Source organism: Prorops nasuta, unplaced genomic scaffold (genome assembly GCF_024137725.1).
Source record: "Prorops nasuta isolate Cenicafe-Biocafe unplaced genomic scaffold, Cenicafe_Pnas_1.2 PNAS00045, whole genome shotgun sequence".
Classification (NCBI taxonomy): Eukaryota; Metazoa; Arthropoda; class Insecta; order Hymenoptera; family Bethylidae; genus Prorops; species Prorops nasuta.
In genome coordinates this window covers 19-69,815 of record NW_027116842.1, presented here as the reverse complement: position 1 = coordinate 69,815, position 69,797 = coordinate 19, and the positions used below count along the sequence as shown (strand labels likewise).

Sequence of the window (69,797 nt, the reverse complement as noted above, 5' to 3'; positions counted from 1 at the left end):
AAACTTTATACTTATCTGATTTATAATTTTCCTCTAATCTGCACTATGAGTTCGACTTGCATTTAAAAGTCATGTGTTTAGGTGATTTATGTTCATCTAGATCCATATTGTTTCACCATTACGTCCATTACTTTACAAAGTTCGAGCAGTATAGAGACCGTGCACACCAACACAATGATAGCGAAGTGTCAATGAATAACTGTATACGTATAAATAAATTACACTCAAAAACTGCGAAAATTGACCGACAGTTTGCGCTGATAGTATGCATATACACCAATATACATTCTTACCTCACTGTCATTGTGTTAGTGTGCACGGCATTGATTGGCCTATGAGTTACGACTGGTTACGACAGACAGGGCCAAGAACTCCAAACAGAGTCCGACTCCGAATGTATCCCATCCGTAGGCCGTAACCAGCCGTAACTGGCGTCTGGCCGTAAGTCGTAACCAGCCGTAACTGCCTTTCAGTTAAGTAGTTTACCGAGTGACGACTGACGGCGCGCATTGATATTTCTAAGGCGGGAAATTCAAACTATTCATTATGTAGCATAAATCGAAAATAGACAAATCAGCATAAATTTATAATTACGGATGAAGTTTACAAATCATCTCGGCACAAGACCTCAGTACCACGCCAATACTAGACAAGTTTACGTCTATAGTGCCTACAGTAACTATATGTTCATATTATAATAGTGAAATACGATTACGTAGATGCACATATTATTATAAAGATTTTAAGAGACATTGCAATTATTTAAATAATTATATATTAAATTGGTCTAAATCACACACAGAAGAACAATTATAGGCTACCTAACATCCCGCAAGCCGTTTGTAAACGTTATTTTCCGTCTACAATCTTAATGGCACCGGCATAGTTATATATTTGTCTTCTATTAATAAAAATGCGCCATATTTAAAAGTATTTAGTCAATCTGAGCAAAATTTTCTCTATCGAATAGTTTTTAATTCATGTATTATATGTATATTAACAGCTCCTACAACAATATTTTAAAAAATTTTTCCTCCATCTTCTATTCAATTACATTAATGAAAACATACAGACCCCTATATATTAGCATAGAGAAATATATTACACAGATGCTGCAAATATTACCGTAAAATCTATAATCTTACTTTTTTCTGCTCATTATTGTACACGTAAGTATATATATATATATATATATATATATATATATTAAATAGTCATTAGCAACATAATTAATATTTTCATCTATAAAAGTATGTTCACCGTAACGTTTTACGCGTCAGCCAATTGATATTATAATAGTAGTGTCGTGCCGTATTCGGGGAATAAAAGTATAATTGAGAACTCGTGAATATATTCGACTAAGAAAAATACTTCCTTATTTTTAGTACGACTACAATTTTAATCAATACAGATAATTGAAGTAAATTTTATTCTTATTAACAAACACGTTTACAAGTACTCGGAATGATTATCTATATATATACAAAATTTAATCATTTTGTAGATTATCGGTAAACACCTTTCTAGTGTTTTAAATTAAAATCGGCCGTGGTAACTCATCAACGATTAATTCAGGGGTAGAGCGAATAGATAATAGCTGTAAATATGATAATGTAGCATGATAATTTAAGGATTGTTCAATAGTTCCTTTTGATGTTACATTTTTATGTTTGGAGATTGTTAACCGAGGTTACGGACTAGCGACCTTCCTTTCGATTCAAATTTGAAATAAGGAATATATAATAGAAAGGGTTATATTTAGCTATTTTTGGGGTCTCACACAACTTTATTATATCTTACAGTTATTTTAAAACCATTGTGCATCTTTATTAATCAGTAGTGAGTTAAAACGATCGCTTCTGAATGTAAGTTTTAAAGTGCATGGACTTTGTTTGCAGCGTACAATATTATTAAATAAAAAAAGTAACTAAATTATCTGATAAGAAATAAACAAAATCAGTAATATAATACCAAACATTTCATTGCGTTCGAATATTAATTGGCAACTAACTTTATAGCTACAAGATAAGGCGGTTTGTAACGTACTTTTTAAAAGTTATTCATTATGATAAGACAATATAGGTATAGTATATAAGAAAATGTTCTCGGTTAACACTATGCGTTTTCTTCTAAAAAAAGGAGAAATATAACGATTTATAGAAATACAAATTTTACTAGTGTAGCAAACTCAACGAAATGTTAACAGGTAATTACTTCCTATAAGACTACTATATTGGTAGGTTTTGTTCAGCTAATTTACGTATTAAGTACATTAATTGGATACTGACTTGAGCCTCTCTCCTATTTTTGAGCAAGGAATTTGATATAGTTTAATTAATTTGAGCTTTTTTATTGTTTTTTGTAGCTATTCTTATTCCGATAAGTTTGCTAGGCATGCTGGTGGGATTGAACAATGCTCAAGATTCACAATGCGATCATCATCAACAACTAGAACCTGGAAAACCTTATTATATTTTTAATCCGAACTACCCTGACACGTATACCGGTCGAAACTCTTGTCGATGGATTGTACAGAGCAATTATCCGATGAAGTTAACATGTGACGAGTTAGCATTATCTCCTGTAAATATTTTCAATTTGACAAAAATATAAATAATTAAAACTATATTAATTATCCGATTAAAAAAGTATTTTTTTTTGCAGAGCCAAGATTGCTCTGAAGACGAACTCTCCATTAAAGCCAATGATAATTCCACACATAATTATTGTGGAAATAGTACAATTAACATAGAATCGGAAGACAATTTGCTGGAAATAAGGTTTCATTCGCAAAATACTACCACTGGTGGTAGATTTTTCTGCATTGTCGAAACAATAGAAGAGAAACAGAAAAACCGTGATTGTGATTGTGGAAGAACTAGTTCGGTATATATATATATAAATATATATATATAGCATCATCAGAATACCATTTTAATTTAGCAGAATAATACTCAATGATTTATTGCAAATAACACGCATCATTCCATATAGAATAGAATCGTGGGAGGTGAAGAGACAAATATGAACGAGTATTCTATGGTGGCAGCACTCGTTGATGCTTCTAATAAATCAGTTTTTTTGTACTGGGGCAATAATTGCTAACCTATATATTTTGATAGCGGCACATTGTGTTTCTAACCGGAATTTAGCAGAGATGGCTATAATAGTAGGTGAACGTGAAATATCCACAGGTTGGTCTTTGCAGTAATTTGGTGTAAGACGTATATTAGGTGGTGCTATAATCGAATCGTTGGACATTTCTTATTTTCAACAGTTTTCATTTATATATATAATGTCATTATGTCACATATAAGAGACTGTTAGTATTTCGTTTAAATATTTTGTGTTGTATTAAATACAGGTTTCGAAGCGAATGATTCAAACTTTTACGGAGTAGCAGAAGCTATAGTATACCCAAAGTATAATAATAAAACTTTACAGAACGATATTGCAATTCTACGAGTTGACAGAGATATTAAATTCTCTCATGATGTGGGTGCAGTATGTCTTCCGTTCAGGCGTTCATCCGGTACCTTTCCTGGAAATCGTCTAGATGTCTTAGGTTGGTTTAGCATTCTAATATAATTTTCTGTGTGCCTCGATATACATGCAATCTTTTTTCATATAACATTTAAAACTTATAATTTAAAAATACCTTATATATAGCCCTTATTTCTTCTTAAGCAACATTTACTTTAGCTAAAAACTATAGCTATGCATTAGATTTTCTTTAACATAGTGAAAATAATATTTTTTATCACAATAATATATGATTATTTTAGTGATAGATTTTAAAGAGCTCAAAGAAAATTTTTAATCGAATTGTTCTTTAAATATCAGAATGGAATGAAAAGGAAAGTAACGGACAAATTACTGCTGTTCTTGAAAAAAGTACTGTGAGAGTGCTATCCAATTTTGAGTGTGGAAGACCTTTTTCAATCGATAATTTGTTCTCTTTTTGCACTGGTTCAGCAGACGTAAATGACTCTCAGGTAAAAATATATGAAAGATATGAAAGGTAACGTTTCTTGCATGCGTAAAAATAGCCCCTTAATAGCAAAAATATCCTCAGGATATTCTTAAAATATTCCGAGGATATCCAGAATTCCCTTGGATACCGTTTGCTATTAAATTATGGTTTTCAAATCACGGGACTATGTGATAATTGTATTTGTAGAGTGACTCAAGCGGACCTTTACTTTGGAAGGATTCAGAGACAAAACGTATGCAGCTTATAGGAATGATTAGCTATGGCGTAGGTCTTGGTCCTTCTCATCGTGATATAATAAATACACGTGTTACTTCTTATTTGACGTGGGTAGTAGCGCATTCGTGGGGTGAGCTTTTAACATAACAGTTAATGATATTACCATTAACTCTTAATTAAGCGCATCACAGAAAAATTACCACATTAATCAAATGAGCGGTGGCTACATGCGCTTAATAAAGGTTTAATTATTATCTACTAGATACATACGTATATAGATTATAGAAAAGTAACTTTAATTTCATTAAAGATAAGTATATAAAAATTCTTATCTCTTTTCAGATGCTAATAATCTTATTACTGTAGGTCCTAATGGAAGAATAACTTGTTAACTATGATTATATGGATAAGTTTCGCTGGTTTATTCTCGCATGAATTTAATATTACCTATATTACGAATTAATAAACTGATGGCAATTGTGTAAAACTGTTCGAAAAAGTATCGTTTACTCTTTGTCTTATCAATATAAAAATAATTTATAAGATAATTTTTGTAATACTTCTCGTTCCGGGGACGGAAACAATTTTACCAATAAAGAATATTTTTGAATGTTTATTTCGCACCTTCTAACACTGCGATAGCCTTTTTATTTACCTGTAACGAATGTAAACATTTAGGGAAACGAGGGGCTACTTGTAACAGGGGTAAGCGTAAAAATGCTCATTACGCAATTAACTTATGTAGAATTAAATAAATTAAATGTTTTAGAGAGTAAAAAGTCTGATTATTTTTTTAATAGGATTTTTCAATTGCCCTAATTCTAAGAAAATTTTGCATCATCTATAAATAATGTGCTATACTTATTTTAAAAATATATCTCTAAAAATTTAAAAGAATCGCTTATTTCTCAAAATTGTTTGCGCAATATTCTGAGAAATATAACTCCAATAAATAAAAGATATAGAAAAACTATGGTTAGAATTATATTCTGCATAAGACGACATCAGTGAAAAGATTATTAAACATTCTGGTAATTTTAAATCAGACGATATAAGAGAAAAGTTTTTTGAAAAATAAAATCATCCAATTATTTGGTGAATCACATTGTTTAATAGTTGATATGTTCCTATAAAGGGGTGGAAAACTCGATTTCCATCCATCAATTAGTTACTGCATAATCGATTTGTTATGTAGTTCCAAAATTAAATATATGATTTAATATATATTATATACACATACACACAGACAAAAAATGGACTGAATCTTCTTAGTTTAAAGCGATTTTTTTCTGAGCATTCTGCATTCTACAGAACAATTTGTCGTTTCAAAAGTTAAATAATAATCCTTTGACTAGGCAGTGGAATTGTTTGAAAAAAGATTCAATTTCGGTCATTAATAACAAATAAAGTGTAAGTTTGTCATTTTAATGACGCTTCAAATATGATGGATAATCCGTTTAGTTCATGAAGAAACACAACCCTTAAAATTGGTTCCATTAAAATCAAAATGACTATTAATTTAGTTGTAGTCCTCTAAAATAGTTGCATTTACTGCAAAATTATTAACCTGTAGACAAGGAATCCGGCCACTATAATGGCCAGCCACAAACTCGACTGATCTACGTATAGTATGCTTTGCATTCTATAGATTTGCTGCAAAATAATAGGTAATTTTAATTGAAAAATTCTTGTCTTCTAATGGTTAACTTAGCTTGCAAAAAAAGACGACAAGTACATAAATCATCTAGCGTAATTAATAACCTGTATTATAAAATGTAATATTATACTTATCTAGTCGTTGATCCCTTCTGTCACTATTAATTTAATTTATTTCTTAATTTAAAAATTTTACACATTTATAATAGGTGAACAACAACATCACAATAAATATTACTTTGTTATAAACACTGCAGCCGACAAAATTTTGACAGCCCAAAGTTAGGTTGGTAGTAGTGGTAAAATGACGTCACTTAGGCGGTCAACTTCAGCCCGAGACTTATATACTGTGGCTAAGAAAGAGAAAAATCTTATTTGGCGTATATACCTATATAGCTAACAGAGTATGAGATTTCTGGATTGCATGAACCGATTTTGATGTTCATGAGCTCAAATGAAAACTTTTTCAAACCCATTTTAAGAACAACTATACCTTAATCTTGAGAAATGATCATTTATAGAGATAATTCGGTTTGAAATATAGAACGGCTAAACTGGCTGTATAAGGTAGTTACATGGTAGCGCGTGACGGTAGGCATGTACTTGCCACCGAGACAATACTGTGTCTCTTGTTAAATCTCAGTAACAATTTTGTACACAATAAAAGGACAGACCTTTCTATATTATACATTTAAAAAGTTGTATTTTGATACTTATATTTATTTTTAAACCAATATTACTAATAGCATTTCTTAAGCCTTCAAGGATCATTTTATCTCGAGGGATTATTTTGTCCCACTTTCGGTTATCTCATAACAGCCGTTTAATAATATTACGAATGAAACTTTTCTGAGTATATGCATATATGTGTGTGGCTTTTAGTGTAACGTTGATGAAGAAAGTTTGTTTGGTATTGAGCAATAAAACCGAAAAATAATATTTAAATAAAAGTAAAAATCAAAAACAGTTTTGGCTAAAAATTTTAAAAATATACGACTTACGTAAATGCGGTTTCTCTTGTGATTATATTGTACAATCAAACAAATATCTTTCTTCAACTTTATTATCTATTTTTGTTTTTTCTTTTGTGTAGTAAAGTTATTTTCTTTCCTATACATATACCAATTAAGTATATGTTCTACAATTCTCTTAGGCATCAGCATTTTTTACGTTTCAATTTCAATTTTGAGGCATTATAGCTGTTATCTACAACATTGTTTCAATCGTATTATATCTAGTATTATCAGTCAAAACGGTTCTAGCGGAGGACTATGCACTTACCTAAATTGTAATAATTGATGGAGAGAAGAAAATTTATGGTTGTGCGATAATATTTTAAGCAAATAATTATATTTACTTTAGTTTTCTTTTTAACGAAATGTGTACGTGTATATGCATGTATACACAACACACACACACATAGACAAGATTACATATATTAATTTGAATGTCACCGTAATAGATCTGACTTTTAGTTTTCGTTAAACAATTTACGTTTCTAAGAAAATAGTACTGCATTTAATATGTACATGAGAGAGTGTTGTATAAATAGTTACACCGAGTACTGACTAATAATACCTGAAATAAATGTAAACTTTAATAAAAATTGCAATATTTAATGTGAGTTACTTTGCACAAAATAACGAGTTCTTAGTGAATTTTAAATTACGGAAACATATACCAGAAATTCGTTCGATGGATGATATAATACAGACCAAGAGATACGGTAGTGTCTCGATGGCCAGTACATATAAAAGTGGATAAAGACATTTCTATACCGCCGTCCATAGAGGCACTACTTCTCTTATGCAGCTAGTGGGCCGTCCCAATTTTCAAACCGATTTATCTACACGAATAATCGATTGTCATGATTTAAGTAAAGCTTTTCTTAAAATGATTTTGAAAAAGCTTTCATTTGAGCCCATGAACTTCAAAATCGATTTATGTAATCCAAAGATCTCATACTATATTATCTTTACATATATATATGCCAAAATAAGAATTCTTCTCTAACTTTTTCTCCAGCCAAAATATATGCCTCGGGCTGAAGTTGGCCGCTTACCGTAGCTTATAAGACGTGAGCGTAAATATAGCTACACACACGAAACGTATAAGTTCCATGTAACCATTGTGTCTCTGTGTGTATGTTACGATATTCTACTTTAAAAAATTAAGAAAGTAACAATGGTGTAATAATATATAGCACCTATGTATGGGTATAAAGATGTTCTTACAGGCTCAGATGCGCGTTGTTTTGATATTTGTTCTAAACTATACGTAATTCTATTTTTACTCATATGTATATGTATGTACAGTAATCACACTTGAATTAATATTCGTGTACTGTGCTATTCTTGGTATTATATCACTGATGGATTAATGATTAGTTATAAAACATATCTAATAATTATAAATACACTTCTTAATTTTTAATTTAATTATTTTCGAAGATTCTATTTGAAATCGGAAATAGTGCTTAATTTTAACTGCTAAAATATTTCGATATAGCGTAATAAAAGGTGTTAAAAAAATTAACATTATAAAAACTAAATTAGATATAGCATATTTATTATATATATGACCATAAAAGTTCAAAGGAACACACGGATATTCCATTTTTTTGGCAATTTTATCTAGTCCTTTCAAAAGCGAACTTCTCATAACTATATTAAATTTAAATACCTATATATGAAGCAAAGAAACAAAATTTTTTTTTCAATGTAGGACAATCATTTCCATTAATGGCGTTAAGGGCAAATCACATCAATAAATATATATATATATATATATATATATAGATAATATGTTAAATGTAAATTAAAGCATAGTTTTTGATGGTGTAAGAACAATTGGTAATGACGGTTAAATTATAACTATTTCGCAAACAGGACGGTCAAAACTTATTGAGAAACGGGAGATGTATAAACTTAGTAAACAAATAAAACTAAACTTTCGAATAAACGCTCCTGATTTGGCGGATAATTTGTTAAAAAATAGTATAAAAAAGTGCTCTTTGTGGAATATTTCGGAATGTATTAAATACGATGGAAGCGCTCAGCCTGTAAGAAATCATAAATTATATACTATATGTATAATGAAAACCATCCTAAAATGTGGCTTGCCCTTGCTAATGAATAAGTTTCATTAGCAGAAATATAATAGCATAACGCTATATATTTGTCTACGAAAGCCAATTTAACAGTTTTTGATCCAATAGGCGTAAAAGGACTTAGCACAAAAAATTAATAATACTAATATTAAAAATTGCAAGCTTGTGTGCGCTAATGAAACACGGCGATAAGAGTGTAATTGTTTGGGACTGTATCTTGTGTGTGACCGTAGAAATAGGCGAGTTACTTTTTATTAATGAAATTTTAGATATATAATTGTGTACTTGAATCATTGATAAAGATAATTTACCGAAAAGTGCCGTAAATCAACTATAGAGACAATTTTAAATTTTAGCAGCATAATTATCCAAAACAAAAGTCGTATTTAGTGAAGAATATTATTGTGCAGGGAGAACAAAAGTCTGTTACTATCTCTATAATATTGGAAACGGTTCAGATTTTCAAAAAATTGTCAAAACGCGTGTTTACAATTACTTGATGGATCAGGTGGTAGTTCTGTTTAAAAATGTTGAATGGAACCTATACCATATTTTCTGTATTTCCTTATACCTCGTCTTAAGAACTTTCAAAACTTCATATGTATTTATATAATTTCATTCAGTCATTTAATACGTATTTTGAGTAGAAGTCAAATATATAAAAGTGTGAGATTAGATGAAGTAGTATGTTTATAATATCAAATCAAAGTACCTAATGAATGAGTGGATGAAATGTTAAATTTATGTGTAGGGTGTTTTAAGAAGTTATCAAAATAATCTATAAAAATATGCAATACAAATGGAGAATTCCATCTAATATTTTTAAGAGGGGTCGTCCACTTTGAATCCCCTTTGAGGCACTGACCACTGACCCTTTTAAAACAGTAGCCAATTCAAATAATCGAACATATATTTTGCGATAGTTCGGAATTTCGAATTGTTTCCGAAATATAAGAGTGGCAACGGACCTTGCGCACATTATGTATAATATTCCTGTCAGTGACTATAGTAATAAGTAGAAAAGGACAAATATTTCCGATCCTTGGTATATAATAAATTATCTTAAAGTATCGAATCCTCTTACACAGTCTCCTGATCTAAATCCAATTGAGAGTGTATGGCAATTGATAAATAATAGAATTAATAAGAAAAAAGCCTATATTAGTTTTAGAAACAAATTATAAAGTACAGATGACTACTTGAAGAATGGCAAATCGCATACCTTTAGATTATAAAAATAAGTTATTAAACACATACCGAAATGGTTTACTTGTGTTACAAAAACAAAAAAGGCCATCCTACAAAGTATTAATTTTAATATATACATTTCATTTATTTATATACATTTTGTATATAAATATTAAGCTTTTGTCGTGTATGTCTGAAGTTTTTCGCGACGATAAAATGATGACATATTTTCTTACTTCACCAATACCTTTGGAAAATGTCAAATTTAAAAAGGAAAGACTTGTATAAATTTAGTGGATATGTGGTTTAAACTAATTAAAATTTAACAAAAATGCTGCGAATTTTTATGCAAATATAGAATTTAAATTGCTTTATTTTTCAAATTAGCTTGACTGATACAAACTATTGATAAAATTTTTAAAAAGCAGTGAAGCCAAATTAAAAATTTCGATATATTAAAAATGCTGAGTTTATTTCTAGTAAATAAAATGATAAATAATAATATGTTTTGCCTGATAAGCCGCAGTCTAGTAATAAGTCAAATTATCTGATAATAAATAAATAAAATCAATAATAATACCAAACATTTCATTGTGTCAGAATATTAATTCGCGAGTCATTGTATAGCTACAAGATAAGACGGTTTTTGAAACGTTTTGAAACTTTTTCATTATGATAAGACAACAGTATATAAGAAACTGTACTAGGCATAGCCTATGCGTTTTCTTCAAAAAAGGAAAGCACTAACAATTTCTATTAAGAAAATTTTACTAGTGCAGCAAATTGAACGCAATGTTAACAGGTAATTTCTTTGTGTTACAAAATTTGTAGATTTTGTTCAGTTAATTTATATATGTATTAAGTGCATTAATTGGATACTGACTTGAGCCTCTCTCCTATTTTTTTACAGGGAATTTGATAGTTTAATTAATTTGAGCTTTTCAATTGTTCTTTGTAGCTATTCTTATTCCGATAAGTTTGCTAGGCATGCTGGTGGGATTGAACAATGCTCAAGATTCACAATGCGATCATCATCAACAACTAGAACCTGGAAAACCTTATTATATTTTTAATCCGAACTATCCTGACACGTATACCGGTCGAAACTCTTGTCGATGGATTGTACAGAGCAATTATCCGATGAAGTTAACATGTGACGAGTTAGCATTACCTCGTGTAAATATTTTCAATTTGACAACAATATAAATAATTAAAACTATATTAATTATCCGATTAAAAAAGTATTTTTTTTTTGCAGAGCCAAGATTGCTCTGAAGACGAACTCTCCATTAAAGCCAATGATAATTCCACACATAATTATTGTGGAAATAGTACAATTAACATAGAATCGGAAGACAATTTGCTGGAAATAAGGTTTCATTCGCAAAATACTACCACTGGTGGTAGATTTTTCTGCATTGTCGAAACAATAGAAGAGAAACAGAAAAACCCTGATTGTGATTGTGGAATAACTAGTTCGGTATATATATATATATATATATATATATATATATATAAATATATATATATAGCATCATCAGAATACCATTTTAATTTAGCAGAATAATACTCAATGATTTATTGCAAATAACACGCATCATTCCATATAGAATAGAATCGTGGGAGGTGAAGAGACAAATATGAACGAGTATTCTATGGTGGCAGCACTCGTTGATGCTTCTAATAAATCAGTTTTTTGTACTGGGGCAATAATTGCTAACCTATATATTTTGATAGCGGCACATTGTGTTTCTAACCGGAATTTAGCAGAGATGGCTATAATAGTAGGTGAACGTGAAATATCCACAGGTTGGTCTTTGCAGTAATTTGGTGTAAGACGTATATTAGGTGGTGCTATAATCGAATCGTTGGACATTTCTTATTTTCAACAGTTTTCATTTATATATAATGTCATTGTCTCACATATAAGAGACTGTTAGTATTTTGTTTAAATATTTTGTGTTGTATTAAATACAGGTTTCGAAGCGAATGATTCAAACTTTTACGGAGTAGCAGAAGCTATAGTATACCCAAAGTATAATAATAAAACTTTACAGAACGATATTGCAATTCTACGAGTTGACAGAGATATTAAATTCTCTCATGATGTGGGTGCAGTATGTCTTCCGTTCAGGCATTCATCCGGTACCTTTCCTGGAACTCGTCTAGATGTCTTAGGTTGGTTTAGCATTCAAATATAATTGTTTATAAATGTCTCTATATACATACAATCCTTTAACACATAATATTTAAAGTTTAATTTAAAAATATCTTACATATATAATTTGTTTTTCTTATTGAGAGCAGCACATTTACTGTAATTAATGATTATTACTATTAGATATATTTTTTAACGAAGTCAATATAATATTTTTTATCACAATAATATATAATTATGTAGTGATAGATTTTACAGAGCCTAAGAAAAATTATTAATTTACTCGTTTTTCAAATATCAGATTGGAATGAAACAAAAAGTGGTGGACAAATAACTGCCGTTCTTGAAAAAACTACTGTGAGAGTGCTATCCAATTTTGAGTGTGGAAGACCTCTTTCTATTGATAATTTGTTCTCTTTTTGCACTTTTTCAACAGACGTAAATAGCTGTCAGGTAATATTATATGGAAGATATTAAATGTAACGTTATTGCAGGCTTAAACTTAGTTCCCCAGTAACAAAAATATCCTCAGGATAATGTGTCAAAATATTCCGAGGATATCCAGATGTCCCTTGGACACTGTTTGCTATTAGGGTTTTAAAATCACGTAACTATGTGGTAATTACATTTATAGAGCGACCAGAACGGACCTTTAATTTTCAAGGATCCGGCGACAGGACAACCATTCGTGACAGGAATAATTAGTCGTGGCATGTATTGTTCTATTTCTAGTCCTGCTATAAATGCACGTGTTATTGCTCTTCTCGACTGGATAGTTTTCGCTACACCGGGTGAGCTTTTAATGTATCAGTAAATGATAGCATTAACGTATAATTAGGTGCATCGGAAAACTTACCATAGTAATAATCAAATGGGCGGTGGCCCCATGCGCCTACTTAAGGTTTAATTATTATCTATCGAAAAGTAACTTTGATTTAATTAAAGACATGTCTAAAAAAAGTTTTACCTCCTTTCAGATTTTAATTTCTGTAGGTACTGATGAAAGAATAACTTGTTAACTATGATTATATGGATAAGTTTCGCTGGTTTATTCTCGCATGAATTAAACATTACCTATATTACGAATTAACAAACTGATGCCAATTATGTAAAACTGTTCGAAAAAGTATCGTTTGCTTTGTCTTAAAAATATAAGAAATAATTTATAAGACAATTTTTGTAATAATTTCGTTCCTTGGACGGCAATAATCTTACTAATAAAGAATATATTTGAATGTTTATTTTACACCATCTAACACTCGGAAAGCCTTTTTATATACCTGTAAGAAATGTATATACATTTAGGGAAACGAGGGGCTACTATAGCACCCATACTTATACCGGTACGTACGTGTATCGGTCAACAAATGTCACATCATTAATTATGGGGTAGTAAACATTTCAATTTGTCATATAGTACATTGTACGGACAGTATTCAGGATTTGTTGGGCCCTAACATTTTCGTACAATATGTAAATTTTTGGGGTATCAAGGAATTGCAGTTGTAATGAAAGAATGACTAAAAATTGTAAAATCTCTCATGCAAGGAAGTTTACACCAATTTACACAAAGACTTTAATGGGAGCAATACATAACGCTTGCAAACTTCCAAGATACGATTATGGCTCTCCGGGAGTTTTGGGTTATTGCCATGCACAGTCGAACGACATGGTACAATATCTCGATGCTAAAACAGAATTCTTTCATAATTTTCGCGAATTCGGAAATACCATTCTGTTTTGTATATTAATGGAGCAAACGCTGTCGTAAGAAGAGGTTTGTGATTTGTTGCACGCGGCACCTTTCCAAAATATTTTACCTCGACCTTTTTGCAAGGAAGGTGAAAAACCAAAAGCGAAGCGGAAAAGGCTGGAACAAAAATATATGCTGCATTGCAAATTGTACCAAATAGGTATATATAAACTAGGTACTGCTAAACAGGCGATGATATCCAGATAAGGAGATTTGTTTACGAGTGAGAGATTATGCTGTGGATTGTCTATATTTGAAGTCGTTCTAAGTAGACTACGAAACTTTTCAGACGATCCTATCTGGATAGGTCCACCACTAGCGAATGGAGTAATGAACATCGACGAGTGCATCGAATTTTACAGGCTTTGGAGCGCATTTCAATTTGTTTATTGTATTCCTATTGGAGAAACGGAATTTACTGTTGAAGAATTATTTGGTGAAGGACTCCATTGGGCAGGCTGTGCTATGATTGTCCTTCTGGATCAGCAAAGACGGTTTGAAGGATTAGAATTTTGGTATCATATACTCCGAGTTCAACGCGTAGACGGGAAAGATAAAAATGTTAAAGGAATTCATTTAAAACAAATGATGGATCGTATTAGAAAATTTCAAGTTTTAAACTCTCAAATGTTCGCTGTGCTGAATAAATACTTGAAAAGTGGGGATACAGATGCTACCAGCATTGAATACGTTCGCTGTTTCTCTCCACCAATTCATTCTTCCATTACACATGCTCAACAACATTATCATGAACCAGAATATTTACGACAAATTAATAATCAATAAGGTATAATATTTATGTTATAATTTTTAATACAGTATATAAAATTGTATTTGTAACTCACATTCAGTATGAGCAAGGCCGTATCTATATAGATTAAATTTTCGGGGAGGGGGGCTTAACTTCGGAATTAAAAGCGAAACCAAAAAGTAGCAAAAATGTTAACATCTAAAGTGTTTAATCATTTCTCTGGGGGGGGGGGGGGGGGGAAGCCCCCATACCCCCTTCCCCTAGATACGGCCTTAAGTATGAGATTATCTCTTTGCATTTATTGTAAGTTATTTTAATCTAAATCTTTTTGTAAAATTTTTATTTTTTTAATAATGCTTTGTAGTGTACTTAATTTAACTTGCATATCGAGCATCATACAACAATATCTTATTAAATACATTTAATACATACAATATGTATCCTTGGAAAATATATAAATATACCATTTTTCTCTAATGGTTGCAATCGTTTATGTAATATGATTATAACATTCAATGTTACCACATTGCTTAAGAAAATGTTACAGATATAATGAGTTGTAAAAGCTGTTAAACTAAAAAAGTGATATATTTACAATTCGTCCGATAACTCCAGTTTTCAATAATATGCAATGCATTTCGATCATCTTTTATCATGAGACGTAAATATTCATACTGTAAAACTTTGTATTGTTTAATATTTGAATGAATAAAATCTAATATTGGTCCTTCATTGTGATTGCGCAAAAATATTGCAATTGATCACCTTGGTTTTTTTCAAGTTTAGGGTAATTACTTTCTTCACTCATACGATTATGCAATTGTTGCAGTAGTTGCTGAGGATTTCTTATATATTTTCGAAAAAACTTCATATTTTTCTCGTACGGAATTGCCGAATATGAATTTATATCTCCAAACATTCGTACGTCTTCAACAACGTGCAACAATCCGTGCACATTGTAAGACATAAATGTTGGTCCAAAGAGAAATTCGCAGCACTACGTAAACTTTCAGAGCCGTTTCTGCGTAAGCTTTGTATTCTTCGCTTGGGTGAATTATAGCCAATGATCTTATAGCAGAATGCAATAACAAAAGATGCAAGTATTCTTCATCTTTTAAAAGGCCAAAAAATACAACAGAACCAGTATACAAAAGGATTTGTCGAAACTCGGTTGCCTTACAATGAGGAAAATCTTCCAATGATCTCGGCCGTCTAAAAAATTCTCGTGGACAGTATGACTGCAATGTCATTAGCCTGGAAGATATCTCTTTTTCTTTAAATTTTAAAACTTTGAATAAAGGGTACTTCGTTTCTACAATTGCCGAAATAATTTTCTTCATAACACCTAAACATATTAAGTGCATATATTCAAATGGCACGCATGTGACCATATTAAATCGAAGAAGTTTCAGTGGGGACTCATTGCATGGCTTGCAGGACTATACAGATTTACGTGAAGATTTATATATGTACATATTTTAGATATACATGCGTATATAAGAATCAGTAAAACGTATTTAGCTATAATGATTATAGCAAGGTTTGATAAAATATGGGATAAATCAAAATTTGTATACAACTATAATACAAGTATTTCTTTGTAATTTCCACTAAAGTGACTATACATATTCATGAACAATATTTGGTATAAAATTATTGTATGTAGTATTAGCAAGATTGATGCTAAGTTTTCTAAATACATTTATGACTGATGTGATGAATAAATGTCTTTACTAAAGAAGGGAAACTTTGCGTAAATGTTAAGTAAATATATTTCCGCCAAACTAGTCAATCTAAATTGTAGTTCACTTGCCGTACATCATTCAGAAGATAATCACCTTCATGTAAGTTTAATATGGTTTACAGCATATTTGCCGCTTACCCAATTAGCAATATTTGGCTCACAATTATGGTTTTTAGAACAAGCAACACTGATGCAAAGTATTGTAAACGCATTTATACGATTAATGTGAAGAATAAATGTTCTTACCAAAGAATAGAAACTTCTCGTAAATATGAAGTAAATATATTTTTGCCAAAGCAGTTAATCCAAATTGTTGTTCGCCTGTAGTACATCATTCACAAGATATAATCACCTTCATATAAGTCTAGTATGGGTTACAGCATATTTGCTATTTACCCAGTAGCAACATTTGGCTTAAAATGTTTGTTTTTAAAACCATGCAACACTGATGCAAAGTTTTGTAAATGCATTTAAGTTTTATGTGAAGACTAAATGTTCTTATGAAAGAATGCAAACTTTTCGTAAATTTGAAGTAGATATTTTTATGTCAGAAAATTAACCCAAATTGTGGTACACTCGGAGTAATGGGATCCCTCACGCCTACTTTATCGACAGTTCAAGTCAATAAACAATTAGTTTAATAAAATTCAAATGCGAGGTAAATTGAATAATCGTGGCTTTGTAGGACAATGTGCCAGTCCTAACGAGTCAAACGAACTTAAAAACACTCAAATTAGTTGAAAAATAACGCTGTATCATTGTGCCGCGTTCTTGAAGAGAGGTTACTTTTGGTTATTTCCACTTCAAGAACGCGGGACAGTGGTACAGCGTTATTCTTCATCCGATTTGAGTTTTTTTAAGCTCGATTGACTCGTTAGAATTGGCATCTTCTCATAAAGAAGCCCGTTTTTGCAATTTGCTTCGCATTTTACTTTTATTAAACGAATTGTTGATTGACTTGTACTGTCGGTAAAGCACGCGTGAGGGATCCCGTTAAGATGCGCTTATATACGGGAGGGAAAACCTGCAGGGCGCAGGTTCACATCCAGCCATCTCCCAATATGTTTTCTTTTTTTTTTTTAGTAAAAATTGATTGTATAATTATAACTTATAATATTTTTGAATTTTGATGCAAATTGAAGTGTAAAATTATTCACACGGTTGAATTTGTACATCCTAAAATTTGTTCAACCGGACAGAAACGCGTGAAATTAACTGTTGTTTAAATGTTAAGCCAATCGTTGATAGAAACGTTGATTTTGGCGACAAAGGGCACGCTGTTTCAACTACAGATAACGTATTAAAAAAATATGTTGATTCAACGTTTTTGATTTTATTGGGTAAAAATTTAAAGTCATTTAAAGAGCGTACCTCGAGTAACAGATCCTGCTTTGTTTTTGTTTTTAATCTGCCTTCAGAGACTGTGTTGTACATACTGCAGAGCAGAGTCTGTCGCAAATCTGTTATAAATCTGTGCTTGGGTTATGTGTACAAATTCCATCTTGTTTTTGGCGCCATTCTGCTGAAAGGATAGTATATGAGCAGGTTCTGATGGCAAATACCAAGTCAAATGCTTTTATACTTGATATCAATCTGACAACAGAATTTGCAAATTCTGTTGCCAATCTGCTACCAATCTGGGCACAAAATTTTATCTGGATACTTCTTAAATTAACTATATGTGTTAATGTTTAGTATACACTGAAAGAAATGACTATTAAAATTTATTATGCTAGACCGGGTAACCTAGAGACGTATTCGTATTATATCGAATTATGCCGAGCAAAACGATAAATGAAGCATCTTCGTAATGTAATGATTACATTTTATGAAAGAATAATTATATGAACCTCATTAGAAAAGTTGACATAAGTATCACCATTTTTTTGAGATTATTGACACTAGTAGGATCCTCAGAAAAAAATGAAACTCACTTTTTGTTACAATTGTCACCGGTCTCCCCTATAAGATAAAGCCAGAATAAGATTCGAATAGAGAAAAATTAAAACAGATTTGAAAATGTTATAAATGTATTATCTGTTATAATTTTTCTTCACTTTCCTTATAATTATACGATTTACGTATGTGCGATTTTTATTATAATTATATATGAGTTTTATTAGCTTGTTTTCTTTCTTTCATGTACAAATTAAGTTATTTTCTATAATTTTCTTGGATATCAGTATTTTTTACAAATAAATGTTTTGAGACATTAGCTATTATCTATTACATTGTTTCAATTGTATTAAATGTGTAATGATATCAGCAAAAACGGAATTTTAGCGGAAAACTGTACACTTACCTAAATTGTAATAATTGATCAAGAATAGAATTTATGGTTGCGATAATGTTTTAAGCAAATAATTATGCTTACTTTAGTTTTTTTCTTAACGAAATAGCTACCTCCTACGTATATGTATAAACAAAGATTACATATATTAATTTTAATGCCACACTGTAATAGATCTGAATTTTTCGTTTTCGTAAAATATCCTATATGTCTCAGAAAAAACACTACTATATATATTTTTTATATAAGTGTACAAGTGTCATTGAAGAGTTATACCGAATATGAACTGTAGAAATAACGGGGATTAATATAAACTGTAAAAAGCTACCGTAATGAATCAAGTGAAATATTTACGAAGGCATGCGGGACAATGAATGATCGATTCGCGTTTTTTACAATGGAATATACTTGTCAAATTCGTTTCATCATATGGTAAATTAAGATATGCCGGAATAATAATATTAACAATATAATAATAGTGTCTAATTTATGACATTTAAGTACGGATATAAAAAGTGTTTTTTACGAGGCGCCGTTCAGATATTTGCCCCCGACTACGTAAATCTACTTTTACTCAAATGTAGGCATATGTATAGCCGCAAGATAAGACGATGTGTGATAACGGTCGTGAAGTAATCACTTTACGTTTTAACACTTTTTCATCAGGATAAAACAACAGAATATAAGCAACTGTTGTTGGGTACACTGTGTGCGCCTTTTTCTTAACCAAAGGAAAACAATATAACAATTGTTTTCAATAAAAATTTATTGGTGCGGTAAATTAAGCATTATGCTAAGAGGTATTTTTTTTTTTTTTATAAAAAGCTATAAAATTCGTTAATTTTGTTTGGTTTCTATATTTATAGTTAACACGTTGATTTAATAGAGACACGGGCTCTATACTCACTTTCATATACAAATTTGTAGCTTTCAATTTAATTTAATTAATGTTGACTTTATCGTTTTTTCTTTTGCAGCTATTCTTTTTCCAATAAGCATACTGGCTATGCTGATAGGATTGAATGATGCTCAAAATCCACAATGCGATTATTATCAAGAACTAGAACCTGGACAATCTTATTATGTTTATAATTCGGGGTATCCTGGAAGTTATACCGGTCAAAACTATTGTCGATGGGTTGCACAAAGTAGTTATCGGAACAAGTTAACATGTACCGTCTTTCAATTGCCTGCGGTAAGTATGTCTTTTCATTTGACAACGACTTACACAATTCAATCTATTAATTAAGCAATTCGTTAACTTTTTCTTCAGAGCCAAGGTTGCAGCCAAGATGTTCTCACCGTTAAAATAAATAACGGTGATCCATATAAGTATTGCGGGACAGGTACATTTAGCATAGAATCGGAGAGCAAGCTAATGGAAATAAGATTTTATTCACCAAGTACTACAACAGGAGGCAAATTTTTATGCCTCCTACAAGCTATAGAGGAGGAACAGGAAAGCAATGATTGCGCTTGCGGGAAAAAGAACCCGGTATGTATTCCATTATAAAAATATAGTTTTAATTTATCTACATAATATTCAATGATTTATTGCTAATAACCCGAATCACTCGATACAGAATAAAATCGTGGGGGGCCAGGAGACAGGTGTGAACGAGTATCCTATGATGGCAGGACTCGTGGATGCTTCTATTAAAATGCTTTATTGTGGTGCAGGAATAATCGCTCCCAGATACGTTTTGACAGCGGCACATTGTGTTACTGGTCGGAATGTGGCTCAGCTAGGTGTCATAGCGGGTGAACATGACTTATCCACAGGTTAGTCTTTACAATAATATAGAGTATAAGGTCTAGGATTTGTTATAATATATTTATTGAACATTTCTCATTTTCAATAGTTTTTATTTATAAATAATACATTTTTTTATACATTGGGCATAGTTAGTCTTTTGTTTAAAAAATCTGCTGAATTAAATACAGGTTCCGAATCGAATGCTACAAAGCTTTACAGAATATCTAAAGCTATAGTGCATCCGAACTATGTCAGCGTAACTACAGGCTCAGATATTGCAATTATACAAATTGATGGAGTTTTTACATATTCTAATGCAGTAGGTCCAGCTTGCCTTCCATTTCAGCATTCATTTGATAGTTTTGCAGGTGATTTCGTAAAACTTTTAGGTTAGTATTGTATTCAAATATAATATTCTTTTACGTCTCAAACTAACACAATCCGATGTTGTAGGATATATAAAGTTTAATATACATACACTACTTATTACTTAAAGAGCAATATTTTCTTGAATTAAAATATATAACCAATAGATATTTTTCTTCAAAGTAGTGACAACCATATTTTTTATCACAACAATAAATGATTATTTTAGTGACAGATTTTAAAGAGAATAAGAAAAAATTATTAAATATTGTTCCTTAAATATTAGGATGGGGTTCAACAGAATATGGCGGAGCAACGACTAATACTCTCCAAGAAGTTAGTGTGAGCGTACTTACCTATAATCAATGTAAAACTTTTTACCCGAATGGTACCTCCTCACAATTGTGCACTTATGCAAGAAGCAAGGATGCCTGTCAGGTAAAGATAAATGCAAAAGGTATTAATGTATACCTCTATATGTGTAAAGCAATTGTTTAAATTTACCAGAGTATTTTGATGAATACCTTTACAGTTCGATAGTGGCGGCCCAGTTTTATGGGAAAATCCAACCACTAGGCAACTGCTTCTAATTGCAGTTATTAGTTATGGCAGAGTTTGTGGTGCCGACAGTCCTGGCGTAAATACACGTGTCGGTTCTTATATTGACTGGATAGTTTCAGAGACATCGGGTGAGTTTTGTATCTGAAAATATATAATATTATTAGTTATTATCGACTAGGCATATAAATAGAGCAAAAATAAGTAATATTGATTTCAGTAATTATCTATATATATGAACATTTTATTTCCTTTCAGAGGTTTCATATTGTCAAAGCCAGTAACCCGTTAATTGTAAACATATGGACAGATTTCATTGATTATTTCTTACAAAATTTTATCTAATTTCATTGTTATTTAGGTAATAATTCGTTACAACAGTAAAATCTAGGATATACCGAAAATGAGGCTAATCGTTTTTATATTTAATAAATTATACGAATGATAAAATTGAGTAATACGCAGCTATAATTGAAATCGTCAGTGAAAGAAGCTAATAACTCGCATTTTTCTTTTAAATATCTAATATATGTTTTGAGAATTCCATATATAGGTTTAACCCTTGCGTTAATAAAAGTCACCTGTATTCGTTGTCTCCTGGAAGTTTTTTAGATAGCAGACGTGTCACGTAGCATATGCAATATGCTACGTGAAAACTTAATTATTAATTTATTCAAAAAGCATTGAAAATGTAAGTTAACACCTTTTTCCACTGATGCTTCCTACTATTATTAATTGATAGGCGGGAATATGATTGATTTGTACTCACGATAGTCCATTAACGTTATTAGAAAAAGGTTCCAATCAAATATCAAATCACGCGGGTCCTACGAGAGACGTACGAATACTAAGCGCACAATTATTATGAAGCTACTGACGCGTCTACTTCTTCGGATGATAAAACTAATATAATACAGACATATCATAGTATTGACTTTTCGAAACAAGCAAATAATCTCAATAGCCGCACGATTCGCTACATGCGCACCACGAAAAGTGATAAGAAATGTTTTCCAAGAAAACTTTATTTCCATACTGAAAAAATTGTATTATCGAAAAAAAATGGACTACCTCTTGCTATTGAATTCAAATAAGCAGCTTTTAATTAACTGAAGAACACTTGAAATTTAATTCTACTTGAGTGATAAATGATTAATTAGATATTATTATAGATTCAGAGATCTTTAAAATGTATTAAATGTACAAAAGGGTTTATAGGTAATATATTCTAGGCGTTATTTCATTGCTCAATTTTTCAAATTTATATACATGTATATGTGATCCTTATATAATCGGCACTTATATATCGATAGTCGAAAGACATAGACTAATTCGATTTAATTAAGAAATGAAAATTGTGATGCTGGTTTCTAAAAAGCAACAAATGCATTTAATTTTTGGTGTTTAGTTTAGATGTATTTTAAATTGGTTACATTTCTATAATGAAAAATGTAATTGAACGGTTAGTTCAATTGTCTTCGATAGTGTAGATGATTATATAATTTTTGGTTACTTGCGTATGTAATTAATTCATGCAAATGTTACTCCCTAATTGTAAAGGCAAACTGTATGAATAGACTATCGATATAATTAATTTGATAATTAAAACTACAGTTGATTAAATATTATTATACGTGCCCTATAACTCAATTTTTATAACTATTCACATACTTTACTTTGTATATCCTATATGAATAATTTCTTGATAGATTAAAGATATATATATGTGTGTGTGTGTGCGTACAATTTTTTTTTTATTATTGAAATGTTTATATGTGTTTCCTGTTGATATTAAGCATAAATTTTATCAGAAAAATGTGTGACAATGGCTTCGAGCTAAAATTCCACAACAGGGTCTTCTATTGGACCGACAGCGAGGTTTCCGTGGGTACCGACGTTGATTGTTCATTAAACAATGCCTTCATTATTAATAAGTCCATGAATGAGGATATGACGTATACTAAAAGCAGAACCGTCTACATATGTCGACCATAGGACTAAACAAAAAGTCTTATATATTCCAGTGACAAGAAACTGTCAGACGCATACCGTACATTTTCTACTTTTGTAAAAATCTCGTGGAAAGGTTGATTTTATGACTGAATCATTCGTCAATATATGTTGTTTGCTATCTACTCCACTACAATAGCCTCAATTGTACGATTCGCATTGACCCAGCAATTTATATATTAACAAAACAAGCCTAAGATCGATACTATTGAAACAAACTAAGCTCATAAAGCAATAATCATTATGGTCTGATTATATAACAGTGCACTATTATAGATTGATTTTTTTCCTCAACATTTAATCTCGCTTTAAATTGCAAGCAGCAGGCTCATATTCATTTATTTCACACGAAATAAAGCTTTAAAATTTATCAATTTGCATACAGAAATAAAGATAACGGGTTTAATATTCACTGACACAAGTTGCAACTAGCCAAACATCAATAATACTTCAGTTCACGGTGCATTGTTATTCGCAGTATCTACGTTTTAATATTCCATATGCGAATAATATTTTCACTATATCGTTAGACTTTCGGAATATTATTTGCCTTACACCTATCAAAATTTCATAATTATATTTGTATAATCATAGTCCACTAAAAATATTTGTACCTTTTTTTTGCACATGGGAAAAAATTAAGTAACCCATCGATCATTTTCCTTTTAGTCTTGGCATCAATTACTCCTATTCGAGTAATTTTGTAAACAAGTTTTACAATAATTTTCTTAGTAGTATGCAAATGGACATTGTTATTATTTAACCAAATGATCGGCACGTATAGGTATAGCCTAATAAATCACAATGATGGTTCATTAAAAGATAAAAAGGAATATTAATACTTTAATCACGGATTATATGTGCAGATTACGAAGGCAGAACGTCAGGCACTAACTTCAGATAACGCTGAATATATTTTAAAATAATAATTATACCTTCATTATGATTAGTACGATCAATTTAAGCAAATCAGAGTGCTATAAGTAGCATATAAATTTTTTTCGAAAAAGAATAAATAAAGGCAAGAATGATAGAATGGTTTTTAAACGATTGTAAGAAGCCTTGGAATATTTGCACAAATTTTGTATAAACTGATGATTTTCTAGTGGAAGTAGCCTCTTATGGATTACGTAAGTTGACCTACGATGTAGTAAATTGTGAAGATAAAAAGTATGGAAAGTGTGCTGCTTGTTATTATATTTCTTCGATGGTCCTGAATAAAAAATGGCAAAGTGGCAAATTTCTAAAGAGCTATACAAGTATACGCCTTTGAAAGAATTCGATCGGCACTGAGAAGAGCTTCGGTTTTACTCTCGACCCAGTTTACTCGTGATACAGCTGGGTCCATTCTCATCACACAAGAGGATATCATAAAAGTCCTTGTATGATACCCAACTCGCCGTGGCTCTTGATTAAGAGTCAGTAGGTAACAGGGATAACGCTTACTCAATTAGATAACGTATAGCATGCCTATACGAGATGAGAATACCATTTATTGCGAACAGTAACACTGGTCCTTTATGATATACATATATGGTGATCTTAGCCAGTCCTTTGTCTAACCTTATATTTGAATTTAAATATTTTCTACAAAAAATTTCCACAAATATTTCGAAATAGAAACATTGTAACATGAATCTTATATGTAAATGGATCTTATAATGAAATATACATTAAAGTAATTTTCTAATAACTTTTGTAAATTTTACTTATAACATGGTAATGTTCGAAAATAATAGTTATTTTATTTCAAATAATATATGTAATTCGAGTAAAATTAATATAAATTTTTATTGATTTATTATGACGAATCGATCAAATCATAATAATGATAAATTTAAGAAGACACTCTGCGGAAGAGCTCGGTGAAGCACTGGGATTGAAATGCTATAGATAATAAGTGGCTCGGTTAATTAATTGGAGATACCGAAATAGCACTGGATGAATCGAATCTCACGAGACAGTTGAGGAGCAAGCACATATTAGACCAAGCTCGCCTACGCCGTAAACTAAAGGATGTTGTCGATTCTCAGTCAATCCTTACGCAACGTTTTCATACCACTTAACCAGCAATAGAGGACAGCTTTACATAAGCTATCAGTATAATTTTCTTTCAGCATTTATGATAATCCTTCGTGACATTAGCCAAAACGAAACCATCTATACACTCTCATGTGAAAACATCGTAAATGGAGAAAGAGTAAGTATATAGTTCAGCTTTGTCATAAACAAAGTTCTCGAGTTTTAATTACTTTGTTTACTATAACAGAAAGAAAATATTGTCGTTGATTTTAAAAGAGTTAATGAGTATTGTATTTGAATGTGTATGCTGTTGAATTGTAGCTGCAATTGCTCGAGAGGCGATTTAAGAGAAGCAAATATGGTGAATTGATTGAAAATATCAAAGCAAGCAAGCAAGCAAGGTCACAGGGGAGAGGTTGCGTAACTGGTTGGAGGGTTGATGGTCCAATTGTTTTGTTTGCAGGAAACTCGAATGTGGTTCACGCATACCTTGGACATGTAGATTTTTTGGTCTATGATTCCCATACAGGGTCGAGAGACCGATAACGTTATGGGGCGTGAGCTCGAGCATACCCCAAGGGTAAGACACGTGACTATATTTAATAGAAATTCCAAATGAGAAAAAGTTCAATGGAGAAAACGAGTGAATCTTAGAGAGCGAGAGAGAGAGAGAGAGAGAGAGAGAACGCGGACGTAGATGCGAGCGAAGTAGGGTAAGGGTGCTTTGCACTACGCATATACGTTAGGAGGGCTTACTAGCAGCTGCTACGTCACGTGACGACGATCAACCGACCAGAATTACGAGAGATATATAGGGATAGGTAGCGGAAAACGAAGGAGAGGCGTGGGTGGTTTGGTCGTGTCGTCACACACACGTTACGCCCTCTCAACGAGGTATCGATCGATCGCCAGGCCTTCGACCAATCGAACAGTATCTTCGCATTAAGCGCCACTTTTCCATAATCAATGATCTTTCACGTATATCCGATCCAATATACGTCGCACACTCTCCGAGGCTTATGAATTATCTGCTTGGACGATGAAGATTGATTAATTTCTGTGTAGAGAGAATTGGTTTTGTTTAATAATTCAATATATATATATATATATAGTGAAAGTGGAAAGCGGAATGTATAGTATAGAGGGACTATCTTGTATCGCGTTGCTGTATATAGATACTGCATGGTATATATATATATATATATAGGGGTGGCGGTGGCGTCGCGACGGCAAAGGACGACGCTGGCGCAGACTATAGGATCGAACAGGGGGGCGCTGGAGTGGCGTTTCTGAAGGCGCACGCGGCACGCGGGCGGCCGTTCTGGGCCAATGAGAGTGACGGAATAAACGGCAGGAAACAGGAGCCCTCCATCCAGAGGCTTCTTCGCTAGGTGGCACGACCGCACGAATGGCTCTCCAAGTCGATTCAGATTTCAGTCCGACATCGGCGTTCGTACGGAACGCGCTTCATCGAGCATAAAGTGCCAGAGTCCAGGTGGAACGATAATCACCACTACCAACAACGCGCGGTACATAGCACCGACGCAACTACCACCAGCACGCATCGTGCTGACGCGAACCTCGCAGCTTCGAAACCAAAACGCCCCTGCACGAGATATACCGATTAAAATAGAATCCAGCGGAGGAGGAACTGGTTGAAGAGGCTCTCTCTTGGAGCAGTCTCAGCGCGGCGGAGCACGCTGCGAGGCAGAATTGCTGTAAACCGCGGGAGTGTTCGAGGGAGACGAGAAACAAGGGGGAGGCGAGAGAGAGAGAGAGAGAGAGAGAGAGAGAGTGACAAAGTTTTAGCAAGGAAGAGCCTAAGCGGTATACATGGGTCCTAAATCCACAAGGCCGGCTCACATACACACCGAATATAACACCAGCCTGCGCAATCTCAAAAGTATTAAGTTTAAGTAATTCTCTTGGATCATCACTCCGACGCTAAAATCGAGGACGACCTCAGCATCACTAGGACCACGATTCTTTTCAACTTTTCCAGCCAGTCAACCCAGTCAGATTCGCTCAAGAGATTTTTCGAGCTGATATTGCAATTTTTCCAGAGCTTCGCTGCTTTTCATCGAGGGATTATAAGTATAGGGTTGCGTTTTGGATTGGAGGGAGAGAGAGAGAGAGAGAGAGAGAGAGAGAGAGATAAGAGGAATTTTCTTGAATTTTGGATCGACGAATAGAGAACGCGAAGAGAGATCTCGAAGGGAGAGAAAGGAGCTGAGAATACCTTGAACCCCGAACGGGAGGCAGCGGTTCAAGGCGCAACTCGGAGTTACCGTTGGTCCCTTTTGCGAGGATCGATCAATCGGCCTTCTCGACAATAAGATTTGCCTCCTTTCGCGTACTTGCCTCAGTCGGAACACGACTTCCTGCGAGAAGCGCACTCACTTGGATTATTGCGACGTTCCTACGACATATTTCCGGTGATCCATTCCCAATCCGGACCAGACATCAACCACGTCAACATCCTTGCTCGGTAGCTTTGGATCGCGCTTCCCACCCACCAGGCTGCGCACCACCTCTTACGTCACTTAACGTCCCTACGTCATTACCATAGCCATAAATGTTTATCGTCGAATACCTTGAAATTGCCCACTAAGATCCATCGAGTCGCGGGAAGCTTCCTTCCTGTCTCTACTTCAAATCTATTTTCCTCAAACAGCAGGTTGAGGCACGTAACATTGATTTTTCGCGATACACGTTTTTCTAGAGAGGGAGAGAGAGAGAGAGTCTTTAATATCGAATATTTGGTACGAGGAGTCATTCGTTGTTTAATCTCTTCTCGCGTCACTAGGGATAAGAAGGAAGGAGGATTTGGTAAATGTGTCGGGGAACAGCAGGCAGTTTAGATTTGTCATCGCGAACGACTTAACGAAATAACAGAGTGAATTCTTGGGTAGAGAAAAACATCGGTTTGCGAGTAGAGAGAGAGGGAGAGAAGCAGCTGAGAGAAGAGGGAGTCAAAGAGGAGAGGATTAAAGAAGCACGATCAATCGAATAAGGCAGCATCCCCGAGGTTCGAGTGACAATTTAAGCAGCAGCGCCGCGTCACGGTTCACTCAGGACTTAAACGTCGAGGTATAAACATCAACAACATTAGAGAGCTCTCTGGCATTTGGCGGAGAGGAGTACATTGATAAGAGCTCCCCGTGAAACAATCTCTCGGACGATTCTCTCTTCTTATTGCCAATTTCGTCATCGTGTCGTTGCTACCGCTTTGCAGGAAACATCAATGCGAAGGAATTACACACACTGACATACATACCTCGATGGAACGAGCAGTCGACTAAGATCGCCAACGTTGAAGACTCGTCAATATTATTCGACTTTGTATTGAATTTAGTCAAGGTCGAGGAAGAGAGACATTTACGAAAATCCATTTCTCGAGCTCAAAGACTGGCACTCTTTTTCCACTACACACAGCCTTCTCAGTTTAGCACGTGGGATTTCCAGGCCAGAAGGAATTATCTTCCGAATCCAGTATCCAGCGCAAGTACTTTTCATCCCATTTTGTGATTGTGAATGGAGAAGCTCTCTTTCCGCGTACACCGTGCTTTATTACTATTTTCTATTCCCAAGCTTACACGAAAAGTCTGAGAAGTCTCGTTTAAGAAATGCCTTTCGTAATACAACTGGCGTTTTTTATATATAAATCTTCGAGATAAGAGTGTATAGATATTTCTACGGTTAGAAATCAATTCGTTCGTAATAAGCTGACGCATTGTTACTCGAGTGCCTCTACCGAAAACGAAGCTTGGATCAGAGAGAAAGGGGGGGAGAGAGAGAGAGAGAGAGAGAGAGAGAGAGAGAGAAGAGAAGAGAAGAGAAGAGAGTTTGCGTGGTCTGTTTATCAACAGACGATTCATTTTCCATAGAAGAGAAGAGTAGAGAAGAGTGGCATTTAGAATAAAGTGATTTTTAAGGTAGAAGAAGAAGGAGAAGAAGAGAGCTTCCGTAAATTGATTTATTTTAATTAACGAGTAACAAAGGAAATAAATAAATTTTTAAAGATTTCGAGTTCCGAAAGAATGGTTACAAAATTAGAAACAAATCGAAATGGGCATGAGCTGGCTCCGTTGAACGATGATCGACAAGCTCCACATAATGTAACGATTGTAGTGAGCGGAAGTCAAAATATTTCTACCGGTAGTCAAGAGCCGAAGGAGGATAATAGAGCAGCATGGAGCGGAAAGATGCAATTTTTCCTCAGCATCATCGGCTACAGCGTGGGACTTGGCAACATTTGGAGGTTTCCATACCTCTGTCAACAAAACGGAGGCGGTGAGTTTTTAATATACTTTTTTAATTACTATTTTAATTATACGCTAAAAGCGTTAGTAGTAAGCGCATGAAAGTAAATCTTCGCTAACTTATGATATTGAACATTCTCGAAGCTATTTCAAAAATACAAATATTTAGAAACCCAGTGTTTGCACTGCTGAGAAGTGGTGTGAAAAATCAATCCGGTGAATTTCTTTTATACCCGCGGCGCCTATTTCTTTTTCATCGCTTGATATTACCTGCAAAAATCAGTGCTCCTCTAAATTCACAAATTCAAACTTTGTTCAATTTAGCAATACTTTTCGTTAAGTACCTCGAACGAGATACGCTATTTACGTCAATAAAAAATAATATGTAATTTGGATTTATCCTTGAGAAGGCTGCGAGATTATATAATAGGTTCTCCGTTAAAGCTACGATCAATTCTTCGCGTACAGGGGAAGCAACTAACTCGGATTAACTCGGCTGATTCTATGGAAGAAAATTAATCGGCAACATGCAAATTGCCCTTCCCACATTTTTTCCCCGTCAATTACAACTAAATTATTTCAATAAGAATTACAGCAGTATTCCGTATAATGCGCTACAACGAGTGTTTAGGGGAGAAACTTGAGAAGCGAGTCTGATTGTGGCCAATTAACACTATAAATCGATATTGCTGGTATAATCATCATGCTGAATTTATTACGTTTCTAGATTGGCTGTTTAGTGTTAATTTCAATTATTGCTATTTAAATTGGATAAATTTCTAATGATTTTATGCTGATGATATCTCTGACATTAGTAGCGTCGATCAAGGTCCCTTATCTAGGCCAGCAACCTTTATAGCACAAAAGCTCGTTCGCTTCTGCTATATTCATCCTTAATTTCCTGTCTAATGTTTGACAGCTTTCGGAACTGAATCGTACGAAACGTATTTAAAATGTCAAAGTTGAAGTGCTACTCCATTCACTGTAACCGAGTTTTGCCAAAATTGTAGAAAAATAATATTTAAAATGTGTAACATTTAGAAATCGATGGTTCGTTAAAATGTTACTAATGGCGTACGAAGGTGGAGAAAGAAAGGGTCAATCGACACTGCGTCGTGGGTGAAATAATCACCATATTCGAAAGGCCGATTACGAGCGATAACGATCGTAATGTTCGCTTTCATTGACATCAGTGATTCCACGGACTTTTATTCTTACTTTTCACCCAATGGCATATTACATTAAAATTTACGCTTTTCAAAAACAAACAGATCAACTTAATAATAATTTGATTTTCTCACGCATGGCTGCCTCTACGTGCTTAATCTAGATAAGTGGAAAAAGCATTTTAAGCCATGCATGTAATATCGCTGATGCTGCGACTACTGGATAATAGCAGCCATTTCAAAATAGAAGCTATTGAAACCATATATATATATATATATATATATATCGCGCAGAGCTTTGAGGCAAGCTTTATTTTAGAAAAGTACAAATTGTTCGGTGCGTCTTGTACTCCGCCATGCACGATACGCATTTCCGAGCATAACCTATTTTTGAGTGCCTCTGCTCGCTCTTGTATATACAGTACATGGCATCCCGTTAAAATAGTTGCGCAATCTATTCTGGATACCTGCACACGATTTTCACGTTTCATATTTTCTCCACGGCGTTAAACAAGAGTAACGGAGAAACGTATTTCATTTATGCGCATATATATAATCGATCGATTTATAAATTCTAAAATGACAATTTTGTTTAGTCGTAAAAATATATACTCGAATGTGTCGTGGCGTAGGTAGGCGGCTGTGTGTCAGGTCGGTTGAAGCGACCACGCCGGAAATAGAGTTTTTTCTGCGAAAGGTATAGGTAAACTAAATAAAAAAAAATGTGTAATAAACTATACGGTAAATTGATGAAAGAAATATAGATTGCACGTTGAGATGGTGAATATTTTTGAACGGGGGCAAACGTTAAGAATAATAAAATCGTGGATGCCGTATAGATATAGTAGAGGGTAGAGGTTTGAAATAAAGTATGAAGTATCTAAGGATGGCATAACGAGAGCGATTGCATGGAATGCGAAACTTGTGAATTCCATAAAAAGACGCAGTGTCATAATGTATAAGTGCTTCTGACCTTTCCACACTGCCGTGTATTGATCTAAACTGGTGACGTTTCTTTTTTGGTCCTTCTCACTCTGATTGCAGAGTTTAATAACAAGACGATGCCACGGCATATTACTCGCGTGTATAGCTCTCTATAGTCTTCTGTATATATATATATATATATATATATGCACGTACTTTATAAACTCTTACTCCGTGCTGGCTAGATCTGACCGTTTTTTCACAAAGGATAAGCAATCCAAAAAAAGCAAGTAAGAATTTGCGTTTCTTAGAAACGTCCCACGCCAAACGTTATAAGTATCGATTTAGCGACCGAGAGAAAAAATTAGATTAAGATAAGATCGTGACTCTCGCAACGTAATCCCAAGAATCGCAAATGAAAGACTCAGTTTTCAATGGAATTTTCCGCACAGCCGGGGACAACGTACCGATCGATTCTCGTCACAGCAAACACGTGACTTGCTCGCCATGTGCTTCGAGGGTTGTTGTGAAATATATCAATCAAGCGCATATTAAACTTTATCATGGTGAATCCAAGGAAAGCAAATAAAACAATTATTTGGAAACTTTCGAGACGAAAAGCTATGTAGGAAAAAGCTTGATAAAACTTTTGCAAAAGCAATATCTAAACTTGTACCTAATTTTTTTGCCATCAATATAGCTAGCAGAACTGAATAAATTCATGAGATATATATATATATATATATATATTCGTGAAATTTCGTATATAACAATTGACAATCGAATGTTCGTTGTAGATGAAAGAATTTTTTTTATTAGGGTCGCGTCACGGAACCTGAACCAGGGCTAACGAGTTTCGGCTGCGGAGAAGCGGATCGGTTGCGTGCCTCATCGAGACGTAGATAGAGCTTTAGGGTAAAAATATATGGATATATAGTGTAGGGAGCAGTACGGATAATGATTTGTAGGTCACGCGAGTATAAGGATGAATAAACGGGATGCTATAGATATATTCCAGTTGAGAGATGTAATCTACAGCTGGAAGCTATTAATCCGTGGATAATAATAAACCAAATGAGAATTTTGCTTTGGAATCTCAGTTTTTCGGACTATGACGATTATACGAGTATGTAGAAGCAAATCGTGCCTATATAGGATAGTTGCTAGACGAAGGGATGTCGATGCACAAGCTGACTATCTCCCCTGTACCAGAGGACTACTACCAGACCAGACCAGACCAGGTCGCTCCGTGAAGTTTCTGTGCACGGAGAGAAAGGGAGTGGTGTTAGAAGTAGTGGTAGGCACTGTAGGCAACAGCAGGCAGGCAAGCAGAGGGAGAGAATCAGAGCAACGCGATGAAAGGAGAGGGTTGAAGTGAAGCAAGAGCGTAGCTCGATCAATACGAGACACTCTGCTCGCTCGAAGCTGAACCCTTGGAGAAACAAGGACGCAAAATGAAACGGACGACGATGAAGAGAGACGCGCCAACGTGTTGGTATGGGTGCATCGGAGGCTATGATCTTTCCGATGTGTGTGTAAGTTTCGCGCAACAAAAGCAAGAGAGGGAGAAAACGAAGCTAGTGAAAAGGAGAAACGAAAGAATGAGACGAATCTTGAGGGGGCTTGCCCAAAAGGGGCTAGAGCCTAAAAAAACTAACATGAATCTAGCCTTTCTACGCGTGGTACGTTTGAAGAACTTTTGAAGAATCAAGAGCGAGACTGCATGTACACGAAGAAAATTTCTGGTATTTCGTATCGTATAATCGATTTCCTCCTTGTTTCTTTACATATATATATATATAGAAAATGCGCGTAATGACTCGAAAAACCTATATTGCGTATAATGGTGATTACAAGATAACGCTGAGGATATTATGCAGTGCTATATATATATATATATGCGCAAAGAGGACGATGGTACAAAAATGATTTAAATAAAGTGCTGTTGAACGCAAAAGAATTAATGCTTCGCGTGGCACGACACTCGTGAACGTGTATCTTATTCGCAAATACTACCACGTCGATGATGGGAATAAGCCAAGTAAAGCACTCTGGTGGAAGAAACAAATAAATCCTGGAGATACGAAGAGAGGAAAAGCTATTACGCATCCGTGCATTTGTATAAGGGATGAATATCTTTGGTTGCGTCATAGCCGTGTCCTAGAGAAAAATATGACAGATGTGCTCCGAGATGAAAAAAGTTTTATTAAACTCGGCGTGTAAAAATAAAGTAAAAAGTGTCATTAAGGATCGTGCAAAGGGGGGATGGGAGGAGGCTTTCGCGTGGCTTATCTGGAGCACTTATCGTCACTCCTCGTTAAGTTCTAGGCTCTAACACACAAATTCTAATAATCTCGCCCAGAGATTTTGGTATATATACAAGCGCATGGTTGTCAAAACGCGTTACGTTGTAACGCGAAGCAATGCTCGCTCTTCCGATCGTGTCTCGGTCGTCTCCAGGTTAATCCAGTAATCGCTGCCGCAGTCTTCGGCGAGACAGCCGAGGTCTTGCCACTGGAATCGATAAGAGCTCGACGGTAATAATATAACTCGAGTAATTTGAGAAGAAAGAAAGATTGGAGAGATCCGCTAAATATACAGCTAGTCATTCACCGTATATATATATATATATATATATATATATATATATACCGTCTGGGACTCGATCGTATGTATACCTTCGATACTTTGCAAAAAATTTAATTCTTCCTATATTATGAATATATCTTGCAATATCGCTTGATAAGCTTTAATTACGTGTTATCGGGTGGCAAACATTTGAAGAGCAGGATCAATTTTGTCATTCGAGTCCTCTGTCCACATGGGAAGCTCGTTTATTTTCCAATGTAGGTATTTCTCCGTTAAGCATCGATCAAGCGTTTATCAAAGGGGGCGATACGAGCGAAAAGTAAGACCCTGCCCTATCGCAAATTTAAATATTTACACGACGTTAAAAATAGATGCAATCGCAGTTTATAATAAAGTTATCATTAACAACGAAGCCGCAGTGCATGTGTGGTACGTTAAAAATGCTGCACGAATTGAAACACGCTTTATATTTACATGCATCATTGCAGATAATCGTCAGCTCTTTTATTGTTCGGTACAACTGAGTCAAAGACTCGTCGAGTTACGCTAAAGCTGCAAAAAATTTGAACCACTCTTGTGTTTTTGTCACGTACATCTACGCGCGGAAATAGCGTGTACACGTAAAAATGCAGTATTCTCGCGCGTGGACGTTTCCAAAGACGTATGTAACTGATTAGCGTCTTAATTAATTACTGATAGACAGTGTAATCAATGGCACAACAAATATCTTGGTCAATGCGAAAAAAACATGTTAGCGTATAATGTATATATATATATATATATATATATATATAGGTGCTACTCTTTCGACCTTTCACTTAAACTTTAAATTATCGAAATTGATTTTGAAATGACCAAAGTTTCATTGGATTAATCGGAATATTGCTACGTGCATTTATAAGTTTAATAGCTGCGCGCAAAAGTTTATCCTTTTAAAAGTATAGTAGAAGAATAAACTTGGCGATTATCCAAGTAATTTACTTATCTTCATAGCTATTATGTTAATATATATATATATATATATATATAATGTGTTTAAAGGAATTTGACTTTTTGCTTCGTTGCAGGAGCTTTTCTCATTCCCTTTTTCGTGATGCTCATCCTGGAGGGCGTGCCTCTATTCTTAATCGAGCTGGGTCTCGGTCAAAGGATGCGTCAAGGGGCTCTCGGTGTCTGGAACACGATACATCCCTGGTTAGGTGGTATAGGAATCGCATCGTGCATCGTCACCTTCTTCGTAGCACTGTATTATAACGTTATAATTACCTGGTGCTTCTATTACCTCTTCAATTCTCTGGGGGTACGTATATATAGCGATTTTAACTATATGGTATAGCAAAATTGCCTACACTCTGTAATTGTTACAAATCTGTAATTAACACGATAAGATCGTTGTAACTTGATCCTCTGCATATATACATAAGATATTCCTATACCATCCTGTATGTAATTTATATAGTGTAAGAACACACACCAATAACCAATAGTTGTAAACATGAATGAGCTAATTTGAGATTTTGTGTTTTTCCCATGCATCCCGACAGGCCGTCTCGATTAAATTCGGTGTAAGTACCCAAGACACGACTTCTTGTTCAGAAGTCGATTCTCTCGTTAACCTCCGTTGGCTTGCGATTCTCCTACGGCAGTGTCTGCGAAAGGGAAAGAAAGCACACGCAATTACATCATCGTCTCATCACTGTCATCTGCGAGCGCTGACTTTCTTCCAGGATGGCCTGGAAGAGACTCGGGGTTAACAGAGCAGTACCGAATAGTCATCTCACAGCATCGCTAGGTGTGATGTGTCAAGCTTACTCGCAAAAGGCTTTCTAATTTTCCCGATAAAGATACTAGTCCACTGTTCCTTTTTACTCTTCTCAATGAAATACTTTCTGAACGACTCTGTGCCAAAAGAATATTCAGAAAATGTGCTCAAAGAGAGAAAAAAAAGGTTCATTCTATAACATGTGTGAAAAGCTGCTTTACTTATTGCTTAGATCTATCTTTCATTGAGAGAAAATTGACGATACATATCGTGACATTGCAATTGTGCTGCATATTCTGGATATATATATATATATATATATATATGTATAATTACCTCTTTCTCCATTGTCCTTGATCTTTGCTCGCTATACCTGTATACATAAATATAATTAAACCCAATCGATACATAATACATATATATATATATATATAATATAAAGTCTTTGCCATGGCATGCGAGTTTGAATTTTGAATATCGCGAATACAGAGAAGAGCGACTGGCTCGTATAAAAATTGTCTACTAAACATTTTCACTTTTATTTTCAACGTAATCCAGGAGCCTTTACCTTGGGCGCAATGTCCAGAAGTCGACTCGAAGCCAGTGGAGGAATGTGCCAAGAGCTCGGAAACAGCTTATTTTTGGTATAGGACAACGTTGGACGCAGCGCCGTCCATTGACGATGGTCAAGGTCTCAAATGGTGGATCGTTCTTTGCCTTCTACTCAGTTGGGTTGTGGTATTCTTCATCGTTATGAAGGGGATACAATCATCCGGCAAGGTAAACTTTCGCTCCCTCTATTAAAAATATATGTATATATATATATATATATATATATATATATTAATATACCAAGTTTAACAATAAAAATAGTTTATGATGCAAGAGTTCAAGAATAACTGCCAATTCCTTCAACAGGTTGTCTACTTTACGTCCATGTTTCCGTATCTGGTGCTTACTATTTTCTTTATTAGAGGGATAACGTTGAAAGGTGCAAGCGATGGCTTGGCTCACATGTATACGCCAAAGGTGGGTCCCTACATCTCTCCCATATTTTTTTCATCCATGATAAGTCTACCTTAATCATCAAACGTTACATTCTATACGTCGAGCGTTTATCGCAACGCTCTTCTCCCTCGCAGGTTGAAAAATTGCTACAACCGACGGTTTGGCTGGACGCAGCAACCCAAGTATTTTACAGTTTTGGACTGGCCTTTGGTTCCTTGATCGCTTTCGGCAGCTACAACACACCGAACAACAACTGTGTGCGAGATGTAATCCTGGTGAGCGTATGTAACGCCTTTACCGCCATTTATGCCAGTGTCGTCATTTTCGCAATTTTGGGCTTCAAAGCAATGTCGAACGTAGACAAGTGCCTGCTCAGGTAATGAAAATACTTTTCCGGAGCGAACGTATCTACGTCTCATTAATTGATTCTATAGAGCTGTTAGAGCTCTCGGCTGATCAGTTTGTCGAAAATCACGAAACAGCTACCGTAATTTGGATAGTGGCCAAATATCCTCAGAGAGATATTACTAATTTCAACCGGAAATTGTAATTTGCATACCGAACGAGCCGTTGCAACGTTTCGCCTGCTATTGCGTCAAATTCACGTCTGCGCCTGTCGTTCGTGTAGGCTCAAACTATACAATTCCTGGACAAACGATATCTCACCCTGACCTTAGCGCGCGCGGTATGCACAGCGACTTGTTCATTAATCACGAGTTATTTCACAAGTTAAAAAATATATACATTTTAGAAATATAATTAAATTCTTTATAGACATTTCATAGGGAAATAATTGATATCTCGTGAGAAAATTTTCAAGGTCAAATTAACTCTGAAAATCTCAGCTTGTACCAATAATAATAGGTAGCTGTACAAACTGCGGGTATATTACGTAAGAACGACTAAACACTAGCAAGAATTTGCTCCAGTGGCACGCGTCTTTTGTACAAAAGCGTGGATTTCGTGACTGAAATGGTGTACAGGCACATAGAAATAGCTTATGGCTTCTAATGAAAATCAAAGATACGTTGCTATTTCCGTGAAGAAAATCAATGACAGAAGCATTTCTCTGTATATGAGCTAACGCTGAGTAACGAAACGATACAATGAGATAATTTGATTTCAGTAATCGGAATGTACTTGTCGAAAACGGATATCTCTCCCATGTAAACGTCACCGACAGAGAGTACGATTTGGTCGTTAGCAATTTCAACGCCACAGTTGCAAATTTTACCCTTGATAAGTGCAGCCTCAGCGATCAGCTTGACAATGTAAGTATTTCAAATTACTGTGGTAGCTAGGTTATGCCTGAGAAAATTTCGGATCGATCTCTATACGTGTTATGCAGGAGCAAAAATATCATACAATTAAACTATTTATCGAGCATGACGCATGTTTATGTAGTCACTCGCGTTCATCGAGTTAATCAATAATGATTTGCAGGCTGCCGAAGGAACTGGGTTGGCCTTTATAGTCTTCACCCAAGCTATAGTGGAACTACCGGGTGCTCCTTTTTGGTCCTGCATTTTCTTCCTGATGCTACTGGCCCTTGGCCTTGGATCCCAGATCGGTATTCTCGAAGGAATGCTCTGCGTTATTTTCGATATAGACCTCTTTAAGAGAATAAAGAAACAATACATGACAGGTTAGTTGGTCACAACTCGCACTCCTTTATCCGCCACCGTTTCAATTATCTGTAAAACCGTTTGTTTTCTTCGTTACAGGTGTTGTGTGTGTCATATGCTTCTCGGTCGGTCTTATCTTCTGCACTGGTGCAGGGGAATACTGGCTTAAAATGTTTGATAGCTTTGCCGGTACTATCGGTCTCGTCATGGTCGCTCTTATGGAAATGATTGCTGTGGTCTTTATTTACGGACATGAAAAGTGCGTATCGATCGTAGCAGAATGGGAAAGCAATTATATTATATCATAAGACCCATCCTTCCCTCGCTGTTGAATCAATTGGCGAAACTAACGAAACTCTCTCAATGTCTGCACAGGTTTTCCAAAGATATCGAAGAAATGACAGGGTACAGACCAGGAATATATTGGCAAGTCACGTGGCGATTCCTGGCGCCTATTATCATGGTTGCCATTTTAATTTCCAGTATCGCGTCTATGTTTATTAAAAAACCGCAGTATTCAGCTTGGAACGCTTCACTGGTACGATTCTATATATACCTGTTATGTGGATATACGAGTGTGGCGAGGGAGTCTTTACCGGACAACTTGTTATTATTATTATTTTGCAGGGTGTTGCTGTGCCAGCCGATTATCCAAGTTGGGTATTAGCTATAGCAGTCTGCATTATCTTTGCCGGTGTCGCACCAATACCGATTGTATTCCTTTTGAGAAGATTCCAGTGCGTGAAACTCGATGTCGACATACATCAAGGTAGCATTCGTCGTATAGATACAACAGTTTCGACCAAGGAAATGATCGGTGATGTCGATGTAAGTACATTCTCACCGTTGCGCTTTGATCTTTCCATTGCAACTAGATCTTTATCGTGTTATCAGTCGTAGAGCTACTCCCTTCGTCATTGATATTGTCCAGTAGTTAAAGTTATTCTTGTACCATTGTTTAACACGACTCTCAAAGACTTAGTTACTATATTGATACGTAGATATCAACTGTTGGTTTTGTTTGTTTAATATTAACGTACATATAGACAAGATTAATATTCGGTATAATTTTGTCGAGAAACCTCGTTTATATGTATAATATTTGTAGCTTTGTAATTTGAGTATATGAGTATAAACTGTGAAGAGCTTGATTGAATTTGGATTTGCTACGAGACTGGTATAGAGTTTATTACGATTGACTGTGATGTATTTTGGTATATTACCTTAAAATGTCCCTAAACATATTTAAGTTCAACGTAAGATCCACTTGGCAGAGGTACAGTTCCACTCAGCTTTTCCGAGTATACTTGTAACGCGATTGTCAAGACAACAACCGCGTTTGCACCGTACGCGACTCCCATCGTGATAGAAACTTAATTTGTGCACCACGAATCGAGACTCGTCTCACTACTGCACCGATCATCAGCCAGCTTCAGGCTTGTGCGAATAAACGACTGTACATTTAAGCCGGAAACTCCGATAAGCTTTTGATATATGTTGTACATGGAAGATGGACAGCGCAATTCGACTTGCACATTACGCACCGAGTCGATTAGTCGCACAGCCTTGCTACTCGCATTTCTTTTCTTTCAATTTACGTGTTCCTTGCGAATTGTCAGTTTCCTTATGTACTAATTTCTTAGTCGCCTGTGGGATAAAGTAAAGAAACGATTCTCTCATGGTGGGCCAATTAAGAGTACCCCTCGGTGTACACACGTTGAACATTTGATCTGCAGTTGTAGGTAAGCATCCTCTCTATCTGTGGTTACGCCAATAAGCTATAACAATGTGAGTTTGCCAGTAGCTATAACTCTTCCAGTGCAACTCTCCTGCACTCTTTTATGAATGTTCTCTCGGCTCTTGTTCCTCATTCCACGTGCATATTTCCATTGGCTATACCTATATATGCACACCTTATCATAGCCATATAGCCCTTGAAACACGCAAGCTTGGAAAGGCACTGTGCTCGTCGAAGTATTTTCAAAACGATTTCATCTAAATGTATCATTGCATACGACATCTCATCATCGTTATCGATTTAAAAAGCGATAGTACACTTTTCGTGTCGCTGTATCAACTTACTGCATAAATTTTAAAGTTTCGCAGGTAATTGAGAAATTTCACAGTAGTTTCATTTCCCTCGGCTGTTCATATCTATCGTACGAGTATACCCTATATATACCATACATACATATAGTAAATTAGGTATTAGAAGCTGCGAGTATAATCAAGATGCATGATCGAGTATGAGCATAGCGAGCAAGGCGGATGTGAATATTTAAAATGATCTGCTGGTAGAGCATGAATCATGTACTATTTTTTGCCACTTTCACTTTTCTACAGCATGAAGTAATAATGAGATATATAGATAAATGAAAGCGCGGATGAAGGAGCTCAGACCACAATCGCGTTCATTTAATTAATATATCAGTGCGGTGTAGTTTAAATTTGGAATATGGATACGATTGTGAAGTTTGATCAAGTTTTACCGCGCATGGCAAATGAGTGATAAAATTGATATCGATTAGACGCGTTGTGGGGAAGGAAGAGATTTCGGAGACGAGCTTTTGAACGATCGTTGGCAGGCCTCCAGAGCTTTTCTCTTCATTTTCACGATTATTAATAGAGAAATGCGCTAATTTGAGAAAAATTTCTTTCCAGTTGGATGAATATCACGATCGGTTGGAGGACTTTCCAGAGGAGGAGGAGGATATGAACAGCGACGATGACAACAATAGTGCACCAACCATGTCGAAAATCGTACCGAACAAGCTTCACGGCAGAGCTTTCAAGATGCAAGTGATGGACTTTTGAGCAACAATCAGCAGATTAACTATTTTCCACTCGAAGGTCCAAAGCATGAGGCTCTTTCTCTCTCGCACACACACACATACACACACACACACACAAACACTTGCTCTTGCGTGTAACTATTCACGCGACTGAGTCTTTTTCCAGAGAGAGAGAGAGAGAGAGAGAGGGAGAGACGAAAGGTCAATAAGAATCGAGTACAGACACCGACTGCGTACGAACGAATGAACGAAAGATGAATAACGTTTTAAAAGCAATACTTTTAGCACTGATGAGTTTCGTATTAAATGCAAAAATCTAGGAGATGCAAGATGCAATCATGAAAGGCCGTAGCCACTTAATGAGATTAATTAGATAGTATTGAATTTTAGAAACATGGATGGAAATTATAACTATGTTAACTCGCTGTTGTAATGTCCTCGTGTAGACACGCCGTAACAGATTGTCCGTCTATCTTATTTATTTTATATTACGATCATGATTATGTACGATTAGGATTACGATTAATTTTAAATATCGAATCTGCCAATAAGTCGGAAGTTTAAAGTTTCTCAACGATGCTTCGGCTCTTGTCACGCTTTGCGTCGCAGCAAATCTTTCAGTAGAGACCAATGACGCATATATTTGTTAAAATTATCATTTTATACATTGATATTGGAATGAGAATTTTTTTTATCTTTTAATGAATGTTTTAAGCGAAACAGGACATAATTTTGTAGTGCATTGTGCGAGACACAAAGCGAAATCAAGAAATTAAACTGCCATTTGAGGAAAGTGGCACTGGATTATAGTATAATGGGCAATAGCATAGTATTAGACGACGCGAAGTCGAGGTATTTTTTTTATAGATTATAGCTATGGCATATAGACGACAATTTTTAAATAGCGCGAAAAAAAGCGAGCTTGTGTGCTAAGCGGTAAACCGGATGTCTCAAGGTGCCATGTTTTATTACGTGGGTGGACGGTTAACGTGTACGTCGCGACCATTGTTTAACTCACAATGACGAGAGATAGATTGTAATAAGAATGTATGTATATGCTTCACTCGCGAGGCATCGAGCCTTCGGAGTACCAAAATTCAGTAGGCTATTGTTTGGCTGGTCCAGTTATATTTAATAGTGAAGTATACCAAATTTACGCCAAGGCTACCAACAAACTAGCTGCTCTAAACACGTATTCATTTTTTACGTTTCTCCGCTTTCTCTCTGTTTTCGTTTTGCTTATGCTTCAATCGATCTAATAATACCATGCACCTTGCTAATTATCTTGATGCAATTACCGGTCCAGCAAATATTTAAACAGTTGATGAGAAAACGTTAGTTTTCCTTTCAGATCGATCTAATTTTCCTCTTTTTACAACGACAGCAAAATTTATTACAGCAGTACAGTCCCCGAAGGTAAAACGCTATTGTTGGTCAGTCTGTCCTAGCTGTACCTATAATGTACATACGTAGTATATAAAATATATTAATGTAAGTTTTAAACAGAGACCGCGCAAGCTCAGTGAAAAAATTAAGTTAACGAAGTTTATGGCTCGCGTTTAAACGCGCGGTCCGATAACGTCTGAGATATTATATTTTTAAGTGTAAAATACATTCGATTATTACAGTCTTTGCGTTATATAGTTACCGGGAGAAGGCACGTCATTGTAAATATAAATATTTCTCAATCATATATCGATAATCTCTCTCACTTTTCTTTCTACTATATGATCGTGTAAAATCCACTACTAAATTTGTCCGTCTCTCACTCTTGCTATCACTTTTTCGTTCCTATACTATTTTTTCTCTCAGAAAAGTATCATTTTGCTCCATGACTATAATCTGGACTAAAATTTATATATTTCAATTGTGTTATTATTTATTTATTTATTTATTATAAAACGATCGTCATAGTGTCACATATTTTTATTAATGGTATACACGTTGCCAATTTTAAATTATAGGCGCTCGTCGCCTCCGTTACTACTATTCTAGGAAAAAATGACAAAGTTATCGATGTTATATTAAATCAGTCTTTTTTTTTTTTTTTGTACAGAGATATCATTTTTCGTTTAATAGAAAAGTCTTCGTCATTCAGCTGACTTATCTGTTCCATCGTCGAAATATAGTAGCCAGCATGAATACAATTAACGTTCCATAAAGAATGATTTAACACGTTCGTCGCCGCGTCAGCCATGCCCGATGAACAACTATAGACGGGTGTTTCCGCGGGGCCCTCGGTCACCCGTATTTTATATTTTGCTGATTCTCTTCTTCTTCGAGTTAACAGGATTTTCGGTTTGGATTTTTCAAAGAAATTTAATGAACAAAACATTGAAATATATAACTACAGGATGAACGACATAAAAATACGAAAAACTGAGGGGCGTCTAAAAAAAATATGCTTCTCGACTGAACGAAGGATTTAACGAGGGATTTGCAAAGAGATCCAATGCGGTCCTCTAGCAGAAAAGCTTATCGCTTTCCCCGTGTCAGAGCTAAACATTTTATTCTTTACAATGAATCGAATTGTACGAGTCTACTCGAGTTACATCATTGCTATTCCCATTTATCGATCTGTTTACGTTGCGACAGTTGGATCTGGATCTGGGCCCCGCGAGAATCCCAAGCGAATCGCGATCGGCGACGAACGTGTCAAGTTAAATTACCTACGCAGATAATTTGTATATTTAGAGAAGGATATATGTGGTAAAATGTGGAGTCAATTCTCAAACGATGCATTATTGCCTTCCCACTTTATCATGATAAATTCCAATGATAATACGACTAACAGGTTCCTATTACTTCCATGATTAAAATCCAAGTATTTTCAAAGTGGTGCGGTTCTGATACATTCAGAGATCTTAAAAGCAAGAAATAATTAAAGATACCATGTATGTATACTCTTGTTAATTCTTAGCTCATAGTTCTTTTTTATTCTTTCAAGTGTACAAATCTGACCGTCTATTGTTTCCTATTTTTAAATACGTATAATAAAAAGTGTTTTACTACATTAAAAAAAAAAAAAACTAAACAAAACCTAGAAAAAAAAAATAATTGTCAGTTGATCAAAGAAACTAAAGGAAAAAATAAAAACTAACAGTAAAACTTTGCGTAACTCGTGCGCGGACAAACATTAAAATTTTATTAATAATATTATAACCAATTCGTACAGTATAATGCAGTATTTTATTTATTGAAAACAGCCAATACGCGGGACAAAACAAAACATTTGGCCAGCGAGTCTGGTTTTAACGTTGACCTTTTTGCACGTCACGAAGGAAAATCAAAATAAATTTTCTAATAATTTGTTATAAATGCATAGGAAAAAATTCAACATTCTTCCCTCTCGCAATATTCGTGAAATGATGAAAGGTTAAAAAGCAAAAACAGAACTGATCTGGCTCAACAAAAATACTCTGTACTTTATCATAGATTAGTATTAAATATATACTGAAAGCTGCTTCAGTACGGATTAGATTAAGGTTGAGTATGGTGGCATATCTTGGTATTATCTTCAAGTTATACCTTGTGCATTGAACAAATCGTATTCTTATAGTCAATAAATAAACTCGAATAATGTGAAAATAAAACCTTGTTACGCATTAAAGCTATTTCCAAACTATTTATGACAATACACGTTATAGTTTCGAAATTGTTTCATCTCTCCCTTATTCTTCTAAAAGAATTGGACTCGCATGTATTAAAAGTTATGAAAGAAAAATATATATTTTTAAAATTAGTTGACCACGGTTGATTTATTCGCTGCTTCTGTTGAAACTCTCAGTACAATGCCGCTTCAGCTGACATTTTTCTATAATCAATCCAAGATACTGTTTTATGTCGAGGAATAATGGTGATATTAACGTGGAAGCTCTATATTGACGTATTTTACTAAAATGCGCGGGTGCCCAGCCTGTCAAGTTCCGACAATTTGAGTATTATTGCGAGAATCGTAGTCTTTAAAATTAGATATATATATATACATATATATATATATATATATATAGGTTATATTGTATACAATTTAAAGTATTTAAATAAAAGCTTATTTATTGCTGATAATTAATTTGTTTCCTTATTTGCTCTTATATTTTACACAAATGTTACAATTTTTGCACAGGTCAAGAGTCATCGGCACTGCGAGTTTAGTATCAAAAAGATATTATCTCTTGATAATCGACTAAATCGATTAGATACAAGTGTTTCGCGATCGTGACAAAGATCACTCTACGGTGATCTCTATTAGGAACTGTTGACTATAATTATTTTTATATAACTTTATTATTTAAAAGTTTTTTTTAGCTCTTTTTTTTTAATCATCGTTAAGCAGTCTAAATTTACATAACAATCTTATTGCTCTATATAGGTTTGCCTGTAGATCCGTTCAACGTATATTTTGTTAAGCAAATTTCTTCGGTCTGCCTCGAACTGCAATAATAGTTGCATTATTATTATGAAAATAGAGCGCGAAGTAGTGGCACCGGTGTACTTGTATATTCGACGGGTGCATATAGCCGATAGCCATATCGCACAGTTTTGCTTGATGCTCTTCAGTCGGTCTTCGATCGTTGTAGGTGAAAGTGCCTTTTGTGACTTTAGTACTTGAATCTTGTTGACATAATAAAGAATACTAGGAAATAAATGAAAACCATTTCTTACTATAACTAACGATCAACGACAAAATTACAAGGTTCCTTGCTATCGACTAAATTTGATTTTGAAGGAAAAAAATGAATTTTATCTGGCGTCGAAAGAGCGAGAATTGGCAATCAAAGATCAACTTTTGGGAACATAATTTTGCGTGATAAAAATTTTGGAGAAACGATAAAGTAAAATGTTCCAGGGGTATGCTCTATCAGTTGGAAGATGCAAAAGTGGGATTTAACTTTGAAGGTAAGATGAGTAAGTGATAACAAGCTGATTATGCGGAAATCTGGAAAACTTGATTTGTAATCTCGTTTCCTCTTATAGAATATTATTTAGAGATATTCATATCTAGGTACAATTGATAATTTGCAACTGGTTGATACGTTAACTCTATTCCATTATGTGATAAGAGAACATCGTGCATCTGTTATATCCTGTTGGAGTAAGGCGTTCGAATCTAGTCCATGTTTTTTAGTACTAGTAGGAATAAATTCGCATGTCGAAATTGGAGAGACGACATTAGAGCCCGAAGAAGAAGAGCGAGATGGTTCCTGACCAGAAAGAAACTGGCGACAAGTTTCTCGTCAAGTTTCAAGGAGAGCGCTACGACATCCATGAGTTTATTCGTTTTCATCCGGGTGGGAGAAAAACCCTCTACGGTTATCAAGGCAAAAGTTTAGATGCACCTTTAAAAGTCCATTCGCACTCGCGAGCCGCTTACCATTTGCTGGGACAATTTGCTATAAATAGAAAACAGGATTACAATGATTACGAGGTGAGTGTTTAAAAAATGGAAAGTCATAAATCGTTAAATAGACGCTGAATGCCATGATTCACTTGTTGCCATTAATTTCTTTGATGCCTCAATAATTGACATTGCTTGTGTGTTGCCATTTCTGTATTTTCCCTCGACTATTTGAATAAACCTCTATGAAAATAAAATTATACAGCAATCTCTCCTTGTTCACATATGACTTTAGTCGAAACTCGGAAACTAAAAGTTTGCAAAAGTTACGGTAAATAATGGAACTATAGACAAGTGGTCGCAGAGTGAAGGCATACGCGCTATCAGCTTTCTACGTTTAGCAATAGATAACGTATTTGAAAAAACTAATATGTCGTAGTTAACCTATTTTTTATTCGTTTCTCAAGGTTATATGGCATGACTTTAACCGCATTATAAATGTATAACAAAAAAGTGACAATACAGTGATCTTTCATTTGAAGGACCAATGTGAGATAAAATAAATTGGTACTTTTTTGCTATTGGTCATTATGAATAATTTCTCATTTATTCCAAGAGCGATATAAGGATTGCTAAATTAATAATATGCATGCGCCTATATTGTAGAGCTTCGTGGATTGGAATAAACCGTTATTACGCCAAGTAAGCTCTCTAGGAAATCGATATTGGGAGTGGGTGAATCTACCAGTCAATCGCCCCATTCGATTATTTTACTCCGATTTGTTGGAGTTGCTCACTGTCACCCCTTGGTATTTGATCCCAATATTCTGGATTCCTACCATCTGTTATTTTTTTTACTTAGGTTGCACGCTAGACATTCCTGATTCTATAGGTACATTATCTTTGACCAATCTCTCAAAGCTGTTTTTTGCATGCTTTTAAATCCCTAAAGCTGCACTCGGGCATCAACTCTATAATCAAATTATTATTTCATTTTTAGCTAATCACACTGTTGGAGTACTTGTAAGCTATGCCGTTGGAGTATTAATATGGACATTTTTGGAGTATGTCCTGCATCGTAAAATATTTCACTACAAACCTCCGTCTAATTCCAAAGTACTTATTACGCTCCATTTTTTACTACACGGTGTACATCACAAAGTAAGTGCGGTGTATATACCTAGGCGCATCAAGTAAGAATCGCTTGTCTACGAGTAAAAGATACCCGGTGTCTCGCGTCTACGTAGCAATATGATATCACGGCTTGGCTTATCGCTTACTCTTACTACTTGGCGCGAGAATCTGTCGAATCTCTCCACGTGTAACTGTAATATATATAATGAACTGCTCAAGCTATAAAGATTAAAGATAATTTGTGTGCTCTTGTTTAAATATTTTAATAAAATAATTATCCTAAAGAAAAGCACCTTGATGCGTGTTACGCAGTAATATTTCAATTTATTGAGAAATGTGCTACGCGCTGATTATATGTTAATTATTAAACTAAGACAATTGTGATAATAAAAATTTATTTTTTGTAAATATAGGCACCATTTGACAACCAACGATTAGTGTTTCCCCCTTTAGCTGGTATAATTGTAGTATTAGTCTTGAGATCAATTTGGACTACGTTTCTACCATTGACTATGATGAATTTTATTTTTACTGGTGGAATATCTGGTATGTTATAAGATTATTTTATAAATACCTTCTATATTTACGTTATAGATTCGAAAAGTGTAACTTTTTGTTTAAGGTTACATGTGTTACGACTTAATGCATTATTACTTACACTATGGAACGCCGAGGCCTGGAACTTATTTTTATAACATGAAAAGAAATCACAATTATCATCATTTTTCACATCACGAATTAGGTAAATAATAAACTTAATAATGACCCTTTTAGTTAAAAAACATTTATTTATTTAAACATAAATTTTAGGTTTCGGTATAAGTAGTACATTATGGGACTACATATTAGAAACAAGTATTAATTTACCAGCATTGGATAAACCAATTGAATGGTAATACATTAAATTATTTTAATTAATCCGAAACTTATGTATATTTGTAGATAAATCAACTTAATACATTGCCGACCGAACGAATTACATTAGAATATATCCTACCCGCCGAACATTTTTTACGTGCCAGAGTGATGTCCATGAGACTAACGAGACGAGACGAGACTTTATAAAATTCTCGTCTTGTCTCATCAAATAAATAAAAAGTCTTGTCCCGAGTCTCGTATCACAACTATTGGTCTCGTCTTGTCTCGCATCTCGTTCGAGAATCTCGCAGGTCCCAAAATCTGGTATCAAATAAACCGGTTCCCAATTTAGGTATTTAATATTACAACACGAAAAATATTTAATACGCCTATTTTTATCGATAAATTCGATATATTACTACAACTCATTTTTATATATGTCTTACCTTTTTTCCACCAAACATTTTATTAACTGTAAGACAAGAAGAACTAGCACTAGAACTTTATTCCTCTGAATATAACTCGGTATATGCTTTGAAATGCTTACTTTTTAAATGTTTATTTAGGCCACTCTTATTTCCACTTGTCATTTTTATTTTTGTTGGCTTTATGTATGTCTTACATGTGGCTATTCGATATCGATTAGTCCCTGTAGTCTCTGTCAATTGAAAAATAAAAAAATCATCGAATTTGCATTTATGAGAGATAACACTTTTTTCACTTTTGCATTCACAAACATCGTCAAAATCTAATTCACTGAATTTCCTTTTTTATGCACACATTTTTAGTTTTAATAATAAAATTTGTTGAACTCTGACAAGCGAACTACTAGTAGGACTGACTTCCTCGCATGTACTAATCTAAATCACTCTGTTTCTTGATGAATTTGCTAGAATAGGCCAGTATAGCGGTTAGATGACACAGGGCGGTAAACCTTTGTTTTTTGTAAGTTCAGACATAGCGTCAAGTACACCGTGAAAGCTGAAAGAGTCGGTACGTTCTATCTATTACGAGGTTTTGGTATAGCGTTACAGGGGTAACTATCAATGATTCTCTTATAATTTTTATAGATACCTATACACATAATAGCGCATACGACAATAATAACTAATGGAAAGCATTTTGTCTTGGCCAGATTGTCTTTTCTTCCTACAGAAATCATACCTTATAAACACTTAGCTTTTCTTATAATAATTAATGTTCTTAATGTAAGCTCAGCGAATTCTGCGTGACCTACAAGACTCTCGGTCGGAATTCGATATAAGATTGAGAAAAATCTTTTCTCGTCTCCCACAAAAATTTCAGGTATTGTATCGAGTCTCGTCTCGCGCGAGTCTCTCGAACACGAGACTCTCATAGGCATCACTACGTGCGACAATTGCAATAAAGTTCTCAAATATAGACAACAATTAAAAAACAGGGAGATTCCCCCGAGTGGTCGGCAATGTGTTTAGTTAGTATTAACTTGTGCATCTAGCACATCATATATATAGAAGCCATGTTTTTAACAATATTTCTCATTTATCATTTGGTAAAGTAAGCATGTTAACAATTTTCATAATCAACCCTTACTATGTACCACACGATATTTTACTTATATTTAATCAGTTAGCATTGCATTTAAAACTTAATTATCACCAAAAATATAAAAATAATATTTTTAAAAGATACTTTACACCGAGAATGTACTATTTTTAGGAATGAAAACAATTTTAATTAAAAATCCCTTATTAAGTAAAGGCTGCCGCTATTACATTTTTAAACTGCATGTAAAGATTATAATTAAAATTTTCTAATTTATGTATAAAATTGTATAAAAATAATAAATATACATTTGATATTAATCTGCCCTGCATAAAATTAACTTAAATGCTTACATTTTTAAGTACACTGCTTAATGAGATATTGTAAAATATATATAAATTAACAAATTTTAATAAAATAGTGCAATATATATTAATAAATAAATTGGTAAATATTAAGTACTAATGTATTTGTAAATATTCAGATCATTTGTCAATACTGAAATGTCAGTTTAAAAAATAATCACATAGCAAGTTTTCTATTCTTTCCAGAATATAAGAATAACTATATTTCTATTTAATGACTTAAGAAACTTCAGTTTTTAAATTTTTTCGTCCCATGCTTAATTGTGGGAATGTACTCTTATTTGGAGGTGGGTTTAATCTTGATGCTAAATAAACAAATCCTTCGAACAAACTTTGCCTATTCATTATGTTTACTTCATAATGTTTCAATTTTTCTCTCATACACCAATTGATTGCTCTGCTAACTGTATTTTCCAGATTATTAAGATCCATATCGCTTTTAGTTCTATTACCAACTACTATAATCGTTATTTCCTTTTTATCCTTATTCTTATCAATGTCCTTTTTTAAAGGAAAAAGAACATCTAGAGATTCTGATTTAGTCGTATCATAAACTAAGACATAACCATCTGCAAACCCAAGATAATGTCTTGCTAATTGTTGATTGTTTGAATTGGTTTGCAAAGCTTCTAATCCTGCAGTATCATAGAAACGTACTTTTTCTTTTGTTCCTCGATCCGTTTCAATATTAGCTACATAAATATCTTCAATTGTTGGGTGGATTTCCTGAAACAAGGAAAAATAAAAATATAAGAATTCTTGCAATATAGAAAAGGTTATTTTAAAAGATTAATTTTTACTCATTGGACAATGGTCTAATCCAAAAAACAATAATAGCTTTAACAAAATTGGCATTCTAAACGAAACATCAGTGTCAAACAAATATATAAGCTTTATTTTATTAATAGAAGGAGCGTCCCTAGGTTTATTTTATTTGAAAAGAGGAACATAACCTATAAACTTACTGTGTTCGAGTTAATGCTTCCATATATAAGCTGTTCTAACAATGCGGTTTTTCCTACTCCTTTCATTCCACAGACTACTACTCTTGTTGTCTTTCCCATATTTAGTAACTATTAAATGACAGGTTTACTAAATAAGACTCAGGGCTCGGAACGATTTACAACTTTCGGTTGTTTTCCAAGCCCTATCCCCTCCATCATATCACGTGGGCTCGCAGTCGCTGATCGTAGCTGCGCGCGCAAGCCTAAAGGTGCGATCTCACGGCCTGAACTGTCGCGCCTGGCTTGTGTGTGGAACACGTTTCGACTGACTGTTCAGTTGCATCGTGTTCCACTCACTACCACAATTAAGCCAGGCGCGACAGGTTTTCAGGCCGTGAGATCGCACCTTAAGCCAAGTGCGGCGTACGTAATTATTATGTTTCAGATAAAACACGTGGCACCAAATTAATGTTTATCAGCATTAGTATTATTGTTAATACTGAAAAAATTCCATATGAATAATAATAATATATTAGTATAAATATAATGTACCATTTATAGGTTTAACGTCATTTTAAATATACTATTACCAAATAATAAGTCGAAAGTGTTACACTAAAATGTAATTAGTTGATTTTAATAAATATTAAATTTATTCGATCTATAAAAGAAGAGTACAATGACCCTGTGTATTGAATTTTAAACTATTTAAAGTACGCAAATTGCAATATTATTTTCCCTATTGTAGTTCTGCTGCTAAAAATAAATATGCGTACTAATACAATATAATATGTACCATTTTTTTTGCATGAAATATATATATATATATATATATATCTGCTTTAATATTGCCGACTGCTTCAATGATCAAATGATAGATATTCTTAATAGATTTCTACATCACCCAGGAGGTACTATTAATGATGCCATTTAGTAAGTTACTTATATAGTTACATTTCGATTGAGAATCTACGTCAATGGCGCTTGTGTATTGTATCATATAAATACTTAAACAAACGCACGCATGCATACAGTGCGCATGAACACCAACATTATTACCATAAAGGATTATGACTTATGCTTACAATGGCTTACATAGTTAAAAATTTTGAATAATTTGATAATGTTAATAGGAAGAGTCAGTCAGTATAGTTTATCCAGAATACAAATAATATTATAAATAATAAATATCCTCAAGAGTATTAATTACTAATATATTTCACGCGTTGTATATTCTTTTTTAGATTTTATAGACTTTTCTTTTATAAAGATGTTTTATATAGTTACATAAAACCAATAATGGATCTTAACTAACTTAAATAAATACGTAGCTCGAAATCGTAAATATGGATGGTATTTTTAACAAAAGAGATGCATTCATTATTCATAAGAGGTGGCCTGCTAAAGAAAAAGGATTATAAACATTTATAATTTTTATCAGTAATTGATGCTTTAATCTTTATAGTATGTGACAAGCAAGTTTAGCTTTGTATCGTTCATTATCAGTCGATTTCGAACCGTTAGATGTTAAGCATTAAACGTATATAGTTTTGTCGTTAAAATAAGGCGGGATCATGCCTTTTATTAGAAAATTTGATTGACATATTAGTTTCCTTAGTGAAATAATTGGTAGTTAAGAGCCAATTATGAGGCTTGGAGTTTATTGATAATGGTATTCTTGGATAATAAAACCGAACGACTAACACGAATTAACGATACATTTAGTAAGAACAGCTTCCAGTTTGTTTGAGTTATACATTGAATTGACGCTCGTTTTTGTTACCTAAAATTAATCTTTTTCAACTTAAATTTCAGCTTGGAAAAAATCAATTTTTCTAGTAGCTCATTGGCACATTCTTTTGGTGTTGAAAGAAAACCGAAGTAAATGGATACTGCTCTTAATAACATGTAATCTTTCAATAATTTATTTCTTGCACGGATTGATCGATTCAACAAATAGCTTAGGTTAGTATGCAATATATAAATAACGTTGTTTTGAGTTTTAGCTTTTCCATTCTGCTTAATGAGTTCAGAAATTGCACGGTTTTCCTATTGGTCATAGTTAATATACATTGTTGAAATGCTAAATAGTTTTAAGTTTATCTTTTCGTGCGTTATAATTTTAAAACCCTTTCTGCTAATTGTTTCAGCTTTGAAGGCATATATAAGTACAGTGTATTTTAATGTATTTTCTCTTATGGCATGTTTAATATCAATTTGGGTCGAACTAAATAATTCGTCGAATTACGATCTATCAAAGTCATTAAAAGCCGAATACGCTGAAAATGCTAAAAGTACTAATGAATTTACTCGTAAGAACTATTATTCCTTCCAAGAGGATCCAATATATCCAAGCAATCGTACAGATCATTCTGTAAAAGGATACTGTACAGTGAATAATGCTAAATTATCCGAAAATCGACTTTCCACTTCAGTGTTTGGTCTTCAAAAATATGAGGTCCTCGCTCTCTTGTTATCTTCATCGTTGATTCTCATAGTGGAAACGTTTATTTTCATCGAAGCTTTTGCACGGGTTAATAAACAACCAATCGTATACACGTAAGTTAATCAATTTTATTATGATATTGCGAATAAAGAGCAGCGATGAAATTATATCCAATTCGAACAAATTATGTTGTGTAGAGTGTACATACTCTCTCACAATAGTCAAAGAAATGGTATGAGTATCAGTATTACAAAAGCCATAGGTCACCGAGTTACTTCCGCGGCTTATCTACATCGCATGCAAGTTAATACGAGTTAGCCTTTAAAATATGCTATTTCAGCAAAAAATATTTAGACAAATGTTTCTACGATATACAACATACTAATTTTAAAATTTATCTCCTTTTGATATTTCGGTTCTTATAGAAAATATGAAAATTTTCAAAAACATGTTAATTTTATTCGGTATAAGAAAGGTATATATTTTTATATTGGGTTTCTACTAAATTACATAGACCCTGTAGAGAGCAGGTGGAAACAAACCGTCAAATATTAAATGAGAAAAGCTGAAATATCGAGGGTGCACGCTGGTTCGTTTTCAAACCGACACTCTGTATAAATTATTTTTAAAACGGTATTAATAACAAATAAAACATTAGTGTTTTCATTCGCAATAATTTTTGGTTAGGTTAAATCATCTTACAACCTCTTACATGATTTTACATAAAAGTACATTTTTTATTAATATTGTGTATAATATTTAAATAATCGATCCTGCATATTATGACATTATGTGAACCTTGCTTGAAACGTCTATATATTTTTTTAGTAGTCGACTCGGCGCAAGCGCACTATTAGGATTAGCTACGCATATTTTAACAATAATTATTTATCCTGATGCGAAATTGGACCACGTGGTATGCCGAGCGTTGCCGTGCCCTACGTTAAAAGGGCAAAATCCGATTATTTTTGGAAATCTAATTGGATTTTTGGTACTCTGTAGTAATCACGCTTTCATGCATTATTGGTAATGAATTATAGACTAAAGGCTCTTTAAACTTTTAATTTCTTAGGAACGAAATTATAATTATATATTGTACGGTCAACAGGAATGTTTATATCGCGGACACTGCAGCTGCATTCGTCGTAATATCAGTGATTATTATGGCAATATTGCCACTTGGTTTCTACACAGCTAGTATTATATTTCAAGTGAGTAGATAATTAATTGTGTTTAAGACGACACTTTCCAGATCGTATATACTATATACAGGTGTAATAAAAAATATTACTTGAATCGTATAGAGATTACCTGATTACATGATCGAGCAATTGGACAAATATCTGAGAGAGGCTCTAATGATAGATGGGGTCTTAGAGTTTAGGAACGAAGTGTTTTGGACAAAGTCTTTTGGAAAGCTTGTGGGTAGTGCAGTATTATAAAAATATTATCATACATATGACGTATGTGCACGACTGAATCGCAATTTTTTTCTTACAGGCTGGAAGCATCGAAGTGCGTATTAGGCAAAATGCAAATGAAAAGCTAGTTCTCAATAATGTAACTAATCATTTGTCAATAATTGTTTCGCATCTCAAAGTCCGAGAATTTTGTCAACCGCGTAATAACTATCATGATAGAGCGCCTTATCCTATGGAATATTACATCAATGAACTCTTACCTGATAACGATAAATATTTTAAAGAAGATTTAAAAGGAGAGGAAGATGCACAAACCATAATAAATATCGATGATTTTCTTGGTTTGAGAAATCTCAAAGTCGAAACATTTACTATTCTTTCTGAGAAAAACAAACACCAACTATCGTCACAATGCGCGATATCCTCGATACAAAATATATCGACAAAAGAATACCTAAGGATAAACAATAGTTTGCTGCAAAGGCTTGACACAAAGAATCCTCTGCTTTTAGGAACTGATATTCAATTGCAAAATTCATATATCACCCCACAGATTAATCTAGCAATATATTCGTCTTAAATTTATAATCCTGCCAGTTGAAACAGTTTTTTCAACTTTCAAATTCAAAAATGACTCGCTTATAAAATTGTATAATAACAATATACAGAATATTTATTATAACATCTCGTATTTATTACCATTCCAATTAAGCAAAATTACAGAAAGTGCAATAATTACAAAAGAACAGGGCAGATAGTATAGACAAGTGTCTTTGCGCAGTTTTAATGTTTGCAATATTATAAATGCATATGCATCTATACGCGGATATATCCGGCTGATGTAATACACGCCTACGAAAGTAGCGATCGTGTTTGGCAATGATTGCTCGAGTTAATTTTAATACACGCTCGACTTAAGAAAAGCAACAGCTAGTAGTCGTGGTAATGAAAGTTGTGTGATGAAGATAACCTTGAAACAACGAAGAAGCGCCCGCGTACTCACACGCACACTATTGAAAAAAAAGAGTATACACTGTGTATGCACTGTATGTACTACATACACCTTATCGGTAGTGAAGTAAAACATTTTGACCATTTGAACATTGTCAAATAGGTTTCGTAAAAGACCGTAAATGTCGCTAGTGCGCCTGTCACGGTCTACACATATATACAATACGGTTCTTCGTCTTCACTAACTCCGGTAAGCTGATTGGCCGGCTGCTGACTAACGTCCATTGCTCCTCTCCTCTAGCCTTCTAGGAAGTTTCGAGAACGGTTACCAGCAGAAATATTGGTGGGAGGGAGTTCTCCAGCATACCTCGGACTTCGAAGTGGATCTCAGTGGATCTCAGTACGTACGATAGATTTTGTTCCGTGAAACGAAGCGAAGCAAGCGTTTGCTACGTGAATTATCCTAAGAAAGAATTACCCTTTTCCTGTTGAACCAGGTAAGCCAAAGTCACCCCCATTCATTCACGTTGCGTGGCTGTATCATATAGTTTTCAGTACTTTTATCGGTTAATTTCTAGACGTGGAAGAAACTCCTCGAGGTTTTCTGCTGTCGCATGTAATCGCATTTTTTGCTTGGCATATTAGATTGTTCGGTGTTGAAGAAAGAAAGCGCCTATTCGAAAGGTAACGGTACTTGATGATGTTAATGAGGGTTCTTTGTCAAAGGTTAAAAGCTATATTTTTATACTTTCGTTACGAAATTAACAAGCGTCGAGTTTTATCGTAACGCTGCTATGACTCGTGAATTATCGACCATGACTCTCGGGTTCGACATTATAGAAAATCGGAGAAAATTCTTGAGCTACTTGGAAATTACGTATAAATACGTATATGCATATACAGGCATTGATTTGGCTACGTGTCAGCTACGTAACTAGTGCATATAATTAAACTTCATATATCCATTCACTCACTTTTCTACTGCTTGATCAATTTTACTGGCATTTGATTAGATCTTTTGGCAACTTGGTGTTTTGGTTTTCGGTACTTTGCAGCATGGCGTTTCAGTTGTCGCTTGAACGGCATGCTAGGCTTTTGCGAGAAATTTGGAAAAAATACTCGTGCTTTTGAACCATAATTGTAATTCATTCATGTAGATGCATGTGTTTACAGTTTCTCCTCGTTTCTTCATTTAAGGCAGAATTATCGCTGACTTTATTTCATTCTTCCATGTGAATCCGCCATTTTGAAACAGTCAAAGGAATCACATGGTGCTTGATATATTTTTTCCTTTCAATCGAACGTTCAATGAGTGTGGAACGTTACCAATTTAACAAGAATTAATATGTATAAGCAAAATAAAATCAATTTTAAAGCAGCTTCGTACTATTTATTTGTACTTAATTGAATTAAGATGCTCTTACGTCACCTAAGTGCATCAGTGCCGAACTCCCTCTTTCGGGCAAAAATTTTATTAATCCGTGACAAATCCTTTTATAAAAATGTATAAAGTATTTGATAGATACTATTGTCAATTAATGTAATTTTAATACTGCTCCGAATGTTAACATGTGACGCTTAATGAAGACCCGTTTCATTTTCAACAGGTGCATCTGACAATTGACCTCATTCGTGATAAACGGAAATTTTAATAATACAAAATGGTTAAGGAGACCACTTTCTACGACGTTCTAGGCGTCAAACCTGGATGTTCCATGGAAGATTTGAAGAAAGCGTATAGGAAGCTTGCGCTGAAATATCATCCTGACAAAAATCCCAATGAAGGAGAAAAGGTCGGTTTTATTTCCTTTTTTATTATAAAAGTCATATACTTATATTGTTTTTAAACATTGCAGTTCAAACAAATATCTCAAGCGTACGAAGTTCTTTCAAATCCAGAAAAAAAACGAATCTATGATCAAGGGGGTGAACAAGCCTTGAAAGAAGGTGGTATGGGAGGAACTGGTTTTTCCTCGCCTATGGACATCTTCGACATGTTCTTTGGTGGTGGTGGTTTTGGTGGAAGAGGTGGACGTAGAAGAGAACGCAGGGGTCAGGACGTTACTCATCAGCTATCAGTTTCATTAGAGGAATTGTATAAAGGCACTGTTCGTAAACTTGCATTACAAAAGGATGTAATTTGTGATAAATGTGAAGGTAGGTTTTGCGTATTTCAATACTTTTATTGTTTGAGGACAAAAAGATTAATGAGTTTTTTGTAGGTGTCGGGGGTAAGAAAGGATCTGTCGAGCAATGTCAATCGTGTCATGGATCAGGTATGCAAGTGCAAATCCAACAATTGGCACCGGGAATGGTACAACATGTGCAAACAATGTGCGGAGAATGTAAAGGACAGGGCGAACGTATTAATCCACGTGATCGCTGCAAACAGTGTAATGGCCGAAAGACTGTCAGAGATAGGAAAATCTTAGAAGTACACGTTGACAAGGGTATGGTAGATGGACAAAAGATCGTTTTCAGTGGTGAGGGGGATCAAGAGCCTGGACTGGAACCAGGTGATATTGTGATTCTTCTGGAAGAGAAGCCTCATGAAATCTTCAAGTAAGTTTCTACTTAGCTAATGCACTGTTAGTCCTCTATGGGTCTGTGTGTAACGTCAGCTGGTATACTGCCATATTGCTTTACTACTGGCTATTTGCTCCTGTAATTAAACAAAGCGAACAATGTTTCTGCAAATTGTTTGCTGGTTTAAAAACTCGGCTCATAGGGGGTAGTTATCGGTATTGATTTTAAAAAGATTGCTGTAATGTTAAAATTTCCAATTATGTTAATTTATAGACGTACGAGAAACGATTTGTTAATGCAAATGCAACTGGAATTGGTAGAAGCTTTATGTGGATTCCAAAAAGTTGTCCGTACTTTGGATGACAGAGATTTAGTAGTAACGTCACTTCCGGGCACTGTAACTAAGCATGGAGAGTTGAAGTGTGTTGTAGGAGAAGGAATGCCGATTTATAGAGATCCATTTACTCGTGGACGACTTATTATCCAATTTATGATAAACTTCCCGAAAACAATTGATCCTGCAATCATACCGTCACTTGAGCAATGCTTACCTCCTAGAGAAGAGGTGATAATTCCAGATGACGCTGAAGAATGTATACTGGATGATTTGGATCCAGAACAAGAAGCAAGGCGGAGAGAACAGCGCGAGGCATATGATGAGGATGAAGGAGGCTCATCGCGACTTCAATGTGCGACACACTAATTCACTTTCACCAATTCTGAATAAACATGGCCATTTTTCATTTTGAACTTTGCCTCATTTGTTTGATTCCGGATTATACGATATTGGAAAAGCACTCCTGATAAATGTGTACCAAAGTGCGTCTTATTAAAGGTCAATATATCTATAAAAATTGATATTCCGTTAAAGGCATAGTTATTAAACTGCGAAACATCAACATTGCTTATTCTGATGATATATCTGAAAATAATTGTCTCAGATGAAATTTTAAGTCACAATTATAAGAGTTGAGTTTCGTCTTATTAAAATTAATTAGGCTTAAATGTGAGAATTAAATTACATAATAGGTATTCCATAGCGTAGTAATTTAATAAAAGCCCATATCAATTGTATTGAACAATCTATGAACATCATGAAACAATGTCTAAAGAATGTGAACATGTATATTTAATTTATTGTCAACAATGTTTTGAACAATATTATAATTTTACTATTGCAATAAATAATAACATCGTAATACTGGACATCTCGCCACGTACATTTAATCAGGAAGACGCAATTTGAGTGCATTATGTTAGAGAATTGCTGATTAAAAATTTGACAGTTGTATTATAATTACGGGCTGAACGACGTGTTTTACAATTATTGTGCAAAATGAACATTTCAACAAATAGCAGATAGTGGCCCGTAGTCCGGAATATCAAGTTCTGCAAAAATGCGCGTGCTAGTAATTTGTATTGCTTCGACATAAATATCGCATAAATTTGATTACTTTTTAGGAAGTAATTTTTTTGTCCTGCAAAGAATTAGAAGAGTCAGATCTTGTTTTTGTTTTTTTCTATTTGTTTTTAGAGCAAAGAATACGTAGCACCTAATATAAATACGATTAATGTGGTGTAAACTATTTTGTTGGATCAATAAGGATTACAGCTTTATAAGGAACGCGCATGAACGAATACTTTAAGACGGTTGTATATTCACGCTAACTATGCCTTCGAATACATTCGCATAATTTTTAGTGTATCACTTAGGTCGTTATTCGTCCGTAATTATAGCAAGTTTCAATAAATAGTCGCATATTTCTTGTAACCTTATTTATTCTAGATAAATTGGTGATTGATTAGGACTTTTTGAGACATCTTAAATAAAATTAAGTACATTACCACGCAATAAAAGCATACTGTTGTTGATTCGTGTATTTGACCCAATACCATAGAAAATAAGTTTGACATTGATGGATAAAAATTACTAAAAAATGTGTTTATTTGAAAAGTTGTAGATTATCCGGTAAATATATTGAAGTCGGGACGGAAAGGGGAAAAGTATCGTTTTAACGATTACATTATGTTCGGTGGTAAGGGTGATATTACAATTAAATATTGAACGTGTTACCAAATTTAAGAGGAGATTTACACGAATGAGGAGTTTGGAATAAGTGAATTTAAAGTTAAAAAGTTGAAACAAGGGACGTTCTCTCTGTTAAAATTTTTCACTGCTCCATCTGGAGGGAACGAAGAGAATTAAACGTTAAAGCGTGTTATCAAAAGGAAGCGACAGATGGCTACATGTTCGTTGTGGTGGTCGATGTTTTTACAAAGGTCGTAGTAAGCGCTCAGCCGTCGAGATGCCGCAAAGGTTTCTGGGTATGCGGAGGGAGCCATATTTTTCCAATATCAGTTACGCGAAAACAGCGTACGCATAGCATCTGTAGGATGAGATTCCGATCGGTGCTCTCTGCACGGGGCTTGTTTGTCTCAAGGTAAAGTGATTGTGTGGCACAGGACGTGTAAACGGAAGAGGGAGCTAAGCATTTTGGACCAGTCGGATGATAATAACAGTGCAACGTTTCCAAGCAATGAAGAAGAAGTGAGGTTCGGTGAAAAAGAGGAGAGCAGCCCGCGCAGGTGTTCAAGTTGAGAAGAGGGTTAGTTAACTTAACCCGAGTTCGTAACCGTGTTTGTAGTGGTAGTAAGCACAGAGTGGTGTTGGTGGTGGTGCGGTGGTCTCGGCTCGGTAGTGGTAGTGGCTGTCGCTGATGTTGCTGCTGCTGCTGTTGCTGTGACAATGACACGGCGTCATAACGTTGTTTCCTCATCGAGCGATTTAATGCGATTCTATTGCTATTCGTCTCTTTAACAGGCAGCCTCCGTTTAATAGAAGAATCGAATCGCGTAGCAGCTTCCTATAGCATTACCAAATGCGACTGTAGGGGGCATAATCGGTCTTTTAAATAAAGCAATAGTATACATTTGATTCGAGAGAGCGTATAGAGTTTGAATGTAACAGTGAGACCGAGAGACGCGGCCATCCAAGTGTCGTTCCTATACCGATACTGGTATTGGTGTGTGCCCATGATGACATAACCGTTTGCGCTCTCTCGCGCAAGATTCATACGTTATTCTCTTCTAGCTAGCCAGAAAGGAGGTTCGTTCATACGAAACGGTGGTGCTGCATTCAGAAACTGTGGCCGTGAATATTCAGCAAGACCGTGACACTGACACAACGACCTCGCCGTTGACTTTGTCACGACAAGAGCTTGTCTGTCATTAAAGAGCACAGTGGCGTTTTCGTTCTACAAACAAGTGGAGTGCTGGAGTGTAGTGCGCGATTCCCAGTGTAATATTATCAATTTTCACGCATCTCGGGCCACTCTTAAGTAGTTTCTCTATTTTTATTTTTCCTGGCAGTAAATCAAATTGAAATATTAACCGAGCTAAATCTCCCAATAAACAAACGATCGTTCGTCGTATTGGTGATTGTTTGAAAGTATGCAGGGGGTGATTGTCGACGAGATCGATCTAATGTTTTTATCGGAAAATGAAAAATAAACCCGTGTCTATCTTTTCTCGTAAAATGTCAAGGCTCGGTCGGTTGAAGAAGGTTAAGTCATTGACCAATTATCATGTTTGTTCGACGTTTTATATCTGAAGTACCATCGCTGCTTGTCGCCAAGGTCATCGCTATTTTGGCGGTTTAGCCGCTCAACGCGTATCGCGTCTCGCTGCTGCATTTTCTTTACGCTGAGATAAATAAAGGAATAAGAGTAGGAAAATACAAAGAATAATACAAGTGGGAGGAAAGGAAATTTTTGGTTGAATTTTCTCGGTATGCCCAGGCTGAGAATGCCGAGCTACGGCGAACTCGAGGGCATCGAGAAGCACGACAACCGAGGGGACAAAGGCATAATAACTTGTAGGACGTCGTCAGCTCGGTTGGCGTGATCTTTCCGCTCGCGGAGGATGCGGCAAAATTTGGTGGAAGTTCCACGTAGGCGTACTCCGTGCGTTCCAGTGATGTCGGAGTCGGGGTTATCTGCAGCGCTGCTGGACCTGGACCATGGCCGGCAAGCCTGAGCAGCCGTCCACGCACCCTGTTCCCCCGAATCACGGTCACCATCACCATCAGCAATTACAGCAGCATCAGCAACTGCATCAACAGCAGCAACAACAACAACAGCAGCAGCAAGGAATACAACAAAACAGTGTTCTAGTCTACGTATCCGGCGAGAACTTTGCGTACGCGACGGCCGTTGGTCAGAATGCGGAAAACGCGACTGCTGTCGGTTATCAATCGGCGGCGCAGCAGGCCGCGTACGCAGCGGCGGCGGCGGCGGCCACGGGAATCCCAGTGCCGACCAATTTTCCCGCCAAAAACGCCGTTTACGCGTCCCCGACCGTCGACGCCGCTGGCGGTTGCTGCCGTTTGAAGAATAACTTGGAATACACAGTAGTGACCGGCGATGACGGTACGGAGTGTCAGCGCGACGTTAGCTCCAGGTCCTCCTCGAGAAACTTGGGCACCAACGAAGAAGAGCAGCAGCAGCAGCAGCAAGGTTACTCGTTATATTGCGAGACGACGACGGTCTCTTTTGGAAACGGCCAATCGACGAATAGCAGCAGCAGTAGCAGCAGCATTAATAGTAACAACAACAACAACAGCAACAATAGCGACAGCTTGTCTTCATCGGAGACAGTCGGTAGAGACGGGAAGATCGTCGATATGCGTCAAGAGCCCGTGGAAGGCATCACCGGTGCCGGCATCGAGCCTTCCACGCTCAACGGGTCCACGGAGATGGTACCCGGTGGCAAGCTCTTTCCGGCCAAGCTTTCCAACGACCAAGCAGCAGCGGCTGCTGCGTCGTACTCCTCCGTCAACCTGATGGAATCGTACAACGGCGGTAGGATGATGCAAGCCAATCCCGTGGAGCTGGAGATGCTAGGGGAGGACACTCGCGTCGCTTTTGGTCGAAATTCCAGCGAGTTGCAGCAGGGCGGAGGGATTTTTCAGGATAGCGAGATGGAGCAGCAAGGGGGGGAGGACAAGAGCCGGCAACAGGACGCTTTCGATAATCAAGCCGGCTCGTCCATGTCCTCCGTGTCCTCTCTCTCCTCCGCGTCCTCGAACCTCGTTCTCTCCAACAGTGGCGTCTCCTGCGGCGCGGCTAGCTGCGACTCCGGCAGATCGGAGGCCGGGGAGTCTTCGGCGTACAGCAGCCTCAGCAGCCCCGAGAGCCAGAGTCAACCGGCTCTCGAGCAGCTCTCTGCCACGAACAATGCGTGCGCGCAGCAGGCTGCGCGCTCCGCCTCTAGAATCGTCTCTGCCAACAATAATAATATCACCGCTAACCCTATGCACCAGCATAACATTCTCCTACCGATTAACGCCAATGCCCTCCTCGCGCACCAACTCGCCCCGATTACCGTGCCACGTGGATGGAAGCGGATCTGTACCAATGGAGTCATCATTTACATCAGGTAACTTCTTTGTTTATCGTTGCTTTCCTCCACTTCTCCTTTTCGCTCTCTCTCTCTCTCTCTCTATATATATATATATATATATATATGGAAACGAGTACTGTATGCTCGGATCAAAACTGTTTCCTAGCTTCCACTCGAAAGTTGGACGCTGAAGGATCATTCCCGCGATATTCTTTTGTCAGTTTACTCCTCCTCCTCCTCCTCTTCTTCTTCTTCTTCTACTTCTTTGTAGTCTTTTTCAGTGGCCGTGTAAAAATACGAATTTTCTTGGAGCCGTGGGTCGTTGCTCGCGCCCCTTTTTCCATCGACTCGACTCGGCTCGACTCGCTCGCTCAGCACGTAGTAGTAGTGCAACAGCAGTAGGCGCCGCGCGAAGAGTAAAGGCGTCTTCCTTCCTCGTAACCCCTCATTGTACTTTTATGGCCCTTTTCAAAGATCCGTTCGAGGGGCACTTTCGTCTCTTCTTCCGTATCTTTTCTACGACCGCCCCTTTCTCACCATGTCTCTTTTTCTACCTTTCAAATCTGCACATGTTCGTTGCTTTCTCCATAAACAATCCGTGCGTCCTTTTTTTTTTTTGTACATTCTAAATCTCCCAAACCTCTCTCTCTCTCCAAGGAGAAAATTAAAAATTTAAATTAACCAACGAGCGTATAATACCGAGTTTGCCAAAGGTGGATTAATTATTTCTATGGCCAAGCTAAATGGTGAACCTTAACGTGTACATACGATTTGGCTGATGGGCGGGCCTGGTCGGACCTACTATATGGCAAATCTTGAGGAATCCTATAATGTGATTTTATATGGATCACGCGGGATTAAGTGTGACGAGATCTTTGCTTTGTTGTTGCGGAAAGGGAAAGGAGATTTCAGAAGGCTCTCTATCTGCCACGTAAGCTTAAGGGCAACGCCTTATGGTATACTATAACCGTGGCTGTTGGTGTAGGAGTCAGGCAGCCGGCGGCCTGACCTGTTCTCCCTAAACCTCGTTAAAACGATCCTTTCCGGCTTTCCAGGAGTCACGCTTTAAATGACGTTTAAAACCCTCTATAAACAATCTTTCCCTTGCCAATTCTTTCCAGCTCCTAAACTTTTTCCCAAACTCATTTTTCCCACAAAATAATCGTTTTCCAACGGTCCAACGGAAAAATAGTATCCAACGATAAAAATTCAAGAATGCAATTCAAGGTAAGAAAACATTGAATTTTTAGTCGCAACATTATTATTTTCAAAAAACCCCAAAAACCACATTATTTTTCCCGAGATATGTCCGATATCTGAAAAATTTGAGAAAAATGGGGAAAAAAAATACCTCTGCCCCATCTCTCGCGGGCCTTTATTTCGGTAGCTAACAGCAATAGAGCAACGTTTCTCATAGAACGCGCGGCGTGAGACACACTCGCGTGTATCTCAGATGTATTGTACCGAGCACATTTAGTTTCTCCCACTCGAAATATCCAATCAATTTTCGTGATTCATCTTCCTTAAAAAAGGAAGGCTGCTGATCTAACGCATCGATTTCGATAAGGACGGTGTACCGTGAGATTCCAGGGTATGTCCATGAGCAGGAAGCGAAGGAATGAGAAAGACAGGAAGGGGAGCATATATAGGAAGGAAAAAGGAATTTCGTCGAACCGCGGTGTTCGTGCGATCATTGATTTACGATGGTACGTCGTAAATACCAACGGTGATGTATGACCGCCCCCCCCCCCTCCCCTCATCCAATGCTTTTGCGCAGCTTCTTCTCCTACCTCGTTCTTACGTCCTACCCCTCCCTCCAGCACCACCACCACGACGATCGTTCCCTTTACGAGCCTCCTTGATTTATAATACCCACAAGGTCCCTTACCTCCTCATGTTTCTCCTCTGTATGTGCTTAGATACTTACCTCAAACTTTTCCTCCTCGGCAAACACACGATGCTCGCATCGAGGTTCATTTTAATCATTGTTGCGCCTCGATCTATGCGCATTGACACGCGGGTCCCGCAATAGCCGCGCAAATCATTGCTATTCTCCGTTGTTGAAAACTCTTCGATGAGCATTCTGTCGGGTCCTCGTTCCTTCCTTCGATTGTTCGACGATGCTACGATGCAACGACATTCGCGTAATAGCGGGCGAACGAGCGAACGAGAGCCCTCGTGAGATTTGGCAACAATGCCGCGGATCTGCTTTTAGTTATTTGGTCGGTGATGTCGAGTCGATGATCGAAATTGGTTTGCGGACGCGACGACCAACGAACGCTCGATCGTGTTAGGCCCGGAGGATGATGGCCAGGGGGAGAGTAAAATACTCTGGATAGGGGGGGGGGGGGGTGAAGAGTAACGTGGAATGAGCAATAGTTGCGCAACCGCGCTTCCACCGCCGCTGAGCGGCGATTACGCAAACGTGATAATTAATTGCCAGTGTTCTCTGTTTAATGACTCGTCAAGTCGTTTGCTAAACGTGCCAAATCGCCTCGACATCGCGAAAATCGTTCCACGCCGTGACTAAGGAACTATTCCGACGAATTTAATTAAATAGCATGTGTGTCAGAAAAGGAAGAGGAAGTGCGCATTGCCGATATGATTTAGGAACAACCAAGGATCTTTAAAAACGCGGTATGTTGTAGATTTAATTCGGAATAACATAGATTCAGCTCCATCCATCGTTTCAATTAAAGGAAGAAGAGGGTGACATTGAGGGAATAATAGCGTTGTAAATAATATGTAAATAATTGGTTAAACTGAGAAGAGAATCGCTTAGCGGCCACTTTCTTACCAATTTTCATAGGAGCAATGATCGTCGGGAAGAATCATTTAACTGTAATTTATATATAGTTATTCGACGAATGCTTTTAACACTACAATCCTGTGAATAGGTAAGTATATCTGGTCAATGTGATTCGCGTTGATTTTTCAAGAGTTCTCTGCAAAACTTCCTAGCAGATTTAATTTGGAGCATTGTAATTGGATGACCATGAGTTTTCGAAGCTTTTGAGAAGAAAACTTTTGCTTTACGACCGGATGGCTTCATCCTGGGTTTCCTCTGGTTAGGGTCTTTTCTTCCGGCAAGACACATGGTAGTCAAGATGGCGTATTGGTCGGATTGTTACCACCAATCTCTGCTGCGCTCTACATCTAGCATAAGGGAATCAGGAGAACGGGAGGGAGGAGGGGGGGGGGGGGTTCAGCGTCGATCACCGATCCGTCTTGCGTATACGGGGACGACATTGGAGAACGGAAATGGCGCGGATAGGAGTAGGAGGAAATCCAGCAGGTTACAACAGGTCCATCGTTGCGTGTCAAAGTTGTCGAGTCTTTGACACTGTTGCGTAACTACGTTCGCCTCAAGGCGTGTTTCCATTAGCAACGTTCGGCCGTGCAGAACGCGCGGATCCAACGCGTCCGCTTATCACTCGCTTGTTCGAAAATGCACGCCCCGCGATCGACTTGTGCGAGTCGAGATTTCGAATCAGAGGAATGTTGCGCCAAGACGTCCTGCGACAGTCTGCGATGCACGGATGAGCGATGCACGTGGAAACGCGGCTCTGTCTCTTGAAATTTTTATCATTGGACAAAATCTTGAACGAATGTTCGTTACACGCGTTCTCAGTTTTGAAAGACTTAGGTTTTTATTATTCTCCACCTTCCCTATTGAGTCATAAAGTCTATATGAGCAATTTGGGCTTATTATTTTGATTGCTATAAGCTGTAAACGTTTTTTTTATTACGCTTCAGCTTTAATCAGTCATGAATCAACACACGATGTTTGTGAATTGTTTTCATAACAGATGACCTCACTCATTTGTTTCGTATGACATTTTAATCTTTTATTGTGCAGCGGAAAACAGATGATTTTATACCAAGCTTATAAATAACTATGGGAATTTTCATTCTACGTTAATGTCAAATACCTTTGAATAATAATTTCTTTTGCACTTTTTTTTCGACAGAGGCGATCGAACGAACACTGATGCATTCCAGTATTTTGGGATTCAGGTCGTTAATAATAATGCGAATCTAATTGTAACAGATAAATCTGATCAAGAATAGACTGAAACATTAGAAGAAGCTCGAATTGCAGGAAATTACGCGAGGGCGTACACTACGGAAGAAGAAAAAATAATTTTTTTGTTTTTTTTAAGAAAAATCTGTAAATGCAAAAGACGAGATAGGAAGTTTTAAAGAGGGAGAAGTATTACCCCCCTCCCCCGAAAATCTTATAGCTTGCATGATTTTAAGCTGAAACATATAGAATGCAAAACATGAAGTGTATGATTGTTGCGAGGAAAGGAAGTTACACGTAGTCATTATGTGTAAATTAAAAAAAGATTTTAAAGTTGTGTACAAGAATGACATTTAAGACGTTTGGCTGTAAGAACATTTTTAAGGAAAATAAATCATAAAGCAAAAAGTTTATTAATTTTTGTGTACAGTTCATTTAAATTAAATAGCTGATAAGAGTTACAATAAATAAATACAAGTAAGTAAAAACTGGTCAAAATTAACGCGACATACGAAAGGGAAAGAATAGTCTACACTGTTGAAATACTACAAACAAAAAAATTAAGCTTGGCCTAAAATCACTACCCTTGAAATCCCTTGACTCTAAAGGTGCAACCCTACGCCTTGACATAGCACCTTAACTCACACCAGCAAGAAATCCATAAGGCCAGGGCCCCATTGATCACGGGTACAGTCCTGGATGAGAGTCCAGAATGAGTACAAGAAATGAAAGGTAACTAGAAGGAAACCTCCTAGCAATTTTGAGTAAGTAAATCTCAGCGAGGTGGCATAATTGAGTGGCAAAGGTTTCATTGGTGATACCTACGATACTTCCCGTTATTGCCCCTGGACCTAAAAAACAGACGGCATTGCAACTTAACATCGCATCAAGCAATTAGGTGTTACGGTTGCACTTAAATAGATACGAAGTCTCAACTTATGAGCGAGAAGAGATTCCGTGCGGTAGCCACCTTGCGGCGTCGAGCGTAACTATTGTGCGTAAAAAGAGACATAGAAAGTCAGCGCTGTGTAGTGAGACGGCCCGAGAGCCTCGGGACAGTTTGCCTCCCCACTGCTCCCCACAATCTCGAACAGAAATGAATGTGAGATAATCCTCTGTCGTATATCAGTATTCTGATGCAGTTGCATATGACAGTGCTAGTGGCATAAC

At 35.7% G+C, this 69,797-nt stretch overlaps 10 protein-coding genes, 1 long non-coding RNA gene and 1 pseudogene across 15 annotated transcripts in view; 9 read left to right on the top strand and 3 right to left on the bottom strand.

The window, feature by feature from the left end:
* LOC136784044 (centrosomal protein of 89 kDa-like) overlaps positions 1–121 on the bottom strand; it is a 7,609-nt gene extending 7,488 nt beyond the window's left edge. The window contains exon 1 of the mRNA XM_066744505.1: positions 1–121. This exon is cut by the window's left edge and continues 148 nt beyond it. The gene's annotated coding sequence lies outside the window, so the exon portion shown is untranslated.
* A 2,031-nt stretch (positions 122–2,152) lies between these two features.
* LOC136784026 (venom serine protease 34-like) lies at positions 2,153–4,802 on the top strand. Its single transcript, XM_066744480.1, is given in 9 exon segments — positions 2,153–2,206; positions 2,366–2,583; positions 2,665–2,886; positions 2,995–3,066; positions 3,068–3,194; positions 3,365–3,565; positions 3,844–3,995; positions 4,181–4,340; positions 4,553–4,802. Coding segments are annotated over 9 exon segments (1,212 nt in total). The 5' UTR covers positions 2,153–2,196; the 3' UTR covers positions 4,603–4,802.
* A 6,089-nt stretch (positions 4,803–10,891) lies between these two features.
* Positions 10,892–13,562, top strand: LOC136784088 (venom serine protease 34-like). The gene is made up of 8 exons (XM_066744589.1): positions 10,892–10,965; positions 11,122–11,339; positions 11,422–11,643; positions 11,774–11,972; positions 12,141–12,341; positions 12,623–12,774; positions 12,956–13,112; positions 13,299–13,562. The coding sequence occupies exons 1-8, from the start codon at positions 10,956–10,958 to the stop codon at positions 13,319–13,321; spliced, it is 1,182 nt and encodes a 393-aa protein (XP_066600686.1). The 5' UTR covers positions 10,892–10,955; the 3' UTR covers positions 13,322–13,562.
* A 704-nt stretch (positions 13,563–14,266) lies between these two features.
* Positions 14,267–14,860, top strand: LOC136784091 (cytoplasmic FMR1-interacting protein-like; annotated as a pseudogene).
* Positions 14,861–19,510: 4,650 nt separating this feature from the next.
* On the top strand, positions 19,511–23,152 carry LOC136784087 (venom serine protease 34-like). Its single transcript, XM_066744588.1, has 8 exons — positions 19,511–19,659; positions 19,837–20,054; positions 20,133–20,354; positions 20,443–20,641; positions 20,804–21,004; positions 21,268–21,419; positions 21,514–21,670; positions 21,798–23,152. Exons 1-8 carry the CDS (start codon positions 19,650–19,652, stop codon positions 21,821–21,823), a joined length of 1,185 nt encoding a protein of 394 aa, XP_066600685.1. The 5' UTR covers positions 19,511–19,649; the 3' UTR covers positions 21,824–23,152.
* On the bottom strand, positions 21,012–22,431 carry LOC136784092 (uncharacterized). Its single transcript, XR_010824368.1, has 3 exons — positions 22,309–22,431; positions 21,506–21,683; positions 21,012–21,412 (listed from the first exon to the last, which is right to left on the bottom strand). It is a non-coding gene; the product is annotated as an uncharacterized lncRNA (long non-coding RNA).
* Positions 23,153–26,970: 3,818 nt separating the features above from the next.
* LOC136784085 (sodium- and chloride-dependent transporter XTRP3) lies at positions 26,971–45,441 on the top strand. 3 transcript variants are annotated; one of them, XR_010824367.1, is made up of 13 exons: positions 26,971–29,864; positions 35,580–35,812; positions 36,057–36,077; positions 36,833–37,054; positions 37,193–37,303; positions 37,417–37,658; positions 38,409–38,553; positions 38,726–38,927; positions 39,007–39,166; positions 39,283–39,445; positions 39,535–39,735; positions 40,551–40,649; positions 41,569–41,700. XR_010824367.1 is itself a non-coding variant. In XM_066744586.1 (12 exons), exons 1-12 carry the CDS (start codon positions 29,612–29,614, stop codon positions 41,719–41,721), a joined length of 2,106 nt encoding a protein of 701 aa, XP_066600683.1. In that variant the 5' UTR covers positions 26,972–29,611; the 3' UTR covers positions 41,722–45,441. The 3 variants fall into 3 exon arrangements, 2 of the variants coding, with proteins under 2 accessions (XP_066600684.1, XP_066600683.1); XM_066744586.1 differs by lacking the exon at positions 40,551–40,649 and having other exon boundaries at positions 26,972–29,864; positions 41,569–45,441; XM_066744587.1 differs by lacking the exons at positions 36,057–36,077; positions 40,551–40,649 and having other exon boundaries at positions 41,569–45,441.
* Positions 45,442–46,236: 795 nt separating this feature from the next.
* Fa2h (Fatty acid 2-hydroxylase) lies at positions 46,237–49,115 on the top strand. The gene is made up of 7 exons (XM_066744591.1): positions 46,237–46,595; positions 46,702–47,124; positions 47,701–47,926; positions 48,035–48,195; positions 48,582–48,714; positions 48,791–48,910; positions 48,979–49,115. Exons 2-7 carry the CDS (start codon positions 46,894–46,896, stop codon positions 49,062–49,064), a joined length of 957 nt encoding a protein of 318 aa, XP_066600688.1. The 5' UTR covers positions 46,237–46,595; positions 46,702–46,893; the 3' UTR covers positions 49,065–49,115.
* Positions 49,116–51,133: 2,018 nt separating this feature from the next.
* Positions 51,134–52,112, bottom strand: kappaB-Ras (NFKB inhibitor interacting Ras like 1). The gene is made up of 2 exons (XM_066744592.1): positions 51,881–52,112; positions 51,134–51,641 (listed from the first exon to the last, which is right to left on the bottom strand). Exons 1-2 carry the CDS (start codon positions 51,977–51,979, stop codon positions 51,135–51,137), a joined length of 606 nt encoding a protein of 201 aa, XP_066600689.1. The 5' UTR covers positions 51,980–52,112; the 3' UTR covers position 51,134.
* Positions 52,113–53,283: 1,171 nt separating this feature from the next.
* On the top strand, positions 53,284–56,402 carry LOC136784066 (zinc transporter 6-like). Its single transcript, XM_066744545.1, has 7 exons — positions 53,284–53,583; positions 53,675–53,824; positions 54,010–54,418; positions 55,134–55,331; positions 55,414–55,516; positions 55,610–55,726; positions 55,806–56,402. Exons 1-7 carry the CDS (start codon positions 53,529–53,531, stop codon positions 56,304–56,306), a joined length of 1,533 nt encoding a protein of 510 aa, XP_066600642.1. The 5' UTR covers positions 53,284–53,528; the 3' UTR covers positions 56,307–56,402.
* Positions 56,403–56,921: 519 nt separating this feature from the next.
* Positions 56,922–61,063, top strand: Droj2 (DnaJ heat shock protein family (Hsp40) member A4-like). Of its 3 annotated transcripts, XM_066744543.1 has the most exons (6): positions 56,982–57,174; positions 57,256–57,361; positions 58,285–58,470; positions 58,534–58,834; positions 58,900–59,239; positions 59,477–61,063. In XM_066744543.1, exons 3-6 carry the CDS (start codon positions 58,339–58,341, stop codon positions 59,904–59,906), a joined length of 1,203 nt encoding a protein of 400 aa, XP_066600640.1. In that variant the 5' UTR covers positions 56,982–57,174; positions 57,256–57,361; positions 58,285–58,338; the 3' UTR covers positions 59,907–61,063. The 3 variants fall into 3 exon arrangements, with proteins under 3 accessions (XP_066600641.1, XP_066600640.1, XP_066600639.1); XM_066744544.1 differs by lacking the exon at positions 57,256–57,361 and having other exon boundaries at positions 56,922–57,077; XM_066744542.1 differs by lacking the exon at positions 57,256–57,361 and having other exon boundaries at positions 56,983–57,174.
* A 513-nt stretch (positions 61,064–61,576) lies between these two features.
* LOC136784042 (uncharacterized) lies at positions 61,577–69,057 on the top strand. The gene is made up of 2 exons (XM_066744499.1): positions 61,577–64,639; positions 68,575–69,057. The coding sequence occupies exons 1-2, from the start codon at positions 63,222–63,224 to the stop codon at positions 68,672–68,674; spliced, it is 1,518 nt and encodes a 505-aa protein (XP_066600596.1). The 5' UTR covers positions 61,577–63,221; the 3' UTR covers positions 68,675–69,057.
* Positions 69,058–69,797: the final 740 nt, after the last annotated feature.

Excerpts from the sequence above, each read along its gene's own strand:
- kappaB-Ras (XM_066744592.1), bottom strand. The coding sequence starts at position 51,979 with ATGGGAAAGACAACAAGAGTAGTAGTCTGTGGAATGAAAGGAGTAGGA. Across the intron at positions 51,642-51,880 it reads GAAGCATTAACTCGAACACA|GAAATCCACCCAACAATTGA; the intron begins GTAAGTTTATAG and ends TCCTTGTTTCAG.
- Fa2h (XM_066744591.1), top strand. The coding sequence starts at position 46,894 with ATGGTTCCTGACCAGAAAGAAACTGGCGACAAGTTTCTCGTCAAGTTT. Across the intron at positions 48,715-48,790 it reads TTTTACTGGTGGAATATCTG|GTTACATGTGTTACGACTTA; the intron begins GTATGTTATAAG and ends TTTTTGTTTAAG. Across the intron at positions 48,911-48,978 it reads TTTTTCACATCACGAATTAG|GTTTCGGTATAAGTAGTACA; the intron begins GTAAATAATAAA and ends CATAAATTTTAG.
- LOC136784085 (XM_066744586.1), top strand. The coding sequence starts at position 29,612 with ATGGTTACAAAATTAGAAACAAATCGAAATGGGCATGAGCTGGCTCCG. Across the intron at positions 36,078-36,832 it reads CCGTCTCGATTAAATTCGGT|GAGCCTTTACCTTGGGCGCA; the intron begins GTAAGTACCCAA and ends AACGTAATCCAG. Across the intron at positions 39,446-39,534 it reads CAGCTTGGAACGCTTCACTG|GGTGTTGCTGTGCCAGCCGA; the intron begins GTACGATTCTAT and ends ATTATTTTGCAG.
- LOC136784088 (XM_066744589.1), top strand. Across the intron at positions 12,775-12,955 it reads CAGACGTAAATAGCTGTCAG|AGCGACCAGAACGGACCTTT; the intron begins GTAATATTATAT and ends TTACATTTATAG. Across the intron at positions 13,113-13,298 it reads GATAGTTTTCGCTACACCGG|ATTTTAATTTCTGTAGGTAC; the intron begins GTGAGCTTTTAA and ends ACCTCCTTTCAG.
- LOC136784087 (XM_066744588.1), top strand. Across the intron at positions 20,355-20,442 it reads CTTGCGGGAAAAAGAACCCG|AATAAAATCGTGGGGGGCCA; the intron begins GTATGTATTCCA and ends CACTCGATACAG. Across the intron at positions 21,005-21,267 it reads TGATTTCGTAAAACTTTTAG|GATGGGGTTCAACAGAATAT; the intron begins GTTAGTATTGTA and ends CTTAAATATTAG.
- LOC136784042 (XM_066744499.1), top strand. The coding sequence starts at position 63,222 with ATGGCCGGCAAGCCTGAGCAGCCGTCCACGCACCCTGTTCCCCCGAAT. Across the intron at positions 64,640-68,574 it reads GGAGTCATCATTTACATCAG|AGGCGATCGAACGAACACTG; the intron begins GTAACTTCTTTG and ends TTTTTTCGACAG.
- LOC136784066 (XM_066744545.1), top strand. The coding sequence starts at position 53,529 with ATGGTATTCTTGGATAATAAAACCGAACGACTAACACGAATTAACGAT. Across the intron at positions 54,419-55,133 it reads AAACAACCAATCGTATACAC|TAGTCGACTCGGCGCAAGCG; the intron begins GTAAGTTAATCA and ends ATATTTTTTTAG. Across the intron at positions 55,727-55,805 it reads CAAAGTCTTTTGGAAAGCTT|GCTGGAAGCATCGAAGTGCG; the intron begins GTGGGTAGTGCA and ends TTTTTCTTACAG.
- Droj2 (XM_066744544.1), top strand. The coding sequence starts at position 58,339 with ATGGTTAAGGAGACCACTTTCTACGACGTTCTAGGCGTCAAACCTGGA. Across the intron at positions 58,471-58,533 it reads ATCCCAATGAAGGAGAAAAG|TTCAAACAAATATCTCAAGC; the intron begins GTCGGTTTTATT and ends TAAACATTGCAG. Across the intron at positions 58,835-58,899 it reads AATTTGTGATAAATGTGAAG|GTGTCGGGGGTAAGAAAGGA; the intron begins GTAGGTTTTGCG and ends AGTTTTTTGTAG.